Genomic DNA, 72,089 nt, shown 5'->3' on the forward strand with positions numbered 1-72,089 from the left:
TACGTGAAGAGAAATAGTTCTACAAAGGTAAACATTTCTTTTTCTCTCTAACTCCCCGTAGAAAGCATGCTTATAGGTTTTAATTTAATGTTTATCCTGTCAATTTTTGTTTTTGTTCTTCTCTGCATTTTAATATTTTTCAAATTAATTGTCAATTGCACGACGTTCACATGCTTCCGCGAGGAATTTGATTCTTTCACTGCCATGGTCACTTGAATGCATATAACATTCATTTTTTTCTTTGGTCCTAAGCAGAGTGCTCGAAAATGCAGTAAAAGTCTTAGATTTGTCTCAAATAAATTGTACCCATGTGTACCTAAAAAAGTATCAATACACACTAGGACATACTTCCTAAGCTTTCAGATTGCATGGGGCCCATGAGATCTAGATGGAGAAGTTCTAAAATGCGATTTGAAGCAATATGAAGACTTTGTTTATATGATACATGCGTTTGTTTTCCTGTCTGACAATCACCATATATAGATTAGTTGACAACTCGTAATGGAGGAATACATATTATAGTATTCTTGGCAATGACCTTTTAAATATTCTTCATACTCATATGTCCTAGGCGTTTATGCTACAAACTTGTCTCATCTTGATGAGAGAGATTACACACCTGAGATAAAATCGTTAGGGGACCACAAATAACAATTACATGTCATAACAAGAGAACAAGAGCTCTATCATTGTCTTGGACAATACATTGGTCCTTAGTAAAATTGACATTCAGACCTTGATCACACAGTTGGTCGATGCTGATAAGATTGTGAGACCTTTAACTAACATAACATCACTGAGCGAAGGAAGGTCGGGGTAATTGAGTTTTCACTTCCCATTATTCTTTCTGTAGCACCATTCCCAAAAGCAACTCTACCTGAGCTTACTAATTTTAGCTCCAATATATAACTCTCTCACTAATCATGACTTGAACTTTCACTATCAGAAAACCCGTCTCATTTGGTAGAAGACTTGAAGGAAGTCAAGGTAACATTGCACATATTCTGCGCGCTTTTCACTCTTCACTCTTTTTTAAGCATGGTCTCCCTTTGAGAGTTATTTTTGAAATGGTGAGGAACCTTGGTTGTATCTGTAAATCTGTGAGGTAGCCCATGTAACTAAAAACATAAAGGTTGTCTATGACCCCATTTTCTACAATAATGACATATCCACTTCTGCATGAAAAGATCTGTTGACTTTCCAATTTAGATTACTTGAGGATGTTCTCAGTGAAATATATGAATCTGAGTTTTGTGCTCTAACATACTCTATCTTCTATTTTCCTTTGTATTGAGTCTAATTATCATTCATGTTTCCTCTTTTGGAGAAACGAAGACAGGAGTTGTCACCAACCGTCTTCCCTTTGGTCAATACTTTATTTAAAGTCTCAGTGCTAGATTTCAGCATTCTTTTTTATTTACACGCGAATTCTTTCTTTACCCTAACCTGATTTAGCTCACACTTTAAGTCAGCAATTGAAGACATAAGTCTATAATTGTCTGCCACCAGAGACTCAATCCTTTTTGAACATCAAGTACTTTCAAACCATCTTGCCATTTGTTGAATAAAAACCTGATAAGATGGATCAGAAGACGCAAGGTGCACTTCGCTATTATCACCTCCCACAAAGACATCATACTCAAGGTTCTCATATGATGAGGTGTTGGATTATATGTTACTGATAAGGGCCTTGACATCTTCCTCTGATCATTATTCTCATCAGATAGTGTCAGAACATAGTTTTTACTTTGTTTCATAAAAAAAATGTGGGCACTCGGCTTGAAAATCCCTATAGCCTTCACATTCTCTACACTTAAACGATTTTTCTTTGTGTTGATAGTTAGTAAAATCAGTCTTTTTCATCTTCCTTCTTTACACTCTGAGTCTTAAACTGTTTTGCAGAAAGGGTATCCCCAGATTTAGGATTCTGAGAGCTATAGTTTACTGAGCTCTTCTCAAATCGTTTAAGTACTCGATTGAATTATTTGAAGAGTAAAGATACAAAGTCAGCAAGAAATTCCCTAGTATCTTTGTTCAGTTCATCATGTTCTCATTCAAAGGAGAATTTCAGAGCAATTCCTTTATTCTTCTTCTCAAGTTTATTATCTAAAGACAACTCAAAGGTTAGTAGAGAGCCAAACAATTCGTCAACTTTCGTAGAAGTTAGGTCTTGTGCTTCTATAACAGTTATCTTCATGTCAAATATCTTAGGCAGTGCCTTAAGCACCTTCTTAACTAATTTTTCTTCATAGATTTTCTCCCCCAGTACAAAAGACTCATTAGTAATACCCAACAACCAAACATTGAAGTCAGCAACTGATTGATCATCATGCATTTTTAGATTTTCAAACTTTAAAGTCAACAGTTGCAATCTAGACATTTTGACCTTTGAAGGTCCCTCATGAGCAATAGATAAAATATCTCATGCTTCCTTTGTAGATACACAAGTGTTAACTAAATGGAATTTATTTCGATCACTCCATTAAATATGGCATTCAGTGCACGAGAGTTTCCTAGGAAGTTTCTTCTTCATTTTCTGACCACTAAATTTCAGGTTTCAACATTTTTTTGCCATCAACACCTTTAGTAGTTGGATGAGACCATCTAGTTACAATAACTTTCCAAGTTTTTTTGTCCATTGACTTCAAGAAAGCAGTCATCCTAGCTTTCTAGTAGGAGTATTTTGTTCCTTCTATAATGGGAAGACATGTGGTGGACCACCTTCCTTAATTCTATCCATGATCGACACACATGAGATAAAGGTGACTACTTTGATACCATGTAAAAAATTTTAAGAAGACACGTCAATTAGATCACAAATGTTAAATAGGATGTCCAAGCATTTACTGGGACAACAAAATAATAACAAACAATAAATCAAGGAAGAACACACAGAGATTGGTAACCCAGTTCGGTAATATACCACCAACATCCGGAGGGCAGTGTGCCCAGAAAAGAGAATTTCTTTTCACTAATATTAAAGAGTCGAGCATTTACAATGTAGTATTTATTTGTAAAGTAATGGTGTTTATAGTGACACATGTAGAGTTTAACTCACTAATCACTTAGGCTCCCTCTAAGTGTGTGAATATTAGCAACGAACACTTCGGTTTCCCTTAGTGTATGAAAATTCTTTTCTTTTGATGTTATCTTTCCTCTGTTCGTGAAGACACTTCACTGATATAACTTAGCTCCCCTTAAGGGTGTGAACTCCTTCTCGTGTAATGAAGTCTTAGACTCCCCGTAAGGCAGCGAATCCCTTCTCAAGTATCGAGTCTTAAGCTCCCCTAAGACCATGAAACCTTCAACAAAGATTTCACATGGTTGAATGTAGATCAACGACAACACAGTAGAGTATTGTATTAAATAGACAACATAAAAACACAAGAACTCCACATCAATAAACAGAAGTGACAACCCTAACAATGCAAAGACTTGCAAATAAATAGGCACAACAGATAAAAGAAACAATATCAAACGAGTTCTGTAGAGCATTAAGAAAGGAAAAAAATCCAGAAAAATAACTCTGCAGAATTTTCAAATAAGGAAAAAATAAATTGCAGGAATGACATCTTGTGTGACAACTTCTGTAACAACACCAGATCATCCACGAAACCAACAACTATCAACCTCAAACAGATATATAGCCAATAACAAAACTCTAACAATATGGAACCTTTGTTCCTTCACATATAAGAACAGAACTTTAAATGATGTTCATCGTTAATGGATTATGAATATTTAATTGATGATATAATGAATTTTGGACACAAACAACAATTGATGAGGAGGAAAAGGATGAACAATAAGGTTCAATGGAGGAGGGAAGAAATAGAAAGGAAGAAGAAGAAAAGAAGGAAGGAAAGATATTTATCGTAGCAAACAATGTGGTGAAGTCGATATATTTTCTCATATCCATAATTTACAATCAAGGATTGAATCTCCATTTCATTATACCATTAGTCAAGTAATAGTAAAAACAGCGTAACAAGGTAAAAAAAAAAAAAAAACTTGCGGAGTGAAAGAAAATATTTAAAAAAGTAAATTAATGAATGAAAATCGTGAGGGGGAAAAAAACGGTAGAATCAAACGAAGACAGATACTTACACGCTGTCGTCACGTCCCATGCCAGCTATGACACCGACGCGCTGCCATGAAATTACGTTTTTGTCATTTAAAAATAAAATAATTAAAAAATCCGAATTTTTTTAGTTGAGCCCTTCACGTTGCTCGCCTATAAAAGCCCCTCTCCACGCCGTGCCTAACCTTCTTTCGCCTTCCAATTCGCTCGCTGCCTTTCAGCTTCCGCTTCTCTAAGCTAAGTTTCCTTTTCTCCTTTTCCTCTCTTTTTCTTTTGGTCTTTTTTATCTCTTTCTTTCTTTCTTTCTTTCTTCCTTCTTTCCTTTTCTTCTTCTTGGGTTTCCTTCCCATTTCTCTCTCTTCTCTTCAATTTCGAATCTCTGTCCAATTCTTCCTTCCGCTCCTCGGTTGCCTCTTGATTTGTGGTTGTTCTTTCAATTTGCCCGTTCTTTGATTCATTTCTCCTGCTTCCGTGTTTGCCTCTCTTGTTCTGATTTCAAAATCCGTGTGTTAGCTGCTTCCTTCTAGGGTTTTGTTCATTTCCTCAATGATTTTAGGTTTTCTATGACGTTCTCTTTATTAAGGCGACGTATTCGTATCCTCCACTCCTTTTCGGTTGTGTTTCTCTACTGGTTCTATGTTTTCTCATGAACTAATCGTTTCCTTCGTCGCGGTAGAATTCGATTGATCTCTTCTTACACTAGGCTGAGTTGTAGATCGGAAGATTCGTTTTACTTTTATCAGATTAGAACCTGAAATAACTTTTGACTTGTGATTATTTGGCGGGAATTAATTGAAAGAGAGAATTATATGGCTTCTATCCCAAGACAAACCAGTTCCGGATCTAATGGAGGTTCGCCATCTGCTCTTCCTGATGAGAGGAAGAGGAAGCGGATGCAATCTAACCGAGAATCGGCTCGGAGGTCTCGGATGAGAAAGCAGAAGCAATTGGAGGACCTTGCTGGTGAGGTAAGTCGATTACAAATTGCGAATAATCAGCTTGTGCAGAGCATTGGTGCCAAGGAGCAAGCATTTGTACAAGTCGACAACATGAACAATGTTCTCAGGGCTCAAGCTATGGAACTCACTGATCGTTTGCGGTCCTTAAACTCTGTTCTTCATATTGTGGAGGAGGTTAGCGGGCTTGCTATGGATATCCCTGAAATACCCGATCCTCTCTTGAAGCCGTGGGAGCTCTCTCGGCCAGTTCTGCCCGTTGCTGACATGTTCCTGTGTTAGTCAGTCCCTCTTAGAGGGATTAGAGATGCCACATTTGCGAGTCTTTTTGTCCCTTGGAATCATAGTCGTCTGTGAATTTGTCGCAGGTCTTAGGATTCTGCTCTGTGTGTCTGTGTTTGTGTGTCATGTAATTGTGGTAATGTATCTGCAAATGTGGATTAGTCAAGATAATGTCTAGAACATGGTAATTTATGTGTTTTTGGTTATGGTAATGATATATTAATACTATCTGTATTCCGGGACTTCTATATTTGTGATTTCTCACCGAGTAATTGCTGAACGCAAGAAGTTCTTGTGTATCAATGACATGGAATTTGGTGTTATCTCTCGAGTATTGAATATTGTTGATGCAAAGATCTCTGGGTGTTAGCTCCTTTTGTTTGTTGCTGTTTTAGAATATGGGCTGTTGCATTTTGAACAAAGTCCATTATGTCTCTGTTACAAATTTGATTTAGATTATCAGGAATTTTGCCGCCTAACCTTTTGAATTGGCTCATTACAGTTGAATAAAAAAAGAAGTCCCGGGGCTGGATTTGATTCATGGCTATCCCAGATGGGAAAGGAATATGCCTCAGATTGTGTACTGGAGAAACCCCAGATGAGTACTGTTGCTTGTACTAATCCATTATGTAATGATAGGGTTGATATATATCTATATTTTTCTGTCTTTGAACTTCTTTGATTTTATCCTCTTGGATTGATTCTTCCTGGAATCTCCTTTCTGATCTTCTTTGGACCTTCTCTTTGGTTGCCCTTGTGTGCTGCAGGGTCTTTTGTAGGTGGAGTTGGTAGGTGGGGAATTTTTTAAAGGGAAAAAGGTAGAAAAATATACAATAAACAGGGTCTCCTTTAAGTGATAGTTTATTTTATTTCACAAAAAGGGAGTGTTTAGATATCATAATCAAGATTATAGATATAAGTCAAAGTAGTCCAAAAACTCAATATGCCCTAATTCTTCTATTGCTTGTCAATGAACAAATTTGACCTGTCTGCCCTTGGTTCCGTGGGCAATTTTAGCTTATCCAATGTGTTAAATAGTCTTATTCCTCTTCTTCAAGAATATGCCGATTCTTTTCTTTATAAACTAAATTTATTCTCTAAAAATAGCCTTCTCGCCACAAATTGCATAGATGTAAAAACCAAAGGTCACGTGTTGTAGCTTAATTTTCTGTGGTCTATCTTTCTTGCTGGCGTAGATTTATTTACTAATGAAAAGACTAGCAACTTCCACTTGTTTCTCGTATTCACCTTTAGTTTTAAACAGTAATCTAATTCACAGCTGTCTGATTCTGTAGCTGTTTTTAAAAACCGTTTTGGAACAAAAATCTAGTATGTTGTTAATTGCTTTTGAAAAGTTGTCCAAGGTTCTTTAGATATTTTTGTAGAAGTTTCCTGTGATGATTATTGAACTTTTTAGTTGATATCATTTCTGTTTTTTATAGTTTGGAATGTAGTCAACCTGAATTGTTGTTCTACTTCACACTATTAATCATTCTACAATTTTAAACTAGTTTTCTCCCTAGAGTTAATGGGGACATTATAGGACCCCTTCCTGTTTCTTTTTCTCAATTTTCAAGAACATTCATGAATGATAACCTTTCCTGTTTTTTGTTCATAAATTTTAGGAAACGTTCTTTAAAATTGGGCTAGATTTGAAAAACTATAAAAAAAAGTAGTTTGTTCCTATATCTTAAATTGGTGTAAATTATTCAACTACACTATTTAAAGTTTACACATTTATCGAATAACTTTATCTTCCCATCTTTTTCTATTTTTCACATTTATTGAAAAAAATTTATCTTCCTTTCTATCACATTTATGGAGTAACTCTATCTTTCTTTCTTAGTATATTTTTTACCATTATTGATAGAACATTATCTTGTAGCTTTGCATCCTAAACATAGACTTCTTAATTTCAATATATTAACTCCATACTTATTTAACTCCGTCTCCTAATAGTTAAGGTTTTGTTTTAACAAAGATTTCATTTCTAGGTTTAGGTTTTTGAAATTTGTGCCCTCTCTCTCAATTTTCTTTCAATGTTGTCTTTTCAAAAGAAATGTTTGAATTTTTCAGCCAAACAAGACCATTTAAAAGTGAATAACAAAATAAAGGAACTAGATATGAGGTATGTTTATAAGCCGAATTTTTAAAAAACAATAAAAAAAAAATGAGACCTTGATTGGTAATTATTTTATCTTTAGTTTTTTATTTTTAAAATTAAATCTATTTTCTCTTCATTTCTTGTAATGAGTTGAATCTTTCTTAAATACAATGGTTGAATAATTAGTTAAATTTTAAAAACAAAAACAACTTTCTAAAGGCTATTTTTTTTAGTTTTCAAATTTTGACTTGGTTTTTTAAACCATTAATAAAAGGTAGATAATAAATGAAGAAATTTGGAGGTGAAAATAGTGTCTATAGATTTAATTTAAAAAAAAAATAATGATTATCAAATGAGATCTAAATAAGCAAATGGTTATCATAAGGGCTGAGGGTTTTTTTTTTTTTTTGACAATAACTTAGAAAATTATTTTGACTCTTAATATGCAAACCTTCTATATCATATAAATTAGGGATTTTGTTTTATTATAATTATATAAAGGAGGAAGTCAAATTGACTCAAAATAGTTTTGAGAAACAAATACCTCAAGAGTAGGTTAGTACATGACATGAATCCTACTCTCAATATGCAATTGCAAAGCTTCTACATCAAACAAAAAATCATTCCTTGGCCCGTCTTTAGAAAATACAAACAAATTGAAACCTTGAATAGTTCAAATTACTCTATGGTGAATGTTTGAACTCAAAAGCTTCAGAAAATCTTGGAGAGTATAGAATTCCTAAATTTATGTGTAGTAAAAATGAAGTGGGATGGTCTTTATTGATTTTTAGATTCATAAAATTTAATACATAATTGAAATGAATTAAAAATGGAATAATATTTTCCTTGTCTATCTATAGATAAACAAATAATTTATCTTTATAATTCCCTAGGTTCCCACTTTGAAAGGCAATTTACAAGCAAGAAATGGCCAAAATAAGGTAGACGAGAAAAACCTTTTCTCAAAGCTTAATCATAACGTGTGGATAATATCTAAAGCTCTTATCTAAGACGAGTTTATGGCCATATTCATGCAACTTTGTAAAATTAACAACTTTAAAAAGTTATACAACAACATGTCGTCCAATAACTTTAACCCAAATCAATATATAGATGAAATAAAATGCCTAAAATTTGATATCATTTCATTACTCAATTGTCATAGGTGCGACATTCCTCGGTCTCTGGATTGTCTTTGCAATAGTTCTCCAATGGATCCGACTCCTTCTTCCTGTCACGAGCATGGCTCGCCGCTGCGCTCAATTCCTCAACTTCGTCCCATGCTGCAGCGCACTCGCCACTCACAGGGTCGCCTGCACAAGCCTCCTCTGCATTTTTTATACTCTCTTCTACCTTATCTGATATCTTATCCGGAGCAGCGTGAACCGGTGGAACTCTCAATCGTACGGCTCCGAACCGGGTCGATTGCTTCCACGAGCAGCGGAGCGACCCGACATTGAGAGCCTGTACTTTAGGTGTCTTAGCTGCCTTGGGCAAGATCCTTGGACTTGAGAGGTTTACACCATAAATTGTTGCCATATCTATGTGTATGGAAGAAAGTAATGTTAAGTTCAGTTTGTGAGCTTCAAAGAGGATATAAATCATGGGATATGGCTTTAGGAACTATATATAATATATAAATTGGAATGGGAAGTGTGCCATTGACACATATTTCTTATCAAATGATAACCAATGGGTGAAGCCCACGTCATAAGAGTTCTGAAGATATTTCATCAAAGGTCCAAAAATTTGAAAAAAGAAAAAGAGTAGGAAATTGAAACTAAGTTAAAATGGACAAGTCTTGAAAATTTATGGCCATTTGATGGGCAGATGGCAGGAGGATTTTGTCTCATAGAGCATAAAAATATCAAGAGAAATGGCTAATATATCTTGCAGCTGCAATTGTCCTGATTTGCAAAGGGCTTTCATTGGTCACTAGAAGTTAAAAGAGGAATAAGAAAAAAAAATAAATAATAAAAATAGAGGAGAGACACATAAATTAAATATCAAGTTTATTTGGATGTTACAAAATTATCATATAATGTGAAACAAGTAAATTATACAATGGAAAATTTCTCAAGGTTTTGATTAATCAAGTTGAAGTAAGAAAGAGAGATGAGAATTTCTCATTTACAAAATCCAAAGCAATTATTGGGCATAGTTCAAGCTTAGGCTTAACCTAGTTTAGGCAAAGGAGAAAACTATAGAGCATGGCACTTTATATAAACTACTACTAATTATTGAACACAAGTTCGAAATATGTTTCATTATTTGTTTTTTTATATATTCTAGCTTTCTCCAATATTCGGGCGAGAGAGTTTGGGAAAATTTTGATCATAACAAATATTTATTTAGTGATGATTTTAGTATTTTAAAGTGTTCGTATATCGAGATTGACATGATGATTTCAACATAATTTGATTACTCAAATCAAAGTTCAAATGAAGCAGATAAGATCGAAACAAGTTTAACAGAAAAATACTCGTGATGGTAAATTTAGTGATATGACGCCTTAATCATCAAATTGGAATAATTAGAAAGCGTCACTTGAAATTATGAAGAAATGTCAAAACAAGAAAGGGGGATAAAAAGAAAGAAAAAAAATAGGATAATAAGAGAAAAGATTAGTGTCGTCCAGTCTTTCGTTACCCGATCTTTCATTCAATAATTAAAAAAAAAAAAAAAACTAACACAATCGAATAAAATGAAACAAAATGAGACTAAAATGGTTACAAATACAACATAATAATCCAAACTACAAGGACAAAAGTGCAATTTTCCTATTAATAAAATTATTTCCCACCCCCAATTCTAGAAGTAGAAGATTGGGTTTTTCTACACGGCAATTTAATATTACATTTTGTTTCAAAGTCTACCTAATTAAACTAGCAAGAGTTTCATTTATTTATTTTATTCCACACAAAACATGTGCAAGAATAAAACAATATCAAACGAGATATATGAAAAATCTTAAACCTTAGTTTATTGCAAGGATAATGAGCTACACCTAATCGTATATATTCCCTTTTCTTATACAATAAAATATATATTTTTAAAAAAAATTATTTATCCCGTGTCAAAATTTTATTAGACAATCTTTTGAGATGCAGCAAGATAAGTGTCACCAAGAGAGCATCCAAGTTCTTTTCTTATGAAAATATACTATTGGAGTTAACTGTCCGATCAAACTATTAAGGAATAAGGACTCCCATGTATATGTTTCTCCATTTTTTTTCATGACTTGATATCGAAGCTCACCCGATCATACCTGTGCCAAGGCCTGTATTAAGACGTTTTCATATTAAACTCACTTGAATGTTCAAATGGTAAGACCAAAGGTAGATCATTGTTATTGTGCCATGAAAAATCCACTGCCTTAAAAGTAATATACGGCACTACTTTGATGCTAAATCATTGTAAATCGATTGCTCTTTCTTAAATAACCAATTGACCAAAAAACTTTCGTGGATAAAGGCAAATTTAATTATATATCACTAACACTCTCCCTAATTTGTGAACTTGAAATATAAAGAAAAGCTAAACAAGCACAAATCGATATTAAATAGGGAGAAAATAACATTGCACGAGTTTGAGCATAGGATATCATGAACCAATCTGCTATGATACCATTTAAAATTATCGATTGACCTAAATTTAAACATTTAGATTAATTGATGATTTAAGACTCCTCAACATTAACTTCACCCTATTTTGACGTGCAGTCGTCGGAGAATGGTTGAAGTGAAAAGGAAAATTGCTGAGAAATTGAAGTTTAAATTCAGAGAGGAAAAGAAAGAAGCCTATTCTGTATTGTGTATTTTTCAAAATGGTATAGCACTGTATATACGGAAGAAGGAAATTAGAATGGTTTTAGATTGAAATTAATTTTAGATACACATAATCAGTTTTAAAACGGTAATAAAATGTTTCTGTCACATTAATAAAACAATAACCTTTAACTTATTGCTCTCCCTGTCCAACAACCAATAGCAATGAAAATGTACACATATCGAGAAAGTTTCTACCTCCACCACGATAATAATTTAAAAATTCTTACACAAGTCTTTATTCAATAAATCAAAATCTTTCAATGTAGAACAATGTACTATTTTTTTGACATGTCTTTTGCTTTTTGTTTTTCGTAATAGACCAAAAGCTCAAGTCATTCCCCACACAAATATGTAACCTCTTATTAGATATTATTGAGAAATGAAAATTAGTTAAAAAGCAGATGATTTGGTTGAGTTAGTGAATTTTTTGGAAAACTAGGCTTTGCTCTTATTAATAAACGGTTCAAAATTCAAAACTAACAAATTTTAGATTAAAAAACAAGGGCATTGATGCAACGGGTTGAGATATTTAGGTCAAATTCATGGACAAACAAGAAAAATTTATCCCTAATTGAGATAAACTCTCCAAAACACAAGTTCTATATTAAAATAGATGATCAAAAGCTTCTAATTACCATCCTAAAAGTGGCGATATATAGTCTTACATAAAAATAAGATAATTAACTAATTAATTCTAAAATACTAATTAATCAATACTTAATCTATAGTAACAACTAATCTAAATATTAACTAAAACATACCAATTGTGTTCTAATTATTCTTCTATAAAAAAAAAAATATTAATTCTTCTTACCTCCTAAAAAAATAAATGCAAACAATTAGGAGCATATTTATTATGGATGAATAGATAATAAGTTCAACAAAACTGGAAAAAAAGAAAGAAATTTACCACACCGATCATCAGGGAAAAACTCGAGGAATTCTAACACTAAATCAATAGATAATTATACCAAAGTCTATTAAATGGAAGTGAATATCTAGATAATTTCGAATTAGAGTGTATATGTGGTTGGAACCACACTGATATGAATTCTTTTGCAGGTCGGCTCGAACACACTCACAAAGATGTGAAGTGACCTGTGAGGATTTATGCATCAATAAAATGAAATTTTTTAGCTTTACTTAATATATTAAATAAATGCATAGAATATTGGTTATGTAAATTATCGGTTTAGTACTTTGACTTTTGAATTTATCTTCATTTAGGGTTTGTTTGATATGTTTCTGTTTCCAGTTTTATGTTTTCCGTTCCTTGTTTCTTGTTTCTTGTTTCCCGTTTCTTCTTTTTTTAGAACAAGAAACAGGAATATGTTTGATAATTATTCATGTTTCCTGTTTCTTGAAAAAAAAAAGAAATAAGAACAAAATCTTGTTTGATAACTATTTCTTGCTTTTCGTTTCTTTTATTTTTTTCCTTATAATTTTTTTTCATATTTTATAGTTCAAATAAATATAATTTAATTATATAAAATAAAAATATATAGTATGCATTAAAATATAAAAAAAATAATTATCAAATATTTAAACTATTGAATACACGTAAGTCCCGATGTAAAATTAATATAAATAATACAATTGTTTCTATCATTCTTATGTTGCTAAAATTTTATTTACAATATTATTTCTCACTCAAGTCATTTGTTTTAAATTTTAAATAATGAAGACTCAAATCTAACTCAATTATACTATTGTAAATGTGTTGAGGTTGTAAAAATATTGAAATGAACCTAAATGAATATTTTAGTAAACAAAATTTATATTATTGTAAAATTATAATTGGTTTCGTATGTAATAAAAAAAATAAATAAATATGCATATTGAAAAATTCAAAATTCAAAATTAATATATATATATATATACATATTGAAAAGGAAAATTATTTTAAATGAAAAATTGTTGAAAATATTTACAAATAATAGAAAAATATCACAGTCTATTTGCAATAGACAGTAAAATTTTGTTATAGTTCATTTTCCTATATTTGAAAATAACCCTATTGAAAATTTGAAATTTGAAAATCAAAAAAATATATAAATCTAAATATTTGAAAATTCAAAATTCAAAATTAAATTAACATATAGATATAAAAAAGGACAATAAATATAAATAAAAGAAAGAAATATAAAAAATATAGGGAGAAAATAAATATATATAAAAAAAGAAGAAAATAAATATAAATAAAAGGAAGAAATAATTATGAAAGAAATATTAAGAGAAAAGGGAAATATAAAAGAGAGAAAGAAGAAAATAAATACAAATAAAAGAAATAAATAATTCTGAAATAAATATAAAAAAATAGAGAAAAAAGAAATATAAAAGAAAGAATGAAAAATAAAATAAAATAAGTTTCAAATGAGATTTGATCTTAAGACGATGAATATGAAGAGTAATTTAGGCATTTTTCTTCACCAATTAACCAAGTCTCTCTAGTATAAAATATTCTGAAAACAACCTTAAATAAAATAGAAATGAAACAAAAGAATACCTTTTATAATTCCTCATTTTTTGTCTCATTTTTAGGAACGTTTCTCAAATTTTAAGAACAAGAAACATAAATAGTTATCAAACAGGTCAATTTCTTAAAAAATAAGAAACAGAAACAGAAAACATAAAACAGGAACGTTATCGGACGGGCCCTTAGTTTCTAAGTTTTAAAATGTGTATAATAAGATTATGAATTTTAAAAGTGGTATCCTAAAAATTCTTGAACTTATAAAATTGCCTAACAGATTCTCAATAGTTCGATTTTTGTTTTTTTTTCAAGTCTTAGATCTTCGAATTTATATTTCATATAGATTGTTGATATGTTCTACATTTTTCTTTAAAAAATTACAAAATTAATTTTTAGAGTTCAAAAATATTTTTGACATAAACTTAAATGGTCGAGAAACTAAGTTTGCAATTCAATTTAGAAGCTATCATAATGCTCTTTTGGAATGAATAGAGGTTTTTTTTTTCTCCTTTTTTGAAAAAAGATATTACTTTTTTATGGTAGGCTACAAAGTTGGCATCTATATAATGTGTGCGTTGTCTTCTTAATACACCGCTACATGCATTGGTGGAAACTTAGAAGCTCCAACCTTGATATTGTGTTAATTTACGGGATAAACATCATTTTTTATCAAAATTATTAGCTAACTTTTGAGTATAGTACAATCTAAAATAATTTATAGATATAACAAAATTTAGATTTTGTTAGAAGTAATAGATCATATCATCGGTAGAGGTCTATCAGTCATAGATGGAAATTTTCAGAAATAACTTTTTCAAATTTTTATCTTTCAAAACTAACACATTTTTTAAAAACTTGTTACAATAATTTTTTCGATCTATTTCGTGTGAGATAGTCCATCAAAATTTACATAAAAATTTAACTTTTCTAACTTTTATTGATTGTTTTGGGCTTTCTCGATGAAATCCCAGACAGTAGAATGAGATTCTATCGATTTTTCTAAATATTATGTAATTTTTTCAAATTTTATATCAAATCTTACTTAATTTTTCAAATCTTTTAGTCCAAAGATCAAATATTGCCACAGGCAAAATTACTATATATTTAGGCTTTCGTGATGAAATTTATTACAGATTAACATCGAGATTCTTTATATTTTTCCTATTTGCAAAATTTGATCTTTTATAAAAAAAATTGGGAACTTAGAAATTCATATAATATGGAAATAGAAATTAGGGTGAAGATTTGAAAAACTATGTGAAAATTTGATATAAGATTTGGTAAAAATAATCAAATTTGGAGAAATTTTGAAAAAAATATAAGATTTAGTATAAAATTTGAAAAATTTTATAATTATTTTATTTATTTTATATTTTTTTAATTAGGTTTATTTACTCACAATCTTTTTAACAATTCATATTCTTGACTTTAGAAAAAAAATAATTTGCTTTGTCCAATACCATCCTAATAGAATAGAGGTCTGCCCACTGCCAGCCTTAAAAACTACCATGACACCCTTCAAATTTGTTAGGATTTAATGCACATCTTAATGGATTTTTTATAGGCTACTGTTTGGTAATCCACACAGATAGGAGATCCATTGAAGTAACCAACATCTACAAAACCAATCTCTAAGCCACTAGGGATGTTTAAAAAACTAGATGATCCGAAAAAACCAATCAATCCAACCCAATTCGTACGGTTTGGATTAGATTATCAACTCATTTGGATTAGGTTGGATTCAAATAAATGAAAATTTTATGGGTTGGGTTGGTTCATAGGTTCACCTAATATAATCAAAACCAACCCAGATTTATTATTAATTTTAAAATATATATATTTTTTTTTTGTTACTTATAACACAATTATTTATGCATATACTGATTTTAATTTTATTTAATTACAATATTTTTTGAATATTTTATTCTTCAACAACTCTTAAAATAGTTTATTTACACTTTAGAAAGAAAATTTTTACTAAATAAATTGAAATTGAGTAGTTAATCTTAATTCAATATATGAAAATAATTAAATTAGATTTTTATGTATTTATGTTTTGTTTTTTTTAGAACAAAATTTTAAATAAATTACCCGATTAACCCCAACCAATCCAACTCAAATATTTCATAATTGGGTTAGGTTCATTTTTTAATAAAGATTATTTGGATTGGAGAAATTTACAATCCGAATAATTGAATTGAGTCTAAAAAGTCTTTCAATCCAATTCAATCCATGAACACTTCTAAAAATCATAGACTAGCGGAAGGTTGTGCAAAGAGATGTAGCTTCAAATTTTCTACAAAAAGCTAGACTTATGAGCCGATAAGCTCTAACTTGCTTTTTTAAGTAAAAGTAAAAAAAAAAAAAACTAATTTTGAAATGAAGAACTATAGGGCTAAAGTTAACAACTTTTGACCTTTACAACCAATAGTAATTTAATAGTATTTGGCGTTTAAATTTAGTGGGCTTAAGATTTGTATGTAAGAAAAAGTAATAATATATATATATATATAGGCATATAGTTTGGGTAATTTTCATTAAGAACATGAATCAGAATCTAGGATAAGGTAAAGTTCATTTATGAGCCCAAACTATAGTTTGACCCACACGACTCTTTTAAATAAGTTGGGTTTTTTTTTTCTTCTTTATTTTTTTTAATATGTAGGACGAGACAATCGAACAAAACATTCAAGTTTAAGATTAGATGGTATCTAACCGTTTGATTGGTTTTACAAATCTTTTCCATCGGTATTTAATATTTTTTAGAAAGTTTAATTATTTGTTCTTGTTTCACTAAGAGATTTAAAATTTATCTCAAATAAATTTTTTAATACCTTCACATAATTGAGATTTTCTATAACATAATTAATTAAGTATTAAATATAAATATAATTTTTAGACTTAATAAATTTTGATTATTACATTTACAATTAACATTTTATATTTACTTAACTTTTTATTATAGAATTTTCTTATTAATTAATAATATTATAATTAATTTATATTTATTTAATTATATTAGTAATATATATATATATTGCTTTTAATTAACGTTTAATATTAAAATATTTATTTATCTCTATTTCTGCGAGAATATATTAAATATTATTAAATTTGATTCATGATTATATAACAAATACATATGTTTAATTCCCATACATTAGTTATCTCGCATATTTTGATAAGGAGCTAACAATGAGATGACAATGATAGGAGAACATGAAGTTTTATAAGAGAAAAATGAAGTTCAACAAGCTCAATTCAGCTCAATCGAAGCTCATGCTAAAAATCCATGGGAGAGCTTTATAAGTCAATCTAATCATGATGCAATCATTATGTCCCAAAAACCAATGATAAGCTAGAGCTAAAAGACTTCTAGAAGGATTAAATACTTGCTTTGAAGATAAGTTTCCAGTCAAAGGTGAAGAGTTGCAACCATTAAAGCTCCAAGAGTCATTTGGTCATCCAAAAGCCATCATGAATCTAAAAATTCAGATTCATTTACACTATTAACATCCCATGTATTTAATTATGAATTTACATTAATTAGAGTAGTTGAAAGGGTATTAGATGAATGTACCCAATATAAGTGAAAGGTTGCACCTTTTCATGGTGTCTATTAAATTAGTTTAAATAGGGTTGTAATCTCCACATTTAGAACAACACTTTGTGTAACGACCGGATCCTTACATATTATGTTCCGACCGTTATGAGATGAGTTTTGGCAATAATCTCAAAAGAACATATCTAAGATTTTATTAATTAGGTAGAAAACTATATAAAAAAAAAATTTATTTTACAAAACATCAGGATCCATAAAACATCAGCGTAGTGATACAAAAATGCATATGTCTATAATAGTGAGTTTGATGGTTGGCCATTTGAGCGACGTCCAGTTCTGCCACCTGCGCTGTGTCCTTACCTACAAAGTCTGTAAAAATAGGATGAGTATATAATATACCCAGTAAGTAGTTCTCACATAGGGTAGTGACCAAATGCACAATCACATGCAACATGTCTTGAAAACATAAGATTGGGACCGAAAACATATAATAACATGTGGTGGTCGGTTATGCTTCTAATGTAAATTTCTCCGTCCTGATAGGAAGATGAGGACTTAGGCAGAAACTAACCCATCTGATGATTAGCGGGTTATGCAGTCAGTAGGGCCAGAGTTGCATCAAACATCAACCATTAACATAAACGTAAGATTGGACTAGAGGGGTGCAACCATACATACCCCGTTAGTCCCTAGCATAATCTTGACATAGAATTGGGTCTAGAGGGGTGCAACCATACATGCCCTGCTAACCCTAGAAGCATAACCTTTATCTAATTAAAATTTAATCTTATGAATAAACATAATGCATGGAGTCCCTTGTCGATAAACGTATTTTAAACATGTAATGTAACATAACAATAACATAATTATGCAACATATTAAAGGTACACTACCATGAAACACTTAAAGAGAGGGTGAGATAAACTACTTACCTTGACTACGATCCTAGTTATTCCTTATTATTCCTTATGGTTTAATAGCTTTCCCTCTTAAACCAGAAGGAAATTTGGGCAGCACTTCCCTTGCGTTTCCTCCTTTTAACTAACAGAATTACTTCACCCTTTTCACACGATTTTTACTACTGAGTTTTGTTTGAGAATCAGTTTAACTTCTAACCTAAAGCCTCCTATTTATAGCCGTTTCCAGCTCTTCTCTGTGTGACAACTCATCCTACAAATGGCTTTTTTAAAATTACTTAGGTTTAAGAATTTCTCTTAATAAGGCATCTAATTTTGGCTAACGTTTGCCCTTACGTCATCAACCTTTGTTTTTATTCTATTTTAGGGTTCTCCATGTATAATCTATAAGATCGTGGCCAAATTCAACGCATAATCCACGCTTCTGTCCAAATCTCGATCTTTCTGTTCTCAGAATCTCGCTCTCTCCAGTTTTTTCGCTGGTTTGGCTCTTGTGACTCTCGCTCTCGTTGGTTTGGCTCTCGTGGCTCTCGCTCTCGCTCTCGCTGGTTTTACTCTCATGGCTCTCGCTCTCTCTAATTTTCTCTCCAATTATCGTTGTGGGGTTCATCTAAAATAAAGAGGGATTCTCATACGTGATTGAGGTAGTTCTCTTTATCATATTTAAACGCAACTTTAATTATTTTAGACATTTAAATTATATATATATAATATTCATATCCATAGAATAACATGGACAAATCTAAACCGACTCTAAATACTGAAATTTTTGAACCCAAAAAAAAAATTTACCAAAGAGTTTTCCAATGAGTAGAAAGATTAGTTCGACCATAACTAAAAAGAACCAATCTATGTATAATATTTAAACTTTTTTTTTAGAACTAAATTGGTAGCTTGCTAGAAATCCATTCCTTTATTATGTTCAAGCCTATTCTTAAGGAGGCATTTGGGGACTGGAGTTGGTTATCATAGTCTTAGATTATTATAGTTGAGTTATAATAGTTTGTGTTTGGGATGTAGATTATTTTAATTTGAGTTATAATAGTATGTATTTGAAGGGTAAACCATTTTAGTTTGAGAAGAAAATAGTAAATACTATAGCAAAGAATAAAAAATGATGAATGTAAAATAATAAAGACTATAGCAAATAATATATACCGTAGCAAATGTGAATTTTAAAATAGTGTTGCTGTAGCTAATTGAGAAATATAAAATAGTATTTACTATAACAAGAGATTGTTATTATAGTTTTAGGATAGTCCTTGCCCCAAACACATCCTGATAATTTCTAGAGAGACATCATCCCATATAAAAGCACCTTCGGTGGATAATATTTCAAAGTATGAAATTAAGAATGGACATCATGACCTTATTAGTTGTTAGGTTGAAGTAACTTTATTTCTTGGTTGGTCAAGAAATTAAGTTCACGAGTCTATGACTACAAACATCAATTTTATATGTTATCAATTCGTTATACTATAAAAAATGAGCATAGTTCAACTCGTATAGTACTTGTACTATCAATCTAGAAGTTAGAGGTTTGATTTTTCCTCTCTACATATTCTCAAAAAAAAAAAAAAAAAAAAGTCAAACTATAGACCCCACAACTGCTGTTTGAGTTTTAAGGTCTTATGTCTTTAATAAAAATATTAGGGTTTCAAATTTTCACACGCCATATGTTTTTTAACTAAAAAAAAACTAGAAATTTGAACCCAAGGCCTTAAAAGAAACTTTTAGTACTCTTAAGGGTCATTTGGATCCCATATATTGTTTCATGGGTATAAATACTAAATATCTGAGATTTGAATGACTGAGTTTTAAATGTCTGGGATGATTATTGTTTGTGCTTGGATATGCAAGATAAATAATGTTTGAAAGTTAAATTTTTGTGTTTAATTTACCAATCTTATATATGTAAACCAAAATTAAATCATTACTTAATTAAATACAAGAGAGCAGTTAATATAATCATTAACTAAATTTAGCATTATTTAATGGTTAATTATTTTAAATAAAAAAACTATTGAAAATATTTTCAAATATAGCAAAATATGTCTATTCGTGATAGACAATGACATTTTGCTATATTTATAAATAAGTTAGTTCATTTTCATACATTTGAAAATAATCCTTATTTAATTTATAGTTATATTGATTAATGATTTAATCAATTAAAATAGAAATGAATAAATACTTTTATTTAAACACAGTTAAACTATTTAATTAATTACTAAAAATAATTAAATTAATTAGAATAGTGATCATTAATATTAATAATTTACATTAAATAGTTGAGATAGCATGAATATTACTTTTAAAAGTATTATTTAAAATTTATTAAGTCTAGAAAAAATATCTATATTTAATAAATAGTTACAATCAATAACAATAAATCATTTATTTTAATTTATTAGTAAATTAGACTATATTTTTATTATTCATCTCCCCGACATAAAAATTCCACAATTATGTAGAGTATAAAAAGTCACCATGTCAATTGGGTTTTAAAGTTCTCTGGATAATAATCTCCCAATTTTTAAAAAGTGAAATCCTGTAAAACAAATAAGGATATTAAATATTTGTATAAAATCACATTGAAAAACTTCTGAAACAAACGGGGCTTTAGTATATATTTTATTTGCCCACATTATAAATTGTTCTTCATAAATAATATTTTAGTACAGTTAGATTTGAATGGTGTTAGCATATTTGATAATAAGTGAAAGTAGTACTTATACGAGTATAAGATTTCCTTTTCTATGAATGAGCAAACATGAACAATGATATGCGATTTTCACCTCCAAAACATTGAGGCACATCTATGTGGGAAGATCCCACTTAAAACTAATTTCCAAATCTAAAAAACCCATATTTTCTTCCACAAATTCACTCAAATCTGAGTTCTACCACTCAAATTCAAAGTTGAGAATAGTAGAAAAGATCTTTTGGTGGTTCACTTTTGAATTGGAGTTGGAATCACGAGAAAAGCAACTTGGAATCACGAGAAGAGCATGCTTTTAGAACTCAAATTAAATGTAATTAGAGTGTTTATTAATTTGTTTGTTCCGTTGCATGCTAGTAATCCTAATAATCTCAACTTTCAAGTTTGTTTTATTGGTCCATAAAGTTTTAAATGTCTATTTTAGTCTTTGAACTTTCACATTTATTTTTATTTTTTGTTTTGAACTTTTAAAATGTCTATTTTAATCCTTTGAATATGTCGGTATCTTCATTTTTTTTAATAAACTAATGACAATTTTGAGTATGCGTATTAAAATGTGAATCCTAGAGATGGTTTCAAACTACCTAGATAAAAGGCAGGCACTTTTGTTTTGTTGTTTTTTTTTTTTTTTTGGTTTTGTTTTGTCTTGTTTTTTTGTTTTGTCTTGGTTTTTTTTTTTTTTTTGAATTCTAAAGACAAGCACTTGACAAGCAAATGGATATAAGTTGAAAAAATAAGATAGCAACAGATATTTTGAAAGTTTAAGATCTGATATAGAAAGAAAGTCAAAGACTATAACATGAACCTTTTAAAAGTTCATGAACTAAAATGTAGCAAAATTAAAAAGTATAGAGACAAAAATGAAAATTTTTAGTCAATTAAATTTCTTGTGACGAACATCAACATTATTCATAAACAATGGATTCCTCGACCAATCGATCAAAATCCCTAGAAATGCATTTTCGCACAAATCCTCATTGTCAATCACTCCAACTTCCTCCAAAACCGTCTCCAGCAAGTGGTTGTGACAACAATTTGCCTGACGCAAGCCTCCATGAATGCGAGAAAGAATCGTTGGCGGACATCATCCCATTTCGCCATTTCACTAAAGAAGTTGTTGTGGTAAATAGTAAAAGCAAGATAATTAATTAAAGGCCTGTTTGGATTGACTTGAGAAAAAAATGTTTTTCAAAAAACTCATTTTTTTAAACACTTTTGATAAAATCTTATTAAAATATTTTGAGTGGTTGCCAAACACTTCAATTCTTCCAAAATGATTTATTTTTTAAATTAAATACTTGAAAATATATTCTAAACACACCTTAAGTTTCATTATTTTTCATCACTATTAAAATTAAATGTAAAATTTTACTTCATAATTATTTTAAATTAATTAATAGACATTAACTCCAAAGACTAAAAGCGAGTATTTAGTAAAAAATTAAGGTTAAAAATATAAATCCTGAAACTTAGGAATCAAATTGAAGAAAAAAACACAAATCTCAAAGATAAAATTATAAAATTTTGAAATTCTAAATCTACGTTGAAATCAAACTCAAAATTTAGGGGTGTTTGGTGCGCAATAAAAGCAGAGAGTTGAATTGAGTTGACAGTTATTATCTGGGAAGTTAAATTATGTGGAGAGTTAAATTGTCTGTGTTTTGGGTATTGAGTTGAATTGAGTTGAATTGAGTAAGTTTGTGTTTGGGGTATAGAGTGAGTTGAATTAAGTTGGGATATTTGGTGCAGTTTTTATAAAGACAATTGTTTTTTTTTTTCTCGGTTGTTGTTGATTAATTTTCAATTCTATACTAAAATACATGTCATATTGCAAAAAAATGAACATTTTTCCTTCTATCTGACAATAACTTTTAACCTTCAATTACTTATAAATTGGTTATATATATATATATATATATATATATATTAAATCTTACTAACTTCACATTATTATATAAAAAAAAAAAATTAACATGTTGTACACATAAACGTTGAAGCACTCGATAATTTGATATTTTATGTTTATATAACATGGATCGTCTATGTCAAAATGAAATTGTGCATAGAATATTTACCTTTCATTTCATAATGATGTTTACAGTGTGTTAATATAGTAAAGTTACATTCTTTTGAACATCACAAAAGTAATATCGAACAGCAAAATATGTGCCCGTTTCAAAAATCAAATTCACAAAATATACATTTTTGGGTTGAAATATTAGGTGGTCAATCTAAAGGGTCTGAGCAAGTAGGCAGATGCAATACCATTTCTATGCCTCTTCTGGTACAACGAGGAAGATGTCCGCCTTTTGTATGTCTGTACCAATGATATCAACTAGGTCGTGTCTATCATCCTCAATCAACCCCTCAATACTAAATATGACATTAACTACCTCCTTCCGACATCCAAATTCCAGCTTGTACTTCTCCGTTTGCCACACAACGAGTCTGGCCAATCTTATGCTGGTTGTTGTTCTATCATCCGATTATGGTTTTTTAAAGGCTTATAGGTATTAATAAATTCTAGTCTATTAACATTATGAGTTTTATTTATGAGTTTTTAATAAATTGTTGACCCAATCAAAACTCCTAACATTATACCATAGTCTATCTTTTTTTCACGTTATGTGTAATCAAATTTATATTTCAAAATTTTACACATTATAGTATGTGCAATCATTATACCATAGTCTATGTGCAATCATTATACCATAGTCTATCTTATTTTCAAAATATAAATTTATATTATGTGCCATCATTATACCACAGTCTATCTTCTTTTCAATGTTTTTCAATATCCAATTTTTGATGGAAAAGCAAAGAAAAGGACAAGTGAAGGACACATGGTTTATTATTGAAGCGGAAAAAGGAGATTTGGAAAAAAAAGTAGGAAAGATAGAGATGAATCAGAACAAATATCAACAGGGGAAGAAAGAACGAAGATGAAGAAGTAAACATAATAGAAATGGAAACAAAATGACAGAGACTTGGTTGTAATAACATAACAGAAGCGAAAGAACGAAGAATAAACACATATAGTGATCGAAAGAGGTAGCACACACAAAGAAGAAGAAGATATCAATAGGAGAAAAATAATAGGGTAAACATAATACAAGTGGGAAAAAGTTACCTTTGAGACGAGGAAAAAAACGCAATAGAAGTGAAAACAAAAAATATTAGAGACGAATAAGAAAAACATATAACGACTGAAAAAAGAAGCAGACACGAAGAAGAACCATAAATCCTAGTCATAAAATAGAAACAAAAAAATTCGAATGAAAAAAACTCACACAATAGATCTGCCATGCGAACCATTTCCATGAAATCGAGCCCATATCATTGAAAAGAATGAAAAATTAACCTGCAAGGACGAATAAAACATCAGGAAATCGGGACGAGAACGTACAAATTCAAACCCATAAACAAAATATTTCAAAAGATTTTAGATCTAAACAAAAAGACAAAGTAGAACAACAGAAAATAGCTAGATCTACTAAAAAATCATTCATATCTACTAGATCTAAAAAAAATAGCCATACAAAGAAAATCAAAGAAGAGAAACGCAAGAAAATGCAAATATAGAATGAAACCTATGGAGAATACAATACATACGAGCCAAAGGGAGAGAGGAGAGATGAGATGAAGGAAGATGAACCGAACTGCGAAAAAGTAGAATAGAAAATAGCTAGATCTCCTAAAAAATTGTTCATATCTACTAGATCTAAAAAAAATAGCCATACAAAGAAAATCGAAGAAGAGAAACGCAAGAAAATGCAAATATAAAATGAAGCCTATGGAGAATACAACACATATGAGCCAAAGGGAGAAAGGAGGGACCAGATGAAGGAAGACGAACTGAACTGCGAAAGAAGAAAAAGATGAGAAGAGAGAGAAAGAGAAATGGGTGAGTAAAGGGGATAGTAATGAAACGCATCATAATACTAGGGAGTTGAGGATGGTAAAATGGTGGGTTACCAAAAACCCATCATTTAATGCTTATTGGTAATCCAAACGGTAGTTGGGTAATTTAAACCAACCGAGTTGGGTTGGGTTACCAAATACCCTTTAAAAACTAAAAAGTATAACTTTTTGAAACATATGGACGAAACAAAAAACTAGACCAAACTCTAGGGACTAAAAAAATGTTCTCCAAAAATAGAAAATTCTAGAAAATATTTAAATTAATAAATAAATATTTTATACTTTTCAAACAAGTTAATCCGTCTATTATTTATGTTAATAATATTTTGTTGTTTATTTTTATATTTCGTTGTTTTTTTAAGTGATATGATGAAAATGTCTACTGTTATATTGATATCAAAACTTGTGAAAATATAAAAAATATCAATGAAAATATGAAGAAGAACAAGAACAAACAACAATCAATATAGGGAAAAGAAAGAAGGAAAGCAATAGAATGAATTGAGAAAAACTTTTTCCTGCTCAACCTCTTACTTTCAATAGTTAGATCAGTAGGTTATCGAATCTGTTAGGAATTAGTTGAGCTGATTAATTATTTCTTAATCATCTCCAGAATTCAATATTGAAATTGATTTTTTTAGTACAAACAAATTTAGGTAAAAAATTTTTGAGCATTCATCACTATTACTGCTTTTGTCAACTTTGCTGATTGAGACTTGAAGGCATGTGATCAGCCTTGTAAGGGAATTTTCAACATATGAAACACATTTTTTAATACACCATCTTTGCCTATCAGGTGCTTAGAATTTGTGCACTGATGATTAGTGATAGGTTTTGTCGTTGATAGACTCTTATTAGTGATATGATTTATCACTGATAAGCTCTGAGATCTATCTGGATCTAAATTTTGCTATATTTATAAATTTTTTTGCATTTTGTTATATTTACAAATACTTTGGGTTTGATTATTATATTTGCAATTGTTCTTTTAATCAAAGTCCAATAATTGGTGTAATATTGAGAATTATTTTACTACAATGGTTACAATGAGTACGTGCCTCACTTTTTTTTTTTTTTTTTTTGCACTACTATTCTCATTTGTGATAACAATAATGATGTGTTTCATGAACAAACGAAATATATAGAAATTTTAATTAGATTGGATGTACTATTTACTTGTAGCTTCAGGTCACAAATATTCTTGAAGTAACAACTCTTTTCTGATTAAACCTTTTTTTATGCTTTATAATAAAAGTTTATTACTTCTCTTCATTTCAAAATTCTATAGCAATGTTACAAATGAATTTAAATATAACATGTGTGAAGGTGAATAGACTTTTAATGGTAGATATATATTATGCATGACTAGTTGAGCTATACTTCCATTAATTTTTTTTTTTTAAAAAAAAAACTAATAAAAAAGGTCAAACTATAATTTATGTTTGATTTCAATTTCTTTTATTTGAGTATAATAATAATACATGAAGGTAAAGAGATCCAAACCTTAAACTTTTATATTGAGAACCCTATATCATAACCAGTTGAGTGGTGCTTGAAAATAATATGGAAGTACCTACCGCACGTTAAAAGATGTTATGAACTATGTCTCAACAATTCACAGAATATTCAACAAACAAAAATACCAAACAGAAATCACACAAAAATTGTTAACCTAGTTTGGTGATCAACACCTACGTCTGGGGAATAATGTGCCCATGGAAAGATAATTTCACTAATATAAATGATAAGTGATTATAACGTGGTACTTATCTATATTGACAACTCATTTAGAGTGACCTTTGTATAGCTTAACAACTCGACCATTTTCACTAGCACCCTCTTAAACAATGATATCAGTGAAGAATGTCTTAGGCTCTCCCTAAGACTAAGACTCATCCTCTTGAGTCGTGAGACTCCTTCTCACTAGCACTCTATCTTTTCCTTACGAGCACAAACTACATCACTTGTTTAGCTTAGGCTCCCCCAAAGCTTGAGAATCCCTTCTCAAATGGTATACTGATGAAGCACGCAAATAGCTTGGAATAAGTGTCCAAAGACTAACACAAAGACTAAGAGTCTTTAAATACGCATAGCAGATACAGAGAAACCCAATCCTAACTTCAAAAAATACTTGAGCACGAAAAAGGAAAATATTTGCAACAACATGGAAGACAGGATTTTCTATATAAAGAAAGTATTTTGCAGGATCAACACTTTCCGAAAGCAACCCTTAATCAGATAAGCCGAATATAGAGACAATCAAATAATGTTTGAGTACCTTAAACAAATATTGGCAATATTCAAAGTATCACAATGCTTAAAGTCGATATGTTTGATCTCAATTTGATGTAGCTTTAAAATTTTTAATTCAATTAACAATAAGTTTGCCAAATATCTCAAAATATTTTTGTCCTTACGAAAAGTTAACTACGGTCTAACACATTTTATTCTCGCACTTTTTTATTACCTACTCACTAAATTTACACTATAAATTTTTTATATGATTGAATGCTATTAATTCTCATATTATTCTTAAATGTTGCTCATTTGGGTGACGTTAAATGTAAATATTGATGCTCTGTTGGTATAGATGTTCAAATCTCTCTCAATAGCCACAGGGCAGGTCAGGGATGGGAAATTTCCCATTTAATTTTGCTTGATTGAGGCTAGGATTTCAAGTGAGGAATTTGAAGGGTAAGATTTCCAGTAGAGAATTATTCTCTATTTAATTTTTTTAGAAAAAAAAATCAATGAAATAATTTTGAAGCAAAATTTTCAATTAAATAGTTTATTTTCTAAGCCGCCCTCACTTAAATAGTTAATTTCTTATGAATCCTCCTTTAAATGGTTAATTGGTTAGGAAGGATTCTTTAACTCTCTTAAATTAAATATAATTTCATATTAAGTTATTTAATTATCCATAAATTTGAAGTATACTTACCTCCTACTTTCATTTATATCTTGATACATGATTAGATGATATATTAATTTATTATTAATGTATTTTGTGTGCCCACATTATTCTTGAACGCTAATATGGCTATATATATAAATATATTAGTATTTATAGTTCATAATGGCTGGTTATGTCTTTTTTGAAGTCTCTATTATGAAATTGTTTTTTTTAAATAGTAATAATAATAATAATAACTATAAATGAACGTTCATCGCACGCACTCTCAGTTAAAAGAAATTCCAAACAAGAATTCCATCCCCAAAACCTCGTTTCTGCCTTCAGAGCTTTGGAAAGGCTTTGACCCACAAACCCATAAAGTTTCTTCCTTCTCCATTGCACGAAGAAGGAGACAGCCACAGCACAGCATAGCACAGACATGGCCCTTTGCTCCACCAGATTTCTCTTCATTCTCTTCATACTTTCAGCCATACCCATCGCATTTCTCATCTCCCTCGAGCTCTCTAACCCCCCTTCCCATGTCTATTACTACCACAGCACTGGCTACTTGAGGGAATGCGCCAAATGGGACGATCTCGGCCGCCGGTTCTTGGTCGGTTTCATGGGCGGCGGCGTCGGCCAGGTTTCTGTCCCTGATGATCACTCCCCGGAGGCCGTTCTTGAGGAAGTTCCCGTCATCAAAGATGCTGAGTTGCAGGGGAATGCTTCTCTTGGGATTGTTGTTGACCGTCCCAGAAATCGGCTGCTTGTGGTTGTCGCCGATTTGCTTGGCAACAAGTACAGCGGACTTGCTGCGTACGATCTCTCATTGTGGAAGCGGCAATTTCTGACTCGTCTTAGTGGTCCGAGTGAGTAATTGATCTTCAATTTCATTTTTCGTCTGTGAATTTTGAGGTTCATCCGTAACTCCGCTGCAAGAATTTCGCCCTTGCGTTTAGTCCTTTCCGGATAATTAGATCTCGATTCTCTTTCTTTTTTCTTTGTTTTCATCGCTTCCATGCTTGATATTAGCTAATCGGTTTGGATATAACATGCAAATAAATCGAGCTTAATTAAGAGGATGATGAAAGGGGAAAAAAAGTCAAATTATGGATGGTTGGAAGCCATTAAAACCCTTAGTCAAAATCTAACACGAAATGTACTTAGTTCCATTTCATAATACATAGTTAGCAATTCAAGTCTTGTTAGTGGAAGTTTAGTTTAAAGCCACTTTGTTAGGCAGAATATCATGCATCACAGGGTAACTGGTAAAAGAGAACAGAAGGACTTCAGAAGTTCAGCTTCAGTGGTTGTTGACAATATAACAGAAGCAGGAGGAAACTGAATTCTGATATATGCTTTTAGCTTTTTGAGATTCTTAGTTGGGAGGATTAAAATGGAAAAGTGGAAATTATGGAATTTTTGGAAGGTGTTTACTGTTCAACCATTTCATCAAAATCTATTTTGTTGAATTGCTGCTTGGCTCTATTTTAGCATTTACTTGGTGATACTGATAATAATGATTTTCTCTGAGGGAAATTTTTAATACATATTCTGTTCTCCTATCTGGATAGTTGGTCGTAAGTTGTAAGTTGTAACTCGTCTTGATCGAAATTGATTAGAATTTCAGTAGTGTTAAATCATCATTGATCCTAAGTTTAAGTTCTATTCTCCACATTATGATGTGCTTGGTGTTGTCATTTTAATGAATGTAAGTTTGACTGACCCATATGATTTAGAGTTCTATATAGGACAGATAAGTTTCAGCTTTTGTAATTGTCGATTATTTTCAGTCAAAACATTATACATTATACTAAGCCATGACATCCTGAGTTCCTGCAAAATTCTTGGAGACATTCTTTTCACTTTGATGTTGTGTGTGTATTATGTATTCAAGATGATCTGTTTTAAGCCTATGCAGATGATGAGAAATCCTTTGCGGATGATGTTGCTGTAGACTCCGAAGGCAATGCATATGTCACCGATGCCAAAAACAGCAAAATATGGAAGGTTGGAGTTGATGGCAAATTCATATCTATCATCAAAAGTTCTCTATTCATTCCAAAGGAGTGGTACAAAAACTTGGTTGGTTTAAATGGCATAGTTTATCACCCAGATGGTTTTTTGTTAGTTATTCATACATTTAGTGGAAATTTGTACAAAATAGATTTGGTGAAGGGGGAGGAAGTTAAGTTGATCAATGTAACTGGAGGCAGTCTTATGCTTGGAGATGGTCTAGATCTACTTTCTCCAACCAAACTTGTAGTTGCAGGAAACCCAGCAGGAAGGTTGGTGGAGAGCACGGACGGGTGGGAAACCGCTACTTTGGTGTCGACATGTTTGGGGCTCAAGCATCGGTTGGCCACGTCTGCAACCGTGAAGAATGGTAGGGTGTACCTCAGTCACATGATCGGTATCGGCTACCCAAAGAAGAAGCATGCTCTTGTAGAGGCAGTTTTTACTGCATAGGATGATTTTCTAGGACAGAATATTTGATGTAGGTTGAGAATACAGAAGAAAATTAACTTATTTCTGTTTGGGTTTGTGTTATTTTCAATTTGGAGATTGTGGAGAGATGGAAGGTACTTTAAATTTGAAACCATTGTTCATGGAACATGCTTTGTTTTCATTTTTCAAGGTGGAGATTTCTTATGAAAGACTTGCGTTAAAAATTCCTAGAAAGAAAAGGTGAAATGGATTCGATTCGGATTTCAGTGACATTGAATAAGTATTATTTAAAAAAAAAAAAAAAAAAAGAAGTCTATTCGGCTAACCGATTTTATGTTTTTGGTCTTTGAAAATTAAGCTATATAAATGCAACTTTCACTCCTTTTTCATTATCTACTTTCTACTCATATTTTAAAATCCAATCACAAACTTTGAAAAGTAAAAAATAGGAATTAAAGTGTTTGTTTAATAAAGGTCAAAATATAATTAAAAAATGAGATTTTCAAAAATAGAAAAATAAGAAAAATTATTTATACAAAGTAGTAAAATTTAATTTCTTTATAGAGGTTGATAAAGATTCATAGAAGTCTATTAATGTCTATAATAGAAATGAATAGAAGTCTATAGTTGATATTATAGGATAAACGTGAATAGAATCTATCAATATCTATCAATGGTTTTTTTGTTATTTATGTAAATAGTTCGACATTTTTTCTATTTATAAAATTTTTTCTTAAAACAATTAGAAGAAGACGAGCATATTGAAAATTAAAAGCAAAGTTATTATCAGACAAGACATGAAAAAAGGACTAATTATCAAACCAAGAAAACAGTTAATTTTGTACGGAGAAAGTATAAATGTGATAGGACAATTTAAATTTTAGATAGGTTAAGATAAATAAATTAGTCCATCAAAGTGAGTATGTGTATGACTCAAGAAGTATATAGTATTTCATTCTAATTGTAATAGATAAATTAATAAGTCAATCCAAACAAAACCCAAAAAAGTTATTTTTATTTTAACCAAAAAAATATTTGTATTTTATTTCAAGAGGCATTTTATTATTATAATGGTTCCTCAGAGTTCTGAATAATTTATTGTAAGTAATAAGATGAGACAATTTGTGTACCTACCTACGTATCCATCCAGAAATATTAAATAAAAGAAAAAAAAAAATTAGGTATGCTAATTTGTTCTTTCTATTACTTGTTTATTTATAATGTAAATAAGTAAATGATTTTATTTATTTCCCAGCAATTATTTTCTGGTGTGCTGATTTGTTCTTTCTATATTTTGCTTTTTTATGTGCACTTGAAGTTAATATATTGGGTCAAATTTAAATGAAAGAGAATTATTTGAATATATAGATATACTAAAATTGAATTATTAATTTAGTTCTCAACCTTTTCAGGTTGTGTCCACCCTAAGTGTTAAGAAATTTCTAAAAGCATTTAATTGGTCCTCAATTTGAGGTCTGTTTGAATACATTTTCAAGTGTTTAATTTAAAAAATAAATCATTTTAAAAGAAATTAGAGTATTTGTCAACCATTCAAAATAGTTTTTGAAATGTATTTTAATGAGTTTTTATCAAGAGTATTTAAACAAAAATTAATTTTTCAGAAAACATTTTTTCTCAAATTAATCCAAATGGGCTCTTAATTTTGTAACTATACATTTTAAAAGTGTTTTCAAAATTCAAGCCTACATCTTGAGAAAAAAATGTTTTCATGTTTAGGATTTGGCTAAAGAATTCAAATGTTTATCGAGTAAAAATGAAAACCATGATTAAGGAATTGTGAAAAATTAGTATAATTTTAAAAAACCAATGGTAATGAAACAAGATTTTAACTTTCCATTTTGTGGCCAAACTAAGCATAGCACAATTGGCATCTAAAGTGTGTTGATAACCATGAGGTCTGCGGTTTTGAATCCCTCTCCTCCAGTATTCAAAAAAGTTCATTTTGTGTCTTTTTTATGGGAGAATTCAAATCTTCGATCAATTGGTAGATGATATATGACTTAATTGGTTTTTTAAAATAATATATAGCTTAATTAGTTGAGCTATATCAGGTTGAGGTTATGATATCAAGTTTTAAGTCCATTAATTTTTAACTTTGTATCTAGTAAGTCTCTAAACTTTAAACTATTTTTAATTTCTCTAAACTTTTAATTTTGTATTTTATTGGCCACTAAACTAATTTAAAGTATTTAATAAATTCCTAAATTTCGACTTTGTATATATATAGGTCATTGATCTTTCGATTATGTTCTAATAGGTTATTGACATAATCTATAGTTTGAAAAATTAATGTACTTATTGCACACAAAATAGAAAGTTTAGGCCTCAGTTAGTAATCATTTTGTTTTTTGTCTTTGTTTTTAAAAATTAAGCTTATGAACACTACTTCTATCTCCAAATTTCTTTATTTGTTATCTATTTTTCACCAATGGTTTAAAAAACCCAAGCCAATTTTTTAGAACTAAAAAAGTAGCTTCCAAAAAGTAGTTTTTGAAATTTGGAATTTGACTAAGCATTTGGTTATTGTAATTAAGAAATATGTAAATTATTGTAAAAAAGTGGATAAAATAGAGACTTAATTGTCCAAAACAAAAATAAAAAACCAAAGACTAAATGATTATCAAACAGACACTTAGTGATTTGTTATATACCAAATTCAATTTTATGTATAATAGGTTTACTAATTTTAAAAAATGAAAATGATCAAATATGCTATGGATATGTTAGACATAAAATTAAAAATTTAGGGATATTTTTTATGGTTTTAAAATTAAAGGGCTTTGAACCAAAATTAAAAATTAGGGACCTTATTTGACATGTGTAAAATTGAAGGACTTCTTAGATACAAAATACAAAATTCAGTATCATATAAGATATAAACATAAAAGTTCAAGGATGGAATATGTAATTTAATTTAATTTTTTTTTTTAATCATTGACATGAAATTGTGTCAGATAAACTCTCAATTTTCCAAATTTGTATTTAGTAAGTTCATAAAATTTGAAAAGTTTATAATTAGTCAATAATCTATAAAGATATAATTGAAATATCAAACATACTCTTAAAGTTTAAGAATTAAATAAAACATTGCAAGCTTACAAATCTATGTTAAAATATAACTTAATCTTTATACTCTCAAATTTTTTATTTTAGTTTATATATTTTTGATAAATTTCAAAATCAATTTTAACTGTCAATTTATTATTGATTCATTCAAAAATATATTTGGTCAATTTTAACTTTCATGCTTTAAGTTTTGAAAACATAAGTACATATATCTTTCTTGAAGGGTAATTATTATTATTTTATCCAATACGATAAAAATTAACTTTAAATTAATAATAAAAATTTATTCTAAGATTTATTGAAAATACATGAATTACACTTATATATATATGTTAAAAGTAAATAAATTAAAATAAAATGAATCAAGTCAAAGATTTATTACAAACATTTTAAATTTTAAAAGATCTCTATAAGTTTATGGGTTAAATTAATTGATTGTAAGATAAAAAAACCAAATAAAAGGACAATATAATAAATGAGTGTTTCACATGTGATTCCTATCATGGACAAATATGTGATGGAGATCCAAACTTTAGATTTTGAGAATTGAATTAGGGCTATTTTATAGGTACCCATCACCTGTTTTTAGTACAATAAGGATTAGAAAATTCGAACTACATATCTCACCTTTTTGTCGTTAATATCCATTTAAACTAAGCTCACGTAATCATTCTTTTCATTCTTTTAAATAAATAATGAACTTGTCAAAAATTTTAAGTTATAAGTCCGAATTGAAATCAAATTCATAACGGTCATTTGTTTAAGACGCTTATGAAATAATCAATTTATCCTATTGACTTTGAGCATATAGCTTTAATTGTATAGTATATCAAAATGTGGGAACAAATCGAAAACTACAAGCTACCACTAATAATGTAGTAAAGTTGGAAAGTTTGATTGAAATATAGCTATAATTATATAGTATGCACATACAAATAGCAAAAAAGAAGGGGGGAAAAAGGCAGCATATGGACTTTAAAACTACTATCCCAAACACATATTATTAAAATCTACAGATTAATTTAATTAACCCTTAGACTAAACAACTTTTTGATAAATTAATTCAACATCCAAAACACTTATTGAATATGATAAGGACGATTAAAGTGCATAATTTAAGAAATTAATTATTATCATAAGTTGATATTTTGATCTCTCATTTCATAGCTAGTGAACTATAAAAATATAAAAAAGAAAACTAGTATACTCTCGTACTTTAGTTAAGATCTCTTCAAATTCGTTAGATACGTACATCAATAAAAGAAAAAAAGATAAAGTGTGTGAAAAATCAATATGAGTAGAACTCAAATGACATAAACTTGTACTATCAACTTTAAAGTTTGAAGTTTGATCCTTCACTTTATATATTATCAAATAAATAAATAAATAAGATGTATAAAAAGATTAGCATGTTCCTTCATGTACAAACTTATAGATAAATATAATACACACAAAATTTTGAAGGATTCAAATTTAAATAGACTAAATAAAACAATTTAGGCTTCTTAAAAAATACATAATGTTTGATAATCATTTAATCTATGATTTTTTATTTTTGAAAAATTAAGCATATAAACACTCATTTCATCTATGAACTTTGTTATTTTATTATCTATTTTAAGGAATTGCAAAAATCAAGATAGGTTTTGAAATTAAAAAATAATTTTTAAAAACTTGCATTTATTTTTAAAATTTAGAGAATTCAAACGTTTAGTTAGAAAGAATGAAAAACATAATAATTTAGAGTGTGTTTAAGACAAGAACTATTTTAGGATTATAATAACCAAATTTTGATATAGAAATACTATTTTGTATTTTCCAATTAACTATAGTCAACACGGTTTAAAAATCTTTATTTACTACGGTATTTACTATTTGTTACCGTTTTTACTATTTTACTTTCATCATTTTTTTTATTCTTTAATATACTGTTTACTATTTCATTCTCAAACTAAAATAGTTTACACCTCAAACATATGCTATTATAACCCAAACTAAAATAATCTACACCCAAACACAAACTATAATAATTTAGGACTAAAATAACCAACTTTTTGCCCCAAATATCTCCTTAGTAAATAAGTTATAAAAAAAGTAGTAAAGTTTAAAAAAAATCTAATGATTATCAAATAAGCCTTAAATATTGAGATTGGATGTACGTACTTTATAATATATATCTTCTTCCCACAATTGCGGAATACTTATTTCTAAAAAGATTTTTTTTTATTGAGAATTTTCATTTAAAAAGACTTCTTTAAACTAATCTTTATATTTATATACACACAGACAAAAATATTTTAATGTGTTTTTTTAAGATACAAAGAAAATCAATTTAAACTATGCTCACTTGTTGAGATATATATTTAATTAAATATAACTAGTTGAAATATATATCTTTGGCAAAATTTGTAATCTAAAAAAGAAAATCATATCTATAATTTAAAAAAATATAATATAAAATCTTAGTAAAATCCACATGAACCGTTGTCATTTGATAATCAATTTAAAGGTAACAGTACATAATCAAATTCAGTTTCAACTTACAGCAATCACTATTCAAAATACCAATTCATTCCCATTTGACAATTTAGTTCACAAATCTTCCTAAAACAACAAAATTTCATCTCTGTTATTCATTCTCATAGCTTCTTCTTCTAAAGAACAATTCTCAGTAGCGCTTTTTCATGGGCTGTTGTTATTATCCCAAACTTATCTCCGAAGAAAATTAACATTTTTCTAATTGCTCCATGTTAGTGATTGATGGAGTGGAGCAGTTGAGCCCTCAGAGAACTTCCCCACTAACAAACCCCATTTTTTCAAATCGCTTTGCTCGTCTTCATCGTCTTTATTCGCTGTCGCTCTGTTTTTGCCTCGATCTTTGGTGTGACACAGCTATAGTTTCTTGAGCTCCAACAAACCCTTTTTGCAAGTGAGAATCGATGGAGCGTCAAAGAAGCTTCGTCGTTAAACCCACTAGATTCTTGGTCTTCACTTTCATAATCTCATCGTTTATCATCTTCATCTCATTTATTTCCCTTTGGATCGTTAATAATTCCCCTGCTCGCCCTGAGAATTTTTTGTTCTTCAACAGAACTACCCCAGTTACAGTGAGCTTTTTCAGACCTGTGAATCTCCAAACGGTTAATAGTTTCGGGAGGAATTTCTCAAGAACTGACGCGATTACTACTCATTTGGTGGATGCCCATTTGAGGAAATCTGAAAATCTTTCAACCCATTTGAAGAAACCTGATAATGTTACTGGGTATGGTGGGATTCCGGTTCCCGACGAGCAGAGGAAGGAGGACGCCGCGGAAGAAGGGAGGAATGATGGCGGCGGTGATGGAAATACCACCGAGGTCCGGCCAAGCGGCGGCGAGAGTTTGGTTAAGAAAGTGGAAGTGCGATTGCCCATTAGCGAGAGGATTGAGAAGAAAGATGTGAAAATTTCATTGGAGAAATTAAAATCCCCAAACAAGATAGTGAGAACAGAATCTCATCAGTGCGATTTAACAAAAGGGAAGTGGGTTTATGATGAGAGTAACCCAATTTACTCGAATAGTTCGTGTCCTTTTATTGATGAAGGTTTTGATTGTGAGGGCAATGGAAGAATGGATTTAAACTACAAGAAATTGAAATGGCAACCCCAAGATTGTGGTGCTTACAGGTATGTTCATCTTCACTTTTTAATTGCTTAATTTTGGCAAAGAAATCCTTCAAAGAAAATGGTTTCTGGATTTATGAATGTGACCTTTTAATGAAAGGTTTAATGCAACAAAAATGCTGGAACTGATTAGAGGGAAGAGGCTGGTTTTTGTGGGAGATTCAATTAACAGAAACCAATGGGAATCTATGCTTTGTATGTTGTTTGTTGCCATTAAAGATCCAAGGAAGGTCTATGAAACTCATGGCCGAAGAATCACTAAGAAGAAAGGGAATTATAGCTTTAAGTTTGTGGTAATTCATTATAACTTGAAGAGTTCTTTCTTCGTTGTAGTTTTTCAGTTGTTGATGTCTGATGTTTCTCTTTGAAGGATTACAAATGTACTGTTGAGTTCTATGTGTCACATTTTCTTGTTCACGAGGACAAGGCAAGGTTGGGACGGAGACGAATACAGACACTGCGAATCGATACCATTGATCGAGGATCGTCGAGATGGCGGGGAGCTGATGTTTTGGTATTCAACTCTGCCCATTGGTGGTCCCATTACAAGACAAAATCAGGGTTGGTTTCTTTTTCCATCAATGTTCTATTAGAAGCAATGTCCTATTCATTTTGACTGGTTCCATGTTATTTGCATTCTTAGGCGATTCCTATACATTTACAGCTCTTTCAGCCATGTCAATGCTTACTTAGAGACAGCACACTATGAGCCCATTTCATTGATAAGAAAATAGGAAGAAAATGAGAAGCATTTCTTATTAGCTCTTCTAGACTTGGTGAAAGTCACACTCTCACTATTCTTATGGCACAAAATGTTGTGTGGTCTCTTTCAATGTCTTCTTTCCTATAATGACATCGATCATCGAACAAATTGCGATCCCAATTGTCTAAAACTCTATTATGATGGTGTGGTTTTATTATAGGATCAATTACTACCAAGAAAGAGACCAAGTTCTTCCTCGACTCGATGTAGATATCGCTTTTAGAAGAGCTCTGACAACTTGGGCAACATGGGTCGACAAGTACATCGATACAAAGAAAACCCGAGTTTTCTTTCGAAGTTCAGCACCATCCCATTTCAGGTATTTACACTTTCAGTAGCTCCAAAGACGATCTACTCAGTTGCTGAGTGTTACATGTGATGCATTTGAATAGGGGAGGGCAGTGGAATTCAGGTGGGCATTGCAGAGAAGCAACAGAGCCTCTAAATGAAACATCAAGCTTGCATCCTGAAAAGAATGTGATTGTAGAAGATGTCATAAGTCAGATGAAAACTCCAGTTACTTTGTTGAACATAACTGGTTTATCAGATTTCCGGATCGATGGCCATCCGTCTGTGTACGGGAAATCGTTTTTAAATAGGAAGTTGTCTTCAAGAGGAGGTGAAGATTGCAGCCATTGGTGCCTGCCTGGTGTTCCTGATACATGGAATGAGTTGTTGTATTTCCATCTGAAATATAAAGACATGGTGAAATGAATTATTTTTGACAATGTGTACAGAATCATTCTGTTTGTAGACGAACGAGCGTTCGAGCAGAGCGAGTGAAATCTCCATCGGTCTCATCAATTGGCAAAGGTGTTGACATATTCTTCATTCGTTGCTCATTGATTCATGGTTGAAGCTGAAGAATTATAGGCTTCAAGTAAAAAAGTGATTTGATACTTCAAATTCTTTTCTCCATTGTAAGTTTAAAAGAATGTGAATAAAGCCTTGTTCAAGAAACCATTCTTACAACTAAAGAGCCTAACGACCTTCAACTTCAATATTCTCGATTTTGAGGATCTTTGGAGCATAATCTTTCAGTTTTGAGTTGGAAGTGGACCATAATAATTACTTAAAAATATTATCTATTATCTATGATAAATAATTAATTATCAAGAGGTAGCAACAAAAAGAAAGTTAACAAAATATTCTCTATTTTTTTATACCAAAATTATAAAATAAAAAATATAATAAATTTCCGATCGTACTTTCTCGAATTGAAATCTCAATTTTCTTTCTTTTTCTTTACAAACATGTGAAATGGCTTGATTTGCCAACTAATGATGAATTCTACGCATATTCTATGCATTAAAGAGATGAAGGATTGAATCTCTAATCCTAAGAGATAAACTGTATGCCAATTTTTTCATAAAAAAAAAATTATGTTTCTAAAAATTTGTATACTTGTATCTTATAAATCTCAAATTTTCAAATTTGTATCCAACTAGTTTATAAACTTTCAAATTTTTAGTCTAAGAGATTCTAAACCTTTTTTATGTTATTCAAATTTCAAAGTTAACCAACTTAGCAAACACATCCAAAAGTTAGTCTCTATTGAAAACAAATTTACAAAATGCATTTAATAATTTATTAGACATTTTTAATGTTTAGATATGACTTCCATACGTGAATCCAAAAATGATCAACTAAATTTGTAATTTAATATATATTTTCCTTTGCCAATTAAGGAAAAAATGAACTAAATTCTATAAGAAAAATTCCTAATATCTAAGTAGTTGTGGCTAAAGTAAAAGATTTGATCAAACTTTGGAGATCAAAATATTTGATATTCATATTTCCAGTCATTTTTTAGGCATCATCAAAATAATATTAATTCAGCTGGATTAAATTATTAATTTTTATTAATTTAGTTTCACTGCACTAAAAGATTCATAAACTTTTAAAATTATTTAACAAAGTCCAAGTCTCTGATATTTAAACATGTTAAATATGTTATTAAACTTTCAATTTAGACAACAAATCTAATAAAACATGAAAAAAATTTAATCGTATCCAATAAGTTACACCTTTTAAAATTCAAAAATCTATTTGACACAAACTTAAAAGTAACAAATTTATAATTTAACTCAATATATATAATCCGATGACACACGCAAACTTCCCTCATAAACAAACGTCATAAAGAGTGTTGATGTGCAAATCAGATTTCCTGACTTGCATAAAATGATTCTGAATTTGGTACACAATTACATAATGTTATACATTATTTCCCACTATTTATTAGGGCTTTGTATCATTACCCCTCAAATAATACTATGCATATTAACATGTATGATTATTTCTATAACAACTTAAAAGCAACCCCATTATTTGACACACTGTTTGTTCTCCTAATAAGCAAGCAAGGATATGGTTTATGCATCCAAACCTTTTCAATGGAAAATCAATGAGATTGGTGTTTCTTGGCTCTCCCTTGGGAAATTGACGCATCATCTCTCTTGGAACCCTCGGGTCTTCGAGCCCATGCAGGCGCTTGATCGGGTCCATAGCGGTAATCGTAGAAAAGCTCCTCACTAGCTTCAATATGCTCCTTGGCAAAAATGCCTACCCTATGATCTCCTGCCACCAATATTACCTGTACAAGCCAACAAAAGACCAACTCTTTCCTTCCTTTCTTTTTTGGATAAAACCATAACATGAAGAGATCTCTATGAATTTCAGATTTGATGGGGGCGTTCCTGAAATTAGCTTACCTTTGCATAGCAGTTGGGGTTCGATGAATGATTTGCAAACTTTAGCTTATCTCCTTTACGATAGGCATCAAGAACATACTGTGGAAATAGAAAGCTGCTGATATTTAAAACATGTTGTAATAGAGTTTAAAGGGCAGCGATCAGAAAAAGCTTCAATCACTAATTGATCCAAAAGTTTAAGCTAATGGGTGAACGTGAATTTAATATTATACTATTTAACACTCTTCCTCACTTGTAGGCTTCAAATATGTAAGACCCAACATGTGGAAATCAATATTAATTGGAGAGAAAATAACATTGTACCAAAAACATAATCTGATGAATGAAGAAAACTTTAATATTACATTATCTACCAGAGTTTGTGGTCTATCCAGGGTTCCCAAAGTAACCTTATTAAGATATAGAAGGTATAAAATATGCATATATAATAACTGTGAGAGAAGCCGATTTACCTGATCATTCAAGTCAAAAAGGAAAGAAGAGTTTGCACGATCGTAAATTTTTCCTCGCTTATCTGCTTCCCGGTGTGAGATTAATTCTCCGGTATATTCTCCCAGATAATCATTCTTGTTGACAGAGTTCTGAAAGCACGTTTTCCCCTGGTTCAGAATATTATTTAAACACAAGAATGGAAAACAAAAACTAGTGTCCAACCTTCAAAAACGCTCCCCATCCAGCAACATCAGACTTACCCAGGAGAATCTGGAAATTTAGAAAATAATATATATTAAATGTCATAATCATAGTTCTTAAATAACTTCCGAGAGATTGCAGTCATGAAGTCTTTGTATTTCTCACTCTCTGCTGTTGCCTTAGGAGGAGTCTCATGTTACCACACTGGCCATCTCCCTGTCTAGGTGGCTCTCCCAATGATCCGTCACCACAACTAGTACATTCAACATATAAGCAGGCATCGTTAGGGAGCAGAAAAGTTTATATATATAAGAGCGCTAAAAATCCTATCATATAACAAGTTCCAACGACCAATTTTGGACTGCAAATTAACAATGCGTGAGTTTATGAATACTCATGCTTCCTAAAGAGTAAAGTAAGACAGGTTGATCATAGTGGATTTAAAAAATGTATGAACTTCCCATGGCATCAATGTTCTAAGTAATCTGTGCACCATTCCGTCCCTGGGAAATTATCCAAGGAAATCTCTACAAATAATAAATAATACATCTAAAGGTGCAGGTGCAATCTTTTGTGTGAAGATTGTGGCTCCAAAATAAATCCGAGTAAACCAAGATGGACCAAAAATGTTCTAATCTTCAGTGAAGTTGCTAACAAACTTCTGCATAAGCATTCACCAATATATATGAATATCCATCAGAAGTACAAGTGTTTGACGCTCAATACCTGACCCAGCAATTTCGGCATACATCAGGGTCACATTCACGTCCAGCAGCAAAGCATGGGCACTGCCTGCTTCTGCATTGACTCTTGGCACAGTGACATCCCCTGAACCTATTTTTGCAACTTTTTGAGCACCTGATATGAAATTTAAATGCAGGTTTAGCTGATGAGGTCTTTCCAGAAAGAAAAGTCTCGTAACTTTCAGGAAACAAAGAAACCTTTTAACTAGAAATAAACGATTGAAATATTGTTGAACCAACCAAGAATTAGAAAAATCATACCCACAATATTTTTCACAGCAGGTCCCATTGTGAAGACAAGGGCATTGCTTTCCACAAGAAGACAAGCATCCACATGGTGTATATTGCTTACAAGATTGATTTTTTCCATCAACAATCCTTTTCCAAAAAGACGGATGACCAGCAGATTTCCAAGAATATTTGAGCTTCCGTGCTTTTCCTCTTTTACGAAGTAGCCGTGATCTAATTCGCATATCCTGTTCCTAACACAAGGGAGACGAGGTGACTGGAAACATTAGGATTAAATTTTGTCTTCATAGTGCAATTATAAATTATTGCAGAAATAAAAAATTATTTCATTCATATGTAGTTTACCGTATAGTCAATATCAGCTTTTCCATTGTCATCTGCATTTGAACTTGGCATGCTGCTTGATCTGTTCGATGTTGAAGCTCCACCATTGTGCATGTAATTGAACACCTCCATGCAAGTCTTCAATCCAGAGAGTAAGTTTCTTGATATAAGGCAACTACAACAAAAAATTTAAATATAGAAATGAAAAAGGTCTTAAGGAAAATAGTCAGATTAATCTACAACTAATCGACAAAATAGAATTGAGTTCCATTTAGAGAAACAAATATGAATACGACTCTATTATGCATGACAATCCCAAAATTTCAGGTATTTTTTCATGTGAAATTCACAAAGAATAGATAATAGCTGACTAATTAGTTGACCATACCCATACAGACAAATTAACTTATAAAATATATAGCACATTAAGTAATCCAAAGTTTATGAAGGAAGATTCGCATCTCAAAGATCTTCATAGCCTTAAAACCAACATCAAATTTTACTGCATAGCTGCATCCCCTTTCCTTTACAAAAGAATTATGCTTTTTCTAATTCGAGGGAACTCCATCCTCACATTTTGATTCACACTGCTTGATCTTCTTTCCACTCTTTCCACTCTTTCCTCCTCTATGTTTACTACACAGAATCTGAATAATATGGTAGATAATAGTAGAATTCATCTTTCAGCAAATACATTTCTTTTTATAGGAAACTTATGAACATAAACATCTTTCAGCAAATACAATAACGGGAGATCAATGCTCGAAAAAGTATCAGATGCAGTAAGTGACTATTTCCAGGATCAAATGACACCTCTACTAACAACTGAAATGGTAACTTCTCAAAACTAAAACAACACAAAATTATAATACTATCTTAACTACTGACTTTATATGCAGAAATTGTAAGGACCTACTTGTTTATTTCTGTTACTGAAGGTATTTACTACCATCTAGTATACATAAGCATCTTTACTAAGTATAAGGACCCACCTGTTTCTTCCAAATATCTCTATTCCCTTCATGTACAATTCCTTTTCCATGAGCTTCCACTCGGAACTTCCACTCATTCCTTCAACAGGTTCTCTGACAGTTTCAGCTGACTGCTTCGAGGTTGATAAACCTCTGACTTCTACAGTGTCAGATCTGCCAGTATCCTGCAAATTATTGCATGAAGTAATATCGGAGGGAGAAGTTTTCTCCTTAGCCTGTTCACTGGCTTCACCCAAAGTTATTGCATTTCTTTGAAGTTCATCTTTTTGAAGTCCATGAATATCCTCATGACTACAATTGATGCTGGTAATTCTAGAGATGGTTTCAGTAGAGGCATTCGCAACATCCATGGCTGACAACATCTTTTGTTTCTTGCAATCTTGAAATTTATCGGAAATTAACTCAGGGTCATTTGATACTGAATCCTTAATTTGGTTCTCCACGGCCTTCTGCTTTGCCCCAGTTTCAGGATGGGTTGTAGTCCCTATAGATGTATCTGAATTCATGCCTACGGTCACCTCAGACACAGAAATGCCTTTAGATGTACTGGACGACAGTTTTCCAGTAACAGATCTTTCATCTTGTATGATGTCAGCATCCACATGAGCACTTGACTCTTCAGGTTTGGATGATCTTGGCCTCTTGCTTCTTCGTTCTGGATTTTTGCTCTGTGTTTGCTGCAAGTAATGAATATATGAATGTAAAAAGTGAGGGTTTGGCAAGTATTTTACAGCAAAGAAACAGACTTGGACATCAAACCTGAAAGCAACTTTGCAAGAACACAGCGTTATTACAGGAATTAGCAAGTTGTAGATAAATATAAGCAAGAGATCCAGCAAAATAACAGTATAGAAGTAGATGCTAAATAACAGTATAGAAGACAAGTGCTCAGGAAATTCAGCATGCCATCAACTAGTGGTCTTATCATGTATCTTACACTAATTAAGCATATCTGACTCCAACATGATGCAGAACACTCCTTCCTTCGTTGAACTATTAGAGATAGTTTCTGAAACAACTGAGTTGTTTGAAGGGTATGAGTTGGACAGAAAAGTTACGAGCACAAAAGTGGTTCATGGTATAGGACATTTAGATAAAAGACGAAATTTTACCTCAAGGAAACATCTGTTACTGCAAGGTTTTCTTTCTTCCTCATGATCAGGCCAATAGAGCTGCTTCTCATTCTGTCAGACATGATTCCCAGTGAACTCGTGGAAAGAGAAACAATTACATAAGCTACAACAGCCAAGAAGAAATGTACAATGAAATTGCTTACCGGATAGATTAACGACTGAGAACATCCATGTAGATGGCAATCAAACAGCTGTCAGTGCGATGCAATACAACAGATGAGCAAGAGCATTATCAGAAACCTTTGAATGTAGCAAATGGCTACATAATATTAGTTATTATTGATTGAACAAAACTTTTTAGTTCCTAAAGTATGACTCACTTTCAGTTTATTCTTGTCTTCTAACCCTTTGATTTTGTCTCCAAGTTTTTAGTTGATATTAAATTGGTATTTAATTTTTACTATCAGGAGAATTAAGATAACTAACACTGGTTTTCTTTACAGGAAAATTCTAGATGATATGGATTTAAAATTTTCAAGGATCAAAATAGAGCGTAAAAAACACAAGGGACCAACATGAAAAATAAGGGGCAAAAACTACTATAACCAGTATTGCTTAAACAAATGATGTCTGAACCAAGAGATTAAAAAATCCCTTACCATACAGCGACGACAAAAGAGATTGTCAAAAGAATCTAATGTTGAACTGAGGCTCTTGTATAAAGATATTCCTTTGTCAGACTTAAATTCTTCCAAAACTTTAGAACTCAAATCTGTTTCGTTATTTCTTTCCTTAAGTACATTATACCGCTCCTGAAAATCACAGAAAAGGTTTGATTCAAGCAATAGAAAGGATGAAGGCTCCAATTAAGTTCTTTGACAGCTAAATAACCTCGTGCATGCATAAATACACGCGCGCACACACACATATATCATGCAAATATATATAATACATATGTATGCATGTATATTCAGCACTTCAATAGACAGTGTGTTTCACCATTTTTATCCAGATTACCTGGATTTCTGATGTGGTACAGCCAATAGAATGACTTAAAATTTGAAGTACATTCTCGCCTACTCCATGTTCCTGAATAATGATCCTGGAAATACAAAAAAGGAAAAAGAATTTGAGCTTAATGCTCTATGCGGGTTCTAATTTAAAATATATATATATAAGCAGGCATAGCCACATCAATTCATTTTCCCACATATTTGGGTCATGCATTGCCTCCTCAGCATAGAAAACAGCAAACAGGTCAAGTACTCAAGTTCATCTGATCTCCTAAATAGAAATGTACCAACAATCTAGGAATACAATAAACAAACAGGAAGAAATGTATGAATAGTTGCAGATATGGGATCCTGAAATGACGACCAGCACAGGGGGAAAAAACCAGCTAAAAATCACCTCTGAATAATTAAGCAATTGTATGAAGAACCAGGAAATACAGTTCATATCAACTCATACATTGCAAGGAATATATAATTCAGCTCACCATAACACACGGTCTTCACCTTCAGAAAACTCATGTTTTTCATCCTCTGGTTCTGCAAGTTCTTCCTCACTGTCACTACAAATCAAGGCTTCACTGCCATGCTGATCATAATAAATGCGTCTTCTACCAACTACTGACTGGTCTTCAGCCATTCTCTGATTCCTGTGCTGCGAGAGACAAATTTGAGATAGATATGATAGATATACAACAACAAAGTACTTATTCTTAGTAGCTGCAGGCATAAATCTGTGTTATTCAACAAAAATAAAAAATATATATATATATAATTTCTTATTCAGAAACAAAGACAACTACATGAATATCCATCACCAGACAGCTACAGCCCATTTTAAAGGGAAAAATGACCAAAGTATCTCAAACAATAGTATACCTGTCCAAAAATATCCACGTTGTGTAAGGAGGCAACTTCTCAATGTATGGAAGTTTAATACTGATGGAGAATACAACATCCTGATTGCTAATGTAGTCCTTATCTCCAACACCATAAGCAATCCCGGATAACTTACACAGAGGAAGCTCCATCCTCGAGAGAAGCATTTTCCCCCTCCTATTTTCTTCTACAAATGATAGGGCATCTCTAGAAGTTCTAGATATCGCCTGAGCAACGTTACTTGCAAGCCTCTGTGCATTGTTCTCAAGCTTTTCCTGCACAACCATAATACGATTTTGTTTTTTGTTTCACTCTTTTTCTTGGATGTCGAAGGTTTGCAGTAGTAGTAAAATATCAAATAGAATTCCCTGCAACATACCTTTACTGAAACAAATCTCTCCGCTTGAATTTGCGTTTTGAGCATATTTACCCGGTCTGTTAAAGACCCAATAACAGTAGATTGGTCTCCCAGTGCAATCTGTAATCAGGTGGGGGAATATACATAGACATACGATCATATATTCAGGAACAAAATGAAACAATTAAACTCTCAAATCAAAAAGCTTAGATCATCATCACTTTACGATTGTGCAACATAGAAATTAAGAAGAAGATAACATCCACCAGCAAAAAAAAAAAAAAAAAAGAAAAAAAAAAGAAAAGAAAAGAAAAAGAAAACATCCGCCGTGTTATCTGTAGAACCTCTAATTCCGAAATTTCAAACCATGGAGGCCAAGCAATTTCATATGGATGTCAAATAAAAGGATGATCGATTGCTAGCTTAAACGACCATCAACTTAGAAGAAGGAAAAAGTGCAACGATGGAGAAGTAGAGGGGAAGGGGAAAGACTGACAGTGAGTTCGGCGTCGGAGTCGATTGGGTTGGACACCATGGTTGGCGCATTGAGTGTGGTCTGCAACTCGGAAGAAGGAAGAAGGGAGGTTAAGGAAGTTTAGGTAATTCTAAAACCGACACGTAAGGAAGAAAGTGACGTGGCTCCACTTAGAAATGGGAATCCAGGACGATTGGGAGCACTGAAATTGGAGAAATATTTTACCCCAACCTCCCATAAAGTCCATAAACTATTTGCGGTAATTGTGCTACATGCCCCTCAAATATTATATTTGTCAAAATGACCCAAATCTAAGCAAACTTATGTACCCTTTTTTGTTTGGGTAATGATGCTTGGTTTTGTCGAACCAATGTGGAACAAAGTGTGAACGATAGAATTGGAATAAAGAGGAAGAAAAAGGAAGAAATGAGACTTTTTAGGTCCAAATACAATTTTACATTCAACTTTTTAACAAAAGTAACCTTTTTGGCTTTGTTTGGTAACGGTTTTGGTCTCGTTTGATAACAGTTTCATTTTTTTTATTTTTTTTAGAAACTTAGCCTATTTTCTATTGAATTCTTACTATTATTTACATATTTCTTAAGTACAAAAGTTGAGTTTTTAGCCATACTCTAAATTTTTAAAACTATATATTTTTTTTTTTGTTTTTAAAATTTGACTTGGTTTTTGAAAATATTGATAAAAACGTAGGTAATAAAACAAGAAATTTAGGGATGAAATGAGTGTTTATAGGCTTAATTCTCAAAAACTAAAAACAGAAAACCAAAAGGTTACCAAAACAAGGCCTTCGTTTCTAGTTTTCTGTTTTTGAAATTTATCATATTTTTCTATTTTTTAATTATAGTTTTCATCTTTGTTAAGAAAATACTTGAATTCCTAGTCAATTTCTAGAAACAAAAACAAGTATTTGAAAATTACTTATTGAAACATTAGTAGAGAGTGGTTTCTTTTTTAGTACAACAATTTAGGGTTGAGGGATTTAAATTACATACCTCGTGATTACTAGCACACTTCGATGCCAATTGAGTTATGCTCGCTTTGGTTAGTAGAGAGTGGTTAATAAAACATAGAAATTTATGAGTGAAAATAGTGTTTGTAACTTAATCTTAAAAAAAACAAAAGAAATTAAAAACCAAATAGTTATGAACGGGTCTTACTATATTGTTGTGGGTAATTCAACATCAAGCAAGGATGGAAACAACTAAATCAAAACGACAACAAGATTCGGGTTGATTGAAAGTGACATCCTAAGACCAAAATATGCCTAGAGAAGGGGGATGGTCTGGGCTTAGGTCTAAGCCATCGTGTTCGGTCTCGACCAAGGCCAAACTTGACAAAATACCTAATGGGGCATGCCTCATGCATGCCTCGACCCTAGGAATCGTCATAGGCCCAAAATAGGACTAAAGATCGACCTTGACCAACCCTAGCAAAAGGCCAAACGGGATGTGCCCTTCACACACATTCAACCTAGTGAGTTAAAGGATAACCCTACAGCAATTGTAAAACTCTATTGGCAAGGACCTAGGTCAACTACACCTATAAATACATCATGATATCTCCAAGGAGATAAAAGTCCATTCTAATACTCATACTCTCTACTTACTACACATATATACTTTATGACTTAAGCATTAGAACCTATGTGACAAACACCACATTGGTGCAGATCTTTTCTTCTTGTAGGTGACACCACACAAATGCAAACAAGCGGAAATGTCGAACTAATAAAATCCCAAATAATGGGTGTTGTCCTCAAGGATTCATGTTAAAATTCTTGCTTAGCTATTGCTATTGACCTACCAATTTTATCTAGCCAAATGACAAATTGATTCAATATTGAAATCGAAATAAACAATAAAAAAATTCTAACAATTCAATTGGATATTGATTCCAGGGTGTTGCTTCATTATAAATTTCCAAACAGTCATTAACATACATATCAGTGATTTAGATTGAATGAGTTTAGAATTCTGAATCTCTTCCAAATGATTATATTAGTGCAACATTACAAACCTTCAATTGCAGCCCTTTCTTGTTTTCCAATCATTTACATGCATTGTTAAATAACAATCTAATCTATCATGTCTAACTAGAATTTCTCTCTCACAAGTAGAAAATTCAGCTTAAGAACATTTGATTAAAGGCTAGTTAAATAAAAGAAATTACGCATAGAGATTAGAATTCATTCATATTAATAAATGACCCACCTGTTAAAAACCTATTCAATTGCAATTCATAATTTAACAAAAACCCCTAGAATTTAAATATTTATCTATACATGATCATAAAATTAATAATTCCAATACAAAAACTAATCATGACAGCATAAAAGGGATGAAGAGATAAATAAAACAAGTAATTCAATCTTCCTTCACCGTCATCGTGTCACGATCTTGAGCTCTAAATCCTTATCGTTGAGTTCTGGATAGATCTTCAGCAGCAATTCTCTTTTTCAGATAACTCCCCTCTACTTTAGGTTAGAATGCTCTGAATCATTGATGCCTTACAAGTACTTCTCTGGTCGCAGCACCGCAACGCTCTAAGATAGTACCACGACGCTACCTCAATGTCTTGCTCTCAGATTTCAACGTTGAACCCAATGCCTTTAGAGTGTAGTTGCTTGACCTCTCCTTGATTTCTGGCTTCATTTTTCCCTCTTAATTGCATGGTTGGCCGTAAAGTCTCCCATATTTAGACTTTTACACCATCTTTTGTCCACTTAAACTCAAATTACTCCTATAACTTGGTTTTCTAAAACTTACTAAATAAACCACATTAAATAAAACCAACTAGTAATAATGACTCTAAATTTAAAGGCAACTAAAGCACTTTTCAAGTGCTTCCCTAAATTAAAAATTTATCATCGTTTTCACGTGAAGGACATGTGTGCATTCTTCTGCCCAAATTTTGTGTTTATATACTTTATGACTTACGCATAAAAACCTGTGTATCACACCAGTGTGTAGATCTTTCTTTCTTACTAGTCACATCATTTCCTAAATTACAAATTCATTGTCGTTGTCACGTGAAGGACATGTGTTTATTCCCTTGCCTAAATTTTGGCATCAATTGTGTTTTTTTTTTTTTAATTTGTAATGATTTAATATATGTACTTTCAATTTTGTAATAATTTAGTTCTTAAAATTTATGGATCAAGAAGAGAAATTGCTATATTTAAATAATAGTATTTGAAAAGTAACTAAAACATTTTCTTGTAAAAAGGACTAAATGTATATTTTAGTAGAATTTAATAGTTTTACAGTACGAAAAATATCGATTAAGATTTTGCAATTTTTTCAATAGGAGAATTTTTAACTTTCCTCTTTTGCCTCTAAATCTTTTGACCATGCCTTGTATGTTTCATGCCCATTCTCCCTTTTTTCTCTTCATTATAATTTTACATTCTCTTCTTTCTTTAGATTTTTCAACCATTCTTATTTTATCCTCATATTCTATAGTACGTTTTTACCTACTATATATTTTCTTGTTTTTTTTTTTTATGGAGCCCTTTATTTTTATTTTTTTTATTAATAAAGAATTATTAAATTGAAAATTGAAATCCTATCAACACATCCTAAATTAAAGATTTGTTTGTTTTTCTTTCGTCCATCTTCATTTTATTAGGGCGAAGTCTTCCACAAAGAACGAAAATTGAATATCTTTGTAGTTCATAAGAGAAACATTGAAATGCGACCAATAACTTATTTAATAATATTTTATGAACATCCACTTTTTTCCAACAAAAATAAAATTCTATAAATAATTATATTTGTTTTACTTTTAGATTTTAAAAAGATACAATTGTTTACTAATAACTTATTTAAAAGCACATATAAATATAACATGTAGTACATATATATACTATCCATGTATATGCTTATGTATACATCCATATATCTCTATAGATATACATATATATATATATATCAAGTGTCTATTATCAATGAAGTTTTAGATAATCTATTTTTACTCAAAACCATTTTAAAATGCTAGGCAGGGACAAGTATGATGTTTATGACATAATTTTTATGGTAAACTTTATATTTTGATTGAGAATTTATTTTAAGTTCAATTAGTAAATAATTGTCATCAAATAAAGTAAAAAAGAAAGTACCTAAAACTATATATTTATTGTTTATTGTACAATATATTTATAAAATTTATATCATGTAATTCTGGATTTTTAAATTTTTTTATTGAAACTTAGAAATGAAATAATTTTGAATAATTGATTTGATCATGATTATACTTTTTAAACACAAATATTAAAATTGTCAAATATTAAAATTAAATATATCTATTTCTTCTTCATTCAAATCATAATATAAATAACAAATTCGTAGTGGTAAATTTTGAGACATAATTTTTAATATAAAAATAAGATTATTTAATGAAAGATTTGTAATTGAGTTTAAATTTTAAATATTTGACATGAGTAAAAGTAAAGAAAAAGAAAAATATTTTAAAGTAGATGAGATGAATAAAATTAAAATACATGTGATATAATATTAATAAAAATTGAAAAATAAAATAGATTAACCAAAATAATCTTATTATATCCTTAGGATAATTGTTTGGGGCATTTCTTGAAATAGGGTGATTTCTAGAGACTGGGGAAAGAAGATATTGTAAAAAAGTGTTCACGGGTTTACAATGAAATTTACTAATCTTGAAAAAAAAATATAAAATTTTACTATGTTTACTAGAAAGGTCTAAAATTGAAAGAAAAAAAAGGAACAACCTAAAAAATAAATAAGAAAATGAGAGGGGCATTCTTCTACAAAACAAAAAAGGCATGAAAACAGTTGTTTTTAATTATAAGTGAGTATGATTGTACCTGATTTTTTCCCTCTTCTTTCTTTATTACCCAAAGATGCCCATTTCATTTTTTTCTTCTTAAGAGAAGACGTGAAACCCGAACCCTACGTTCCCTACTTAAATATGTTTATTATTGAGATTAGTAAAAATGAGAGATTTAATATTTAAGATATTGTGCAATTGTAGGAAAATAGGTAAAGGATAAGGAAATGAAGAAGGAAAATGTTTAAGTAGGAAACTTGACTCTTGGGTGTTTATAAGTTAGCCTAATAAGAAGAAATTTTGGCTAAGTGTTGGCTGTGAAAAGAGTGGCCAAGCATCGAGTAAGCATTAGGTACGCATCGAGTAAAAACCATGCATGATCGAGGAAAGGATTGTGCATCAAGTATGCATGATCGAAGAAAGGATCGGGCATCGAGTATGCGTGAGCAAGGAAAAGATTGGGCATCGAGTTTGCCATAGAGTATCATCGAGTAAAGGCCAGATTGTGCATCGAGTAAAGGCTATGCGTGATCGAGTAAAGGCCACCGTGCATCAAGAGAAACCCATTGTGCATCGAGTAAGGGTCTTCGTGCATCGAGTAAAGACCATCGTGCATTGAGTAAAGACCATTGTGCATTGAGTAAGGGCCATGCACGAGCGAAGAAGCGCTCGATTGCGCTCAAGGATGGGTGCAAGACGTTGAATGTAGAGCAATGAGCATGCGATTGATGAGTTATGCGATAAGGCTTGAGCTGTGCGATGAAACTAGGAAGCTGTGCGACGAGACTAGGTTGATGCATGCAGCAAGAGGCCTTAGGCAAAAAGCTTGTGCAAGCATTGACACACATAAGGTAAGCATTGAATTATGCATGCATTGAAGAAATATCCGTTAACCATGAGGCTAGGCGTTGAAAGAAGAAGGTGGCCATTGGACTATGCGTTAGTCTTGAGTTGTTAGTTGGACGCAAGGTGTTGGTCAAGACTATCAAGGTTGTGTGAGGTGGCAAAGCTGTTAGGCGTTGATGAGCCTTGCTATGCATTGATGTAAGGGTTGAAGGGTGAAGGGCATGCGTTGAGAAGCTTGTCAAAGAGCCAAGGTTATTTTGAGGTTAGTTAATCGCATTAGGAGGGCAAGACAGGGCCTATGTAATGAAGCCATGCGATCAAGTGGGCATGCGACCATTTGGTAGGGCTATGCATTGACAAGAGGAACCTTGGAGATTGAGCATTTTGGGATGTTAAGGAACAAAAATATAGCAAGATAAGCTAGGTGGCTCAACCAAGTGAAATCTTAGCCAAACCAAATAAGAGGTGGACGCATACATGTATAGAACAGATAGAGAAGACACCTCAAAGTAGGAGGTGGAGGGAAGTAGGTGGTGGCAAAGTAAAGAGAAGATACTCCAAAAGTTTAGAAGAAGGAGATGTCATACATTGAGAGCCTTAAGGGATGATGATGATGGCTTCTTAAAGGCCTATAAATAGCACCCTAAGACTTCACTTCGACCCATAACACAAATTTCCTTCAATAAGACATTAGGAAAAGTGATCGAGGGCAAGTTTGGAGAAAGCCTTGCATTGATCATGAAGAACATGCGTCGATAGCTAGACCATATGTTGATCAAGAAGGCAGAAGGTGCAGGTGTTGTCCGGCATTGAGGGCAGACTGTAACCCAAGTTCAAATGAGAAGTTCTCCCAAATTACTCGTGAAAATCAGGTAATTCTTAAGCTAAAATCTCAAAAGTTGAGTGTAGTTTATGTATAAAGGCTGATGTGAAGAAATTTTAAGTTAAGGGCTGTCAAAATTGAAGGAAACCAAGAGGTGTTCACATAATCGAGGACAGCTGGTTAAGGTGGAGGATTTTGAGATTCTGAGCTCTTGAGTTGGAATTTGAAGCTCGAGGTAAGTAAGGTAAGAAATTTCTAAACATATTTGTAGAAGAAAGTGTCTCAAAATAAGGTTTGGAATAATGAGTATTCTAAGCTTCAAAATGAATCTAGAAATTAGGATTCAGAGGAAACTAGAGAACTTGAAAAGAGAGAAAGGTTCCAACAAAACAAAGTGGGTGGTTTATATTTTTGAATGTTTGGATGTATTATATATTGGTACCAGTTTGATAAATTTGGCATGATCTGAAAATATGTTTTCTTGTATTATAATTATTGTTCTTTTGTTTGGATGACTGTTTTCTCTGTGAGTCTTAGTTTGGATGTTTGCTCCTATTGGTTTGATTGGAAACTTGAAATTATACCTAGGATATTATTAGCATACTTCATGGACGTTTGACTGGAATTGTTAATATATTAGGCTGGGGTTATCCACAAGCCCGAGTATGTCTAGTAGGAATTGTCGACATGTGCACATTCGACGGGTTGTTTGGGATATTGGAAATTGTTTCCTCAAATCTATTTATGGTGATTTTCTATGTAATTGGAGGATTATGTGATCATGCCAACTTCATCTCATTTATTAGATTGAATGTATATATTCGATGGTCATATATGATGTGATATTACTTTCCCAAAAATGTTTTGAAAGCAAATAATATTTTAGTTCGAACTTACCACTCACTGAGCACTCTCACTCACATTTTCTAAATCCCCCCTCCTCCCAGGTATCAGAAAGAGGGCGATGATTTTGATTAGAACCAGTCGATGAAGTGATTGCAGAAATCATCCCGTCTCAACAGCTATATTAGGAGGGTTCAAACACATGGTAGTAGTGTAACCTTATAATTGATAAACGATAATGTATTGTATAAAACACTTCTAACTGAAATAACTCAATTATGATTTGTAATAGGAAAAGGAAAAAAAATCCTAGACAGTAGAAGTTCCTAATGTTTGTAGTTCTCACACCCTTTTTCGGGTTAGAGTGGTGAGCTTGGGAGGGGTGTGACAGCAGACATGTAAAAAAAAATGTAAAATAGCCCACAAAAATAAGAAAAAAAGGTATAAACAATTAAAATTGAGGATATAGTAGATATTTATTTAAAAATGAATGACAAAATAGGAAGATAAAGATTCCCTTCTCTCATAATCCCTGATCGACTATGTGTATGGGTGGATTATGGAACCAGGGATAGAATGGTCAACACACAACAAATGAAGAGGAGAAGAATAAGAACAAAAGAAAGATGGGCCTTGGTCGAGGTCGAGCCCATCGAGAATGCCCCCAGGTTGTCTGGCCTAGCATAAGCTTGGCCAAAAAGGGATGATACCCTAAAAGTGGCAGGTATGAATGTTATATTGATTGGCCTCGGCCCAAAGGGAATTCCTGAATAAGCATCTTAGTCATAAACCCTAATCGGATAAGGGATTGGAGGAGGGGCAAAACTTATAAATAAGACATAGAAGAATGTAAACGACAAGTAAGTTCTAAAACCAATATCAAATTCTTTCTTCTCCTTCCAACCTTCTGACTTAAGCATCGGAGTGGTTGTGGCTTACACCACACCAGAGTCCAAGTTTCTCTTTGCCTGTAGGCGAGCGCTTTATCCCTAAAGTAACAAATTTACCATTGTTGCCTAGTGGAGATTAGGTACGCTCGCTTAGTCAAAATTCAACATCAACAGTTGGTGTCGTCTATGGGGAAGAATACTCGAAAGCAAGCCTAGAAAATCTTTTTAAAATCAGTTAGAGGTTCGCGAACATAAATTTTGGCGAAGATGAGTCAGACTAAGAAGGCCACTACCGACAAGTCCAGAAGGAAAAGACCCCTCAACCCCGGCCAGAAGACTAGCCTACGAAGGACAAATTGTTGGATTTAGTGTCTTAAATCTTGTGGATATTGTAGTTTATAAAATGTAAATATAAATTATTTATTTAATAAAATAAGATGTATTTTATTTGACATTTGAATTGCATTAACTTAATCCAATAAACTAAAATCCAATGATGTTTAATGTAACTTGAATAGTATGTGGTAGACATACAAGTGGATCATGTTCAAGTAATAATCTAAAAGGTCTATAGTACATTGTTCAGATTGGGTGCCTTATCCTGATAACACTGTGGATACGACCCGCTTTGTAATTGTTACATGAGTTGTAAGTGTTACAGGCGATATGATCCATATTGTTCATGTGAAAACATATGAGTGGGGGTATCTTGTATAAAGAGTTTATATAAGACTGGACCACAAAATGATCACTTTCTTTGAATTGTACTGTTGCTCGTAGAAACTAACATTTCACTAGGATAACCATAGATGACTTGACCTTAATCCTGAGTGAGTTGTGAACTCCTATCTACGAGGATAATCCTTTGATCTGTATGGGTAAGAGTGGACAGTTTTGCTGATTCAATATGGCTACCATTTTGGAGATTTGTTCGAGTAGGGAATTGGGAACACAACTATACAAGATGAAATTCTCTCCTTCTCGTAGTTAAGAAAAATAGATAAAGTGCTATTTTAATAGCTGATTCTGGGTCTTAAATAATGAGGTCTCACTCTTTCATTGGCCTGAAAGGGGTCAGTTTATAGTTAACTATAGATTAGTTGTTCATTAAAGGAATTAGTGACATTTAAGAAGTTAGATGTAACTACAGGGGTAAAATGGTAATTTGTTCCAGCTTTAGTTATGAGCAATTTATGAAAGGTCAACTTATTATTGATCGATTGTATCCGTGGACACAAAAATATATCTACAGTACGAAGAGCGTAGCTGTCAATCTTTAATAGAGTGACCGACAGTTAATGAATATTGATTAATCTAATTAAAAAGTTTAATTGATTAATTTCGTTCCATTGAAGCTTCTAATCTGTAGGTCCATAAGGTCATCTTGTTAACTCACTAAGGATAAAAATAAGAAATAATTGTTTTTGGAATCATTTGAATTGTTCAAATTATTTATGGGAATTTAAGTAATTATTTATATTAATATCATTAATATTGATACATTATATTATATTGTTAATTATAAATAAGATTTATAACTAAAACTATATAATATGTGAGGGAGAAATATTTGAAGAGATTCAAATATTATTTATATAGATAAAATTTGTATAAAAAATATAGGTTAAAATTTAATGTGAATATGATTCATAAAACTATAGGTTATGCAAAAGAGTTGCATTATAATATGATTATAATGCATATTATATGGTTTGTTAATTAAATAACCAACCATATAATTGAAAGGTTTGAAATACCTCGAAGCGGAAGCAAACGAATGCGTAGTGTCTCGTTTTTGTTTTATAGAACATGAAATTACAGAGTAACAAAAACATGACAAACATTTTACACTAAGCATGCTTTTCTACTGTGAATTTCAGAGAGGAATTAGGTAATTCGAAACTCACCCTTGAAGAACCTTCTTCTTTGTTATTCCTCTTCATAACAAGAATAATCACGAGTAATGCTTTCCTCGTTATTCTCAATGATGAGCGATCAATAGAAAGGTGTGGGCTTCTATTGACTAATTTTGGTGAGGGAAGAATTTTCTTTTTGCTTGAAAGATTAGCACACAAAGATCCAAGGAAGAAGATGAAGATTATCAAACAGTTGTTCTTTCTCTATGTAGTTTACGTATATGAGAGAGTTGAGGGGATAGAGGGAGTTATCAAATAACTCTCTCCCCTTTTTTAATTTAAAATAAATTCAAAATTCAAAATTTTGAATTTTAATATATATATATATATATAATAACTAATTTAATATATAATAAATTATTCAACTATATATTATATTACCGTTTTACCCTTGTAGTTACATCTAACTTCTTAAGTACCACTGATCCCTTTAATGAACAATTAGTCATAGTCCAACTATAATTAAACCCCTTTCGAGCCAGGAGAGGGTGTGACACCACATTGTTCAAGACTTGAAACCAGTCTTTAAGGTGACAATTTATCTACTAACCTTAACAATAGTGAAGGAGTGGATTTCTTCTTATGTAGCTATGTTCCCAACTCCTAAATTAGATGAATCCCCAAAATGGTAGATATATTGAATCGGCAAAACTGGCCACTCTCACCCATGCAGATCATAGAACCGCCCTTATAGGCAGGAGTTCACAACTCACTTAGGATTAAAGTCAAGTCACTTATGGTCATCTTAGTGAAATGTAAGTCTCTTCTAGCAACGGTGTTATAAAGTGAGACTATTCATTTCGTGGTCCGGTCTTATACAAACTCTTTGTATAGGATATCCCCACTCATGAAGGAGTCGAATTCCCAAAGAAGCGTGTGAATGCCTTGCATTTAGATATCCAATTTTTATAGAAACAAAAATAGTAAAATAAAACATGCATTTGTAGGATAAATATTCAAACAAAACTATAAGCTTCCTAGAAAAGAGGAAGAAAAAAAGAAATCAAAATTCATCTTTGTTGATTCTTCTAGCTTTCCTCTTCCACCGTTATTAATGATTTCGAACTGCTCCAATGAAGAAGGACACCACCAACAAAGTTACCTTGCTATTCTCTAAGATTCTAAAGAACTTGGAAGACTGGTCTCTAAGAACTTTTGAGGAGGAAAATGGTAGAGAATTTGTAGAAAAAAGGTGGAGGCTATAAAAAAATAACCTTTTTTCCTAAATGAGCTATAAGGATATATTTATATGGAAAATGGTTAACCCTTCTTCAAGTATTTCTCTTTATACCCTTAGTGCTAATTAATTATATAACCTTGATTTAATTAATTGGCACATTAATTAAATGACCATACATTAAATCCTATTTAATTAATTATCGTAAAAATCATATATTTATACTAACCTCCAATCTCCATTATTTCTTAATCAATTAATTAACCATTAATTAATCAATTAAATCATATTTAATATGAAGTTAATTAACATATAAATATCACATATTTATATGTATACATCTCTTTGTGAATCCAATTCATATAAGTCTAATATTTGAATCTTATTCAAATATATATCTCTTACATAATTTGGATTATAGATCATATCTATAATGAACCATTATATATTAATCTCATTAATATAAAATTCCCTCATTTGATTTGAACAATTTAAAACATTCCTCATTACTATCCTTTAGTGAACTAACAAGGGGACCTTATGAACCTATAGATTAGAAACTCCAATGATATTAGATCAATTGACTAAACTCCTTTAATCCAATTAATCAATATTCAGTAACTACCGATCACTTCACTAAAGACTGATAACTGCACTATTCACACTGTAGATACATTTTTATATCCATGGATATAACCAATCAAAAGAGCGATGATCTTTCATAAATGCTCATAACTACAGCTGGGTCAACATACCGTTTTACCCTTGCAGTTACATCTAATTTTTTAAGTACTAATGATTCCTCTAATAAACAAACAGTTTATATTCCAACTATAACACCTCTCGGGCCAGTGAGAGGTTGAGACCTCATTGTTCAAACCTCGAAACCAACTATTAAGGGAGCAATTTATCTATTTTTCCAAGGAATGGGAAGAAGTGAATTCCATCTTGTGTAGTGTGTTCCTAGCTCTCTAATCAGACAAATCCCCAAAATGATAGGCTTATTGAGTCGGCTATCATGGTTAATCTCACCCATACAAATCAAAAGATTGCCATCATAAACAGGAGTTCACAACTCACGTAGGATTTGTTGGTGTTGATGCCCTGCCCTAAATCTCGTAGGGTTCTGTAGCTTGTATACACCTGTATGAACAAACGCTTGTGATGTAATAATATGAGATATTTTCTTCACTATTGGCTATGAAATATGAAATATTTTAGTTGCATTAACCACAAACCAATAAACTAAGATCACTGGTTATTGTTGTAACTTAAACATGTATGTGGAGACATACTAGTAGATCATGCCTTAAGTGATAATCTAAATGGTCTGTAGTATATGGATAAAGAAGGAAAACCTTATCCTGATGACACTACGGATATGGCCCGCTTTGTAGATGTTACAAGTGTTGTAAAGTGCTACAGATGGTCTAATCCTGATCATTCATGTGGAGACATGCGAGCGGGGTGTCCTATACAAAGGAGTTTGTATAAGACCGGACCATGACATGTTTAGTCTCGTTATATAACGCCGTTCATGAAAGAGACTTTCATTTCACTAGGATGTCCATAGGTAACATGACCTTAATCCTGAGTAAGTTGGGAACTCCTACCTATGAGGGTGATCCTTTGATTTGTAAGGGTGCGAGTGGCCAAATTGCTGGTTCAAACCTATCACTTTGGGGATTCGTCTAATTGGGGAGTTGGGAACTCAACTACACAAGATGGAATTCACTCCTTCCCCGAAATAGGGGTAGGTAGATAGATTGCTCCCTTAAGGGTTGATTTGAGGGCTTGAACGATGTGGCGCCACATACTTTCTCATGGCCTGAGAGGTATTCACTCATAGCAGGGCTATGATGTATTGTTCATTAGAGGAATCAATGGTACTTAAGAAGTTAGATGTAACTATAGGGGCAAAGCGATAAATTTGCACAACTGTACTTACGAGCGATCTGTGAAGGTTTATCGTACTGTTGATTGGTTATATCCAATGGACATAGAAATATATCTGTAGTGAGAATAGTGTAGCTGTCGATCTTTAGTGGAGTACCCGACAGTTAACGGATGGTGGATTTCGTGATTAAAGAGTTTAGTCAGTTATTCACATACCACTGGAGCTTCAAGCTACCGGTCCATAAGGTTCCCTTGGTAGCTCAATGAATTCAAGTTGAGGATTAGTTTGAAATATTCAAATTAACAAGAGGAAATTTGATTATATATGATATATAATTAAATTGGTTCAATTATATATGATTTAATTGATTTAATGTATTAGATACATTGATTGGAGGAATTGATATAAATATGATTTATATTAAATAAAGGAGAAAAGAACTATGGTTTAAATATTACATATCATGTGATATTAAAACTATAGGTTATATATATAATATGATAAGTTAGTTATTATATTAAAAACACTTATGAGATAATTATTTAGTTGATTATTTATTTTCTCCATTAATCGTACAAGTGGGAGGTTAATTTCAGTTTTGAATAACTGAAGGATAAAATGAAAAGAGTTTTCATTTTACAAATGATCGCTTTATTAATTACTTCACTAATCGTTTGCTCACAAAAGACTACAGATAACCTCACGAGAGACTAAACGATCGAGCGAGATTTTCTAGACGATCGACTCTAAACGATTGAGCAAAAGACTAAACAATCGAGCAAGATTTGCTAAACGACTATGTAAACGATTGAGAGAAAGACTAAATGATTGGTTAGACGATTGCTCATGAGAGCGAGATTTACTAGACGATTGGTTAGACGATTCTCACAAGAGCGAGAGATTACTAAACGATCAAGTACTCTTAGTCTATGCAATAGATAAGACCTTTCTCCCACTTACTTGATCGTGTAGTTCGATCGTTTTCTTCCTTCTTCCCTCTACCAAATTCACACAGAGCCCACACCTCCTAGATTCTCATTCTTGTGAGAATCATCTAGCCAATCGTCTAGTAAATCTCGCTCTCGTGAGCAATCATCTAGCCGATCATTTAGTCTCTCACTCAATCGTTTACATGATCGTCTAGCAAATCTCGCTCGATTATTTAGTCTCTTGTGAAGGCTATCGTGTAGTCTTTCGTGAAATATTAGTTTATTAAAATAACGGTGTTATAAAGAGAAATTAATTATTTCATGGTCTGGTCTATGTATAAACTCATTTAGACAGGATACCCCCATTCACATGTCTTTACATGAACAATATGGTTCATATTATTTGTAACACTTACATCTCATGTAACAATTACAAAGTGGGTTGTATCTGCAGTATTACCAGAATAAGACATAAAGCCTTCATCACTTTACTGCAGATCTTTTAGGTCATTACTTGAATATGAACCATCTGTATGTCAACCACATATTGTTCAAGTGACATCATATAATCTTGGATCTTAGTTTATTGGATTAAAATACCTCTGATTTTATTAGATAAATAATTTGTGTTAACAAAACTACAAACCACGAGATACACTAGATTTAAGACATCAATTCCAATAGCTTACATGTCTCTACATGAATGATCAGGATTAGATCATTTGTAGCATTTTACAATAATTGTAACAACTACAAAGCACTGGGATAAGGTACCCGACCTTATCCATCTACTACAAACTGTTTAGGTTATTATTTAAATATGATCCACCTGTATGTCTCCACATACATGTTTATGCGTGACATGACTTTGAAAATGCAAAAGAAGTATGATAAGTATTGGGAGGAAAGTGAGAAAATAAATTTCTTTTTGTATGTTGCTTTTGTTTTGGACCATTACATCTAATAACCTTGGATCTTAGTTTATTGGTTTTGGGTTAATGCAACTAAATGTCACATAAAATACATCTTATTTTATTAGCTAAATAATATGTTTGTACAAATACAATTTACAAACTACAAGACCACGAGAATTAGGACATCAACCCCACAATAAATACATATTATATTACTAGTTGTTTAATAATATAATTATAACTCCTCATAATAGGGGAATTATATTCAGATTGTGAAAGGGAGTTATTGTAACTCCCTCTCTCTCACTCTTCTCTTAACTTGTTAATGTTAGAAATCACGATACATAATACTTTTTCTTTGGGAAATCCCAAGAAGCTTGCTCTCACACACATTCAACCTTCCCGTAAAATTCCTTCTGCCAAAAACCAAATCAAGGATCCCACACATCCAATTCCTTGTTTTAAGAGAATAACAAGGTCTCTAAGTGGTATGTTCATTCCTACCGTGTACGATTTTTGAAAAGTTTTGTTGTTTGAGCAAAGGTGTGTTACTGCTTAATTCAATGAGAAATTTTGTGAAGAAGTAGAACTTCAAGGGTCAGTCTCATACCTCTAAATCTTGCATTAATATGTATGCTTAAGATTTATGAATGTTTATTTTGGTTTTGATTATTATCTTCTCTGTATTTCACTGTCCATCAATTGAATTTCAAATTGTACGACGTTTACATGCTTCCGCAAGAAATTCGATTCCTTCAATTGGTATCAGAGTCATTTCGTACAATTTTTTTTTTCAATTTGATATGAAATTGAGAGAAATGGTGAATTCTATCTTGCATTTTGATTGTAGTTTACGAATTGGATGTTTACAAAGGTTTGGCACTTAGATTTACTGCTTTAATCCGGTTAAAGTTGTAAGGGCCTAATTGTTTTAGGCATTTAATTACGCTATCGAGTCTGTGAGTCCATATCTTTAAGCTTTGGCAAGAGTTGCTGGAGAACGCAAGCAAATTTGGAGCATTCCTGGTGAAAATCGAAACAGAGAGTAGCTTCTGGCTTAGATTGTCACGATGCTCTTGTCGAAGCACGACGACGCTTGTCACAAAGTGCAACGACACAACATGAAATCCTACCAAGCACCACAATGTTCTTGCTGCAACGCCGCTGTGCTTTGGAAGCAAAAGCCAGAGCGCGACGACACTCTCTCACAGAGTCACTACTATCCGAGAATGTCATACGTGCGTGGTTCAAGGCCAACATGATGCTTGGAGCAGTTTTTAGCTTTTTTTTCTTTTTTCTTTTTTGTTAATGTAATTTTATTTGTTTTAATTAATTAAATTAATATAAATGTTATATGAATTTAATTAATTCTTAGAAGTGTAAATTTTTAGTCCAATTTTGCTGTTTAATTAATTCTACATGTGATGTGGGATTAATTATATATATTGCATAATGTATGTCATATAGTTTAAAATCCCACTATATGATAAATATTTTACCATGCATCATATTTATTATAATTGTTATAATATAAAGTTGCATGATATAATACGCATGCTCATGCATTATATTGAATATAGTTATTATATTATATGATTGCATGCATAATTAACATGTCCATGCATCATACTAAAGTATAAAAGTTAGATTATATGATGTGTATGATGGATGTGTTTATTTTCATTAATTTATAATATAAGTGTTATATTATTTAATAAAAATGAAATTATTGGGGTTGATGCCCTAAATCTCGCAGGGTTCTATAGTTTATAAACATTGTATGAACAAACTCTTATGTGATTAAGAATATATGATATTTTATTCACTTTGTCTATAAAATATGTGATATTTTAGTTGCATTAACCACAAACCAATAAACTAACATCCAAAGTTATCATTGTAACTTAAACATGTATGTGGAGATATACAGGTGGATTATGTTTAAGTAATAACCTAAATGGTCTGTTGTAGATGGATAAGGTTGGGTTTATCCTGGTGACACTACGAGTATGTCCCACTTTGTATGTGTAACAATTGTTATAAAGTGCTACAAATAATATGATCATGATCATTCATGTATTAGACATGTGAGCGGGGATCTTCTATATAGAGGAGTTTGTATAAGACCAGACCACGAAATGTTTAGTCTCATTATATAACGTTGATCATAATAGTGACTCACCTTTTACTATGATGACCATAGATAACATGACCTTAATCTTGAGTAAGTTGTGAGCTCCTGCCTATGAGGGCGGTCCTTTAATTTGTATGGATGAGAGTGGCCAGATTGTTGACTCAACAAACCTACTATTTTGGAGATTTGTCAGATTGGGGAGCTAGGAATACAATTACATAAGATGGAATTCACTCCTTTACCAAAGCAGGGGTATGTAGATAAATTGCTCTCTTAAGGGTTAATTCCAGGTCTTGAACAATGTGGCACCACACCCTCTCTTGGCCCGAGAGGGGTTTAGTCATAGTGGGACCATGATCTATTGTTCATTAGAGGGATTAGTGGTACTTAAGGAGTTAGATGTAACTATAGGGGCAAAACGGTAATTTGGCCCAACTGTACTTACGAGCAATTTGTAAAAGGTCGTCGTACTGTCAATTGATTATATCCAATCGATACAGAAATATATCAACAGTGCGAAGAGTGCAGCTGTCAGTCTTTAGTGGAGTGTCTGACGGTTAACAGATAGTGGATAATGTAATTAAAGAGTTTAATTAGTTATTCATGTACCTTTAGAGCTTCAAGTTACAGGTCCATAAGGTCCCATTGGTAGCTCAAAAGGATTTAATTAAGAATCAATTTTTGGGTTAATTTGAATTGTTCAAATTAATAAAAGGGATTTAATTATATATAATATAATTAAATTGTTTCAATTATATACAATATAATTGTCAGTTTAATGGGAGGAAATAAATATTTGAATGAGATTCAAATATATTTTCTATGAATGTGATTCGTAGTTGTTAAATTTAATATAAATATGATTTATATTAAATGTCATAAAATAGAGAAAAAAAAATTATAGTTTATATTGTACATGATACAATATTAAAACTATAGATTATATATTATATTTGATATAACATATAATTTAATATAAATATAATATGATAAGTTAGTTATCATATTTATTTATATTATTTTATTATTATTTGAATAATAACTTCCACACCTTTTCTTTCCAACCACCTTAGTGGGTGGTTATTGATTTTGTGGCAAGAGGAATAAAAGAAAAGTAGTTTTCTTCTTCTTCCTCTATGATTGGACGATTTGCAACTTGCTGAACGATTGAGAAAACTTTTTTGTTTTTATTTGTGAGAGATTTATCAATCTTCTTCTTCCTCCACCCAAACTATCCCTCCTAACCAAAATAGTCAGAGCCCACTACTCCTGAGTTCTCACCCCGAGAATACTAAGGATTCTTTGTGGTAGTGTCTGGGTTGCTGTTCGAGGATTCTTGAAGAAGGTCTTCAAGAAGTTGCTGAGTTCGTGATTGCTTGAGGGATACGTGAAAGAAAAGGTCTTCAAAGGTAATGTATCTTGAAACCCTTTTTCTTGTAAAAAACATGTTGTAATTTATTTTGAATGCATATATGTATACTGTAAGTTATGTTTTCAATAATTAATAGAATTTGGAAGATTAACTTCCACTCAAGGATCTCCTCAAACGTGTTCCTTCAATTGGTATCAGAGCCAGATTGTTGGTTTCTGATTCCAAATTCCATTCTTGTATTGAATTTGTTTATACTACTAGTGGGTTTTACAATCTGCATTGCACTTATATGATGAATGTTTGTGGATGGTTTGTTGGTGGATGTTTCGAAATAGAAATCTCTGTTTATGGCTTTCTATTTAATTTACAAAGTTGGTTTGTAAGGGCCCCTGCATTTTTGGGCAATAAATTGCAATCGAGTCTGTATTTGTTTAAGTTTTGAGTCGCTCGTGAAACTTTAGAAGAAGGGTTGCAGTGCGTTTCGGTAGAGAAGGCAAAACAGAGGTTGATGCATCGTGTAACTAAGAGCTAAATGATCATTTAGTTTTTTGTTATGCAATCGTGTAGAGTTTTCTACATGATCGTGTAGAGTTTGCTACACGATCATGTAGTATTTGTTAAACGATCGCATAGCTAAAGTTTCCTACACGATCGCGTAGGCACTCGATTGGTAGATGATCGCGCGGTATATGATACTCGATGCATCCTTGCGTGCTAAACGATCGTGTAGACTATTATGCTCATCACATAGTCATTAGCTACATGATCGCATAGTATATGATACTCGACACATGGATGTTTACTACACGATCGCGTAGAATTTCATGCTTATCGCATAGTCATGAGCTACGCGATCACATATAAATGATCATATATACTTGATGCCTCGCTGCTCGACGATTAGGTGTTTGTTACACGATCAGTTGCAAGGGTTCTTTGTGGAGCAGTTCAAGGCGAGCAGTTCAAGACCTGGTTCACTTGTTTCGAACCAGTGGACTCAATTTTGTAATAGATTAGCCTTTTAATTTCTATTTTAGAGATGTTCTATCCTGGTCCATCAACTTCAGTTTAAATATACATGTGATGTATGATTATATTATATGCCATAATGTATGTCATATAGTTTTAAAATCCACCATAGGTTATGCATTTATTTTCATGCATCATTTTATATTATAAGTGTTATAATATATTAGTATGCATGATTTAAATTACATAAAGCATACTCATGCATTATATAATATAAGAGTTATGGTATATGTGTGCATGCATTATAGCATATCTATGCATCATTTTTATTGTAAATGTTATAATATAAGGTTGAATGGTTGTATGGAATGTATGCTATAGCATGGTTCATTACTTAGTTATATAAAAGTTATATATTAGTAATGAATGAATATTGCATGAAGCATGACATTACCTTAGGCTAAATTATAAAAGTTATAATTAACTTATGTATGTCTTTCATGTAATGATTGGTTTTAATTGTTTCATCTACTTATCATTGTTATAATAAATGAAATTAGAATTAAAATCAATAATAAAGAGTTGCATGCAAACCTTAGGCTATATTCATTTTTTAAAATTGTTTTAAAATTTGATTGAGATAGATCTAAGATCATGTTTCTAATGAGATTAGAAATCTAAGTTTAACCTTTTAAATCAGTTTAATAGGATTAAATTGATTTCTAATAAAAGATTAAATATGTAACAAATATATCTATAAGGGACCTTTTTTCTAAGGCTAGTTCTCTCTAAGTTGGGGTACTTAAGTTGATGGAAACGTGGCATCCCTACCTGAGAACCTACCTAGAAAGATGAATTAGATAGATTTGCTACATGCATGCAAATTTGATGAAAGTCTATTAAAGAGTTTAATGAGACTTGAATAAAAGTTTTTTAATCATTAAAGATGAGTTGTTTTTGAGCAAATTAAACAAACACTTAGATAAAATAAGCAGCCAGATTTTCTATGTTAATTAACCCTAGATAGAACACTCAGTGGGAGGAAAATGGGGTATATGATACTTCAATTTTACTTTTACACGTTTCTCCCTAAAAGTTCACACCATGAAATCTACTCTCGGCCTTAAGGCACCATGGGTGTCCCCCTACAGGTGGCATTTGTTTAGGTCAATACCAAGGTGAATGGAAAGAGTTTTTATAGTAAGTGGGAGTGAGATGTGTGAAGAAATATCCCTCAGTCTCTTTCATTAGATTGGATAAAGTTTCATGCATCGCCTCGAGGTATCGTGGGTGTCCCTCTAAAGGATGGAAGTATTGCATGACGCTTTATTTGATCTCCAGAAATGGATAGGGCTGCTTTAGTCTCTTTTTCCAATCGACTTTCTCTAAGGTTGGCTCATTGGGCGGGACTCTAGAACCTAAAATGAGGGGCTACACTTACACAGAATTGTTAAGAATGTTAACAAATTCTGGACCGAACAATGATGACTATTAGTTACAGTTACAAGAAGTTGTTTCTGTCTAATGGTTGAGAATGTCTCATTTTAGTAAAGGAGCACTTAATCACCCTACGATGACTTTTGTTCTACCTCACTGAAACATTATTGAAAAATAGATGTCACTTAGGGTACACAAGACTATTTTGCTAAAACTTGATTGGTTTTCTAAAAGTGGTTTAATGCAAATAGACTAATTTAAGTTGCTCTTTTTCAGCAATTTAAAATGGCTACCGCTATACTTAGTTTACTTGCCATCGAAAAATTAACTGGCGATAATTACGCTAGTTGAAAAAACACGATTAACACGATTTTGATCATCGATGACCTATGTTTCGTCCTAATGGAGGAGTGTCCTCCCATTCCACCTTCTATTGCTCTTCAAAATGTTCGAGAAGCATACGAGCACTAGATAAAAAAGGCGTGAGCGTATATCTTGGCAAGCCTTAACGAAGTCTTGGCCAAGAAGCATGAGCCCATGCTCATCGCCCATGAGATCATGGAGTCTCTAAGGGGAATATTCAGACGATCGTCCTCACAGCTCAGGCACGACGCTCTCAAGTACATCTTCAATGCCCGTATACAAAAAGAGGCATCTACTCAAGAACATGTTCTCAACATGATGATCCACTTCAACATGGCAGAGATGAACGGGTCAAGCATCGATAAGGCCAGCCAGGTTAGCATCATACTGGAATCTTTACCAGAAAATTTCCTGCACTTAGCTTCTGTAGCAATGCTGTTTTAAACAGGATTGACTACAACCTGACTACCCTGCTCAACGAGCTACAGACTTTTCAATCCTTGTTGAAAAGAAAGGAGAATAAGGGTGAAGCAAATGTTTCTTCATCTTCCAAAAAGTTCCATAAAGGTTTGACCTCTGAAACTAAGTTTGTACCTTCTTCCTCTAGAACCAAAAAATGGAAGAAGAAGAAGGGTGGAAAAGGGAAGGCTGTTGCTAACCTAGGAGTTATTGCTCCAAGGGGCAAACAACCAGTGAGGGTTGACAAGGGAAAATGTTTCTATTGCAACCAAGATGGGCATTGGAAGAGGGACTGCCCTAGGTATTTGGTAGAAAAGAAGAAGGCCAAACAAGGTAAATGTGATTTGTTTGTCTTGAAAACTTGTTTCGTGGAGAATGATGATTCTACCTGGATTATTGACTCTAGGGCCACTAACCATGTTTATTCTTCATTTTAGAAAATTAGTTCCTGGTGGCAACTTGATTCTAGTGAGATGATGATGCGAGTTGGAACCGGACACGTCGTCTCAGCTATGGCAGTAGGAGGTCTTCGATCAACTTTACATAATAAATTTCTCATTCTAAACGGTGTATATGTTGTTCCTGATTTAAAAAGGAACTTAGTTTGTATAAAGTGTCTTTTGGAACATTCTTATCAATTAAACTTTTCTTTTAATAAAGTGTTTATTACAAAGAATGGTGTTGATATATGTTCTGCTAGAAAACAATTTGTATGTGCTAAGGCCGTTAGCAACAAATTCTCTCTATAACATAGAAATGTTTAAAACTGTTGTAACTCAACATAAATGACTTAGAATTTCTCCTAAGGAAAATGCCCAATTTTGGTACCTAAGACTAGGACACATCAATCTCAATAGGATTGAGAGCTTGGTGAAGAATGGACTTCTAAGCGAGTTAGAAGAATTTTTTTTTTACATGTGTGTGAGTCATGCCTTAAAGGCAAGATGACTAAAAGGCCTTTTTACTGTAAAAAATCAGAGGGCCAAAGAACCTCTAGAGCTAGTGTATTCAGACCTTTATGGTCCAATGAATGTAAGAGCTAGGGGAGGTTATGAATATTTCATCACTATCACTGATGATTATTCAATAGTGGGTACGTCTATTTAATGCAACATAAGTCTGAGTCTTTTGAAAAGTTCAAAGAATTCAAGGTTGAAGTTGAAAATGCATTAACGATTAAAACATTTCAATCTGATCGAGGTGGAGAGTTTATGCATTTGGCATTCTAGAACTATATGATAGAACACGGAATAGTATCCCAACTTTCAGCACCTGGTACACCTCAGCAAAATGGTGTATCAGAAAGGAGAATCGAACCCTGTTGGACATTCGGTTTATATGAGTTACGCTTCCTTATCTGACTTGTTTTAGGGTTATGTAGTAGAGACTGCAGCGTATATCTGAACTGCGTTCCCTCTAAAAGTGTTGTCAGAACACCTTTGGAGTTATGGAATGGTTGTAAAACTAGTTTACGTCATTTCAAAATTTGGGGTCACCAAGCACATGTGCTTGAGGCCAATCCTAAGAAATTGGAACCACATTCAAGATTATGCCTATTTGTAGGCTACTCAAGGGAATGAGAGGTGGTTATTTCTTTGATCCTAAAGAAAACAAAGTATTTGTATTGAAAAATGCTACTTTTCTTGAGGAAGACCATATAAGGGAGCACAGACCCAGAAGCAAAATTTTGTTGAATGAAATTTCCAAAGAAACTATTAATCTTCAACAAGAGTCGTTGAAGAGTCTAGTACCTCAACAAGAGTTGTTGAAATAGGTTCATCTAGTAGGTCAAATCCACCTCAAGTGTTGAGGGAACCTCGACGTAGTGGGAGGGTTGTGAACCCACCTATTCTCTATATGGGTTTAACTGAAATCCTAGCTATGGTAGCTAATGGCGAAGTTGAGGATCCATTGTCTTACAAGAAGGTAGTAAAGGATGTTGACAGAGATGAATAGATCAAAGCCATGGATCTCGAAATGGAGTTTATGTACTCCAATTCAGTATGGGATATTGTATATCAACCTAATGGGGTGAAACCTATACATTTAAATAGATCTACAAGAGGAAACGGGGTGCTGATGAGAAGGTGCAAACCTTCAAGGCTAGACTGGTGGCAAAGGGTTATACCCAGGTAGAAAAAGTCGACTAAGAGGAGACATTCTCGCTTGTTGCCATGCTAAAGTCTATCCGGATCCTCCTATACATTGCCTCATATTATGACTATGTGATATGACAAATAAATGTCAAGAATGCTTTTCTGAATGACAATATTGAGAAGACCATTTATATGGTGCAACCTGAGGGATTCATAATCCAAGGTCAAGAGAAAAAAGTTTGCAAGCTTATTCCGTCCATTTATGGACTGAAACAAACATCTCAATCTTGGAACATAAGGTTTGATATTGCGATCAAATCTTATAGCTTTGATCAAAACGTTGATGAGTCTTGTGTATATAAGAAGATCATCAACAATTCATTAGTTTTTTCTAGTATTGTATGTAGATGATATCCTACTCATTGAGAATGATGTAGGTTTACTGACTACAGTTAAGAACTGGCTAGCGACCTAATTCCAAATGAAAGATTTGGGAGAGGCTCAGTTTGTTCTAGGTATTCAGATCTTTTGAGATCGAAAGAACAAAATGCTAGCACTGTCTCAGTCGTCGTATATTGACAAGATGCTTGTCAAGTGTTTGATGCAAAACTCCAAGAGGTGTCTATTGCCTTTTAGGCACAGAGTTACGTTGTTTAAGGAACAGTGTCCTAAGACACCTCAAGAGGTTGAGGATATGAGACGGATCTCCTATGCATCTGTCGTGGGCAATTTGATGTATGTAAAGTTATGTACTAGACCTGACATCTGCTACGCAGTGGGAATAACCAGTAGAAATCAATCTAATCCAGGATTAGATCATTGAACAACTATTAAGAACATCCTCAAGTATCTACAAAGAACAAGGGACTACATGCTTGTGTATGGTTCTAAGGATTTGATCCTTACAGGATACATGGACTCTGATTTTCAGACTGATAGAAATTCTAGGAAATCCATATCAGGATCATTGTTCACTCTTAACAGAGGGACAGTAGTATAGTGAAGCACCAAGCAGGGGTGTATCATGGACTCCACCATGAAGGCTGAGTA

At 32.0% G+C, this 72,089-nt stretch overlaps 5 protein-coding genes and 1 long non-coding RNA gene across 10 annotated transcripts; 3 read left to right on the plus strand and 3 right to left on the minus strand.

Annotated features, from left to right (window-relative positions):
- Positions 1 to 2,983: 2,983 nt before the first annotated feature.
- Positions 2,984 to 5,673, plus strand: LOC120091191 (bZIP transcription factor 53). The gene has a single exon (XM_039049091.1). The coding sequence runs from the start codon at positions 4,891 to 4,893 to the stop codon at positions 5,317 to 5,319; it is 429 nt and encodes a 142-aa protein (XP_038905019.1). The 5' UTR covers positions 2,984 to 4,890; the 3' UTR covers positions 5,320 to 5,673.
- Positions 5,674 to 8,282: 2,609 nt separating this feature from the next.
- On the minus strand, positions 8,283 to 9,031 carry LOC120089931 (calvin cycle protein CP12-1, chloroplastic-like). Its single transcript, XM_039047375.1, has one exon. The coding sequence runs from the start codon at positions 9,026 to 9,028 to the stop codon at positions 8,576 to 8,578; it is 453 nt and encodes a 150-aa protein (XP_038903303.1). The 5' UTR covers positions 9,029 to 9,031; the 3' UTR covers positions 8,283 to 8,575.
- A 13,952-nt stretch (positions 9,032 to 22,983) lies between these two features.
- Positions 22,984 to 24,896, minus strand: LOC120091385. The gene is made up of 2 exons (XR_005485706.1): positions 24,765 to 24,896; positions 22,984 to 24,288 (listed from the first exon to the last, which is right to left on the minus strand). It is a non-coding gene; the product is annotated as an uncharacterized LOC120091385 (long non-coding RNA).
- Positions 24,897 to 28,021: 3,125 nt separating this feature from the next.
- On the plus strand, positions 28,022 to 30,355 carry LOC120089778. The gene is made up of 2 exons (XM_039047172.1): positions 28,022 to 28,610; positions 29,663 to 30,355. The coding sequence occupies exons 1-2, from the start codon at positions 28,181 to 28,183 to the stop codon at positions 30,208 to 30,210; spliced, it is 978 nt and encodes a 325-aa protein (XP_038903100.1). The 5' UTR covers positions 28,022 to 28,180; the 3' UTR covers positions 30,211 to 30,355.
- Positions 30,356 to 35,826: 5,471 nt separating this feature from the next.
- On the plus strand, positions 35,827 to 38,677 carry LOC120089710 (protein trichome birefringence-like 6). The gene is made up of 5 exons (XM_039047077.1): positions 35,827 to 36,940; positions 37,038 to 37,230; positions 37,308 to 37,498; positions 37,861 to 38,019; positions 38,093 to 38,677. The coding sequence occupies exons 1-5, from the start codon at positions 36,216 to 36,218 to the stop codon at positions 38,412 to 38,414; spliced, it is 1,590 nt and encodes a 529-aa protein (XP_038903005.1). The 5' UTR covers positions 35,827 to 36,215; the 3' UTR covers positions 38,415 to 38,677.
- Positions 38,678 to 39,819: 1,142 nt separating this feature from the next.
- On the minus strand, positions 39,820 to 47,346 carry LOC120090993 (histone-lysine N-methyltransferase EZA1). 5 transcript variants are annotated; one of them, XM_039048750.1, is made up of 18 exons: positions 47,172 to 47,341; positions 46,697 to 46,795; positions 46,318 to 46,592; positions 45,927 to 46,088; positions 45,446 to 45,530; positions 45,088 to 45,240; positions 44,632 to 44,679; positions 44,468 to 44,539; positions 44,293 to 44,373; positions 43,356 to 44,032; positions 42,385 to 42,538; positions 42,052 to 42,266; positions 41,774 to 41,905; positions 41,213 to 41,300; positions 41,069 to 41,116; positions 40,867 to 40,995; positions 40,415 to 40,492; positions 39,820 to 40,296 (listed from the first exon to the last, which is right to left on the minus strand). In XM_039048750.1, the coding sequence occupies exons 1-18, from the start codon at positions 47,208 to 47,210 to the stop codon at positions 40,105 to 40,107; spliced, it is 2,727 nt and encodes a 908-aa protein (XP_038904678.1). In that variant the 5' UTR covers positions 47,211 to 47,341; the 3' UTR covers positions 39,820 to 40,104. The 5 variants fall into 5 exon arrangements, 4 of the variants coding, with proteins under 4 accessions (XP_038904678.1, XP_038904677.1, XP_038904679.1 ...); XM_039048749.1 differs by having other exon boundaries at positions 42,052 to 42,272; positions 47,172 to 47,340; XM_039048751.1 differs by lacking the exon at positions 44,293 to 44,373 and having other exon boundaries at positions 42,052 to 42,272; positions 47,172 to 47,336.
- Positions 47,347 to 72,089: the final 24,743 nt, after the last annotated feature.

Source organism: Benincasa hispida, chromosome 11 (genome assembly GCF_009727055.1).
Source record: "Benincasa hispida cultivar B227 chromosome 11, ASM972705v1, whole genome shotgun sequence".
NCBI classification, from domain to species: Eukaryota; Viridiplantae; Streptophyta; class Magnoliopsida; order Cucurbitales; family Cucurbitaceae; genus Benincasa; species Benincasa hispida.

Excerpts from the sequence above, each read along its gene's own strand:
- LOC120091191 (XM_039049091.1), top strand. The coding sequence starts at position 4,891 with ATGGCTTCTATCCCAAGACAAACCAGTTCCGGATCTAATGGAGGTTCG.
- LOC120089931 (XM_039047375.1), bottom strand. The coding sequence starts at position 9,028 with ATGATTTATATCCTCTTTGAAGCTCACAAACTGAACTTAACATTACTT.
- LOC120089778 (XM_039047172.1), top strand. The coding sequence starts at position 28,181 with ATGGCCCTTTGCTCCACCAGATTTCTCTTCATTCTCTTCATACTTTCA. Across the intron at positions 28,611-29,662 it reads GACTCGTCTTAGTGGTCCGA|ATGATGAGAAATCCTTTGCG; the intron begins GTGAGTAATTGA and ends AAGCCTATGCAG.
- LOC120089710 (XM_039047077.1), top strand. The coding sequence starts at position 36,216 with ATGGAGCGTCAAAGAAGCTTCGTCGTTAAACCCACTAGATTCTTGGTC. Across the intron at positions 36,941-37,037 it reads CAAGATTGTGGTGCTTACAG|GTTTAATGCAACAAAAATGC; the intron begins GTATGTTCATCT and ends TTTTAATGAAAG. Across the intron at positions 38,020-38,092 it reads TCAGCACCATCCCATTTCAG|GGGAGGGCAGTGGAATTCAG; the intron begins GTATTTACACTT and ends GCATTTGAATAG.
- LOC120090993 (XM_039048749.1), bottom strand. The coding sequence starts at position 47,210 with ATGGTGTCCAACCCAATCGACTCCGACGCCGAACTCACT. Across the intron at positions 45,531-45,926 it reads GGTGAAGACCGTGTGTTATG|GATCATTATTCAGGAACATG; the intron begins GTGAGCTGAATT and ends TTGTATTTCCAG. Across the intron at positions 44,374-44,467 it reads GTAACAGATGTTTCCTTGAG|TTGTTTCAGAAACTATCTCT; the intron begins GTAAAATTTCGT and ends CAAACAACTCAG.